The sequence below is a fragment of the Grammomys surdaster genome, unplaced genomic scaffold (genome assembly GCF_004785775.1).
Source record: "Grammomys surdaster isolate TR1022 unplaced genomic scaffold, NIH_TR_1.0 150, whole genome shotgun sequence".
NCBI classification, from domain to species: Eukaryota; Metazoa; Chordata; class Mammalia; order Rodentia; family Muridae; genus Grammomys; species Grammomys surdaster.
Genome location: NW_021604608.1, coordinates 20235849 through 20289394, shown reverse-complemented (window position 1 = coordinate 20289394; position 53546 = coordinate 20235849). Strand labels below are relative to the sequence as shown.

The 53546-nt window shown below is 42.0% G+C and overlaps 1 protein-coding gene across 2 annotated transcripts; it reads right to left on the bottom strand.

Moving 5' to 3' along the window:
- Positions 1-823: 823 nt before the first annotated feature.
- Positions 824-41124, bottom strand: Nsun7 (NOP2/Sun RNA methyltransferase family member 7). 2 transcript variants are annotated; one of them, XM_028765334.1, is made up of 13 exons: positions 40701-41124; positions 40002-40405; positions 37185-37243; positions 36517-36647; positions 25667-25819; positions 25150-25333; positions 23455-23665; positions 17666-17809; positions 17110-17211; positions 11968-12085; positions 3979-4102; positions 2974-3507; positions 824-1022 (listed from the first exon to the last, which is right to left on the bottom strand). In XM_028765334.1, exons 2-13 carry the CDS (start codon positions 40315-40317, stop codon positions 978-980), a joined length of 2121 nt encoding a protein of 706 aa, XP_028621167.1. In that variant the 5' UTR covers positions 40318-40405; positions 40701-41124; the 3' UTR covers positions 824-977. The 2 variants fall into 2 exon arrangements, with proteins under 2 accessions (XP_028621167.1, XP_028621168.1); XM_028765335.1 differs by lacking the exons at positions 824-1022; positions 17110-17211 and having other exon boundaries at positions 1791-3507.
- Positions 41125-53546: the final 12422 nt, after the last annotated feature.

Genomic DNA, 53546 nt, shown 5'->3' with positions numbered 1-53546 from the left:
AAGGTTCTGCTTTCATTGTTTCTATTTTCCCACTTAAGAATTAGGAAGTAGTTACTTTTAACATTTTTAGTCAGTAAAGTGAGGTGGCATTCCGAACACAGAAACCCATCTTGTCAGCAGCTGGAATTTTTTGGTAAGCAATCTTTTAAGATTATGGTATTTCAACACACATACACACACACACAGAGTCTGCCTTTCATTATTATAAGATTGAGGAACAAAGATGGGGACCCATTAAATCTAAAATGGAAGTGGATAACTAGAAGGTCAGTTGGATCTGTTTTAACTCCCTGACACACAGGAGACAAATAAAACTGTGTACCCAAGTTTTGTTCATTTACCATGTTGTTGTGTTGTCTGGTCTTTGAGGTAGAGTTCACTCTATATAACCCAGACTAGCCTTGAACTCATGGCAATCCTCCTGCCCCAGCCTCCTGAGTACTGGGATTGAGGTATGCCTCCACACACCCCACCTTCTTTCGATATTAAAGACAACTCTTTTTTTTTTTTTTTTTTTTTTTAGGTTTTTCGAGACAGGGTTTCTCTGTGTAGCCCTGGCTGTCCTGGAACTCACTCTGTAGACCAGGCTGGCCTCGAACTCAGAAATCCACCTGCCTCTGCCTCCCAGGTGCTGGAGTTAAAGACGTGCACCACCACTGCCCCACTAAAGACAACTCTCAAATGGACAACATTTCATCCTGCTTTAGGGGAGGGTTTACACTGACAAATAGTTACAGGTAAAAATTATGAATGTGTTTGGGGCAAGGCTCTGGGTTGAATCCCCAGCACCACAAAGTAAACAAATAAAAATATGAATCGTTACTGCGGTATTTGAATACTATAGTAGTTTGATTTTTTTTTTTTTATTTTGCCAACACTTTTAAGAAGCTCAAGAAGGTAAAATGCCAGTTAAAAGACAGTGTAGTCAGCGGTCTTCACTAGGGTTCGCTTAGGTTGCTTTTATCCTGTTTTTCTTCTTACTTTATCAGGAATTTATTGATCCTGTCCTCCCTAGAAGAGTCCTAAAGAAGAGCAGAATCTCCGTGAATGTGCAAAGAGAAGACTAATTTAGTGCCAAGATACATATTAGGGGACACCCAAGTGGTGACAGGAACCACATGCTGCTAGAGATTAGAAAGTACCCCGAACCAAAGAGTTAACCCAGAAAATAGAGTGAAGGTTTTCAGCCCGAGCTCCCATTCCTGGGATGACATGGCAGCTCCTCTCTGAACAACAGTAGATTAGACTGCATCCCAAAACACATCATTTAAAGAGATGCGCAGTTGATCGTTTGGTAAAAGGTCTAGGCAACGGGAGCAGTGCAGGCTTGTGGTTTACAGAGCTGGGGATGGGAAGTGGTACCCAGTGCATGCTAAGCAGGGGCCCAGACAGGATCTACTGTGCGGCTCAGGCGAGACCGGAACCGGAAACCCATCTGCCTGTTCCCTACGCTCTGTGCCTTTAAAGAGTCAACTAGCAAAAGCTCTCCGGAATAAAAATATAAACCTCTTGAAGTACAAAACTCATTTTCTTCACTCAGATTTTAATGAAAAATATAAATCTTTAGCTAAAATAAAACTGTACTATGAAAAGAAAACCCACCAATCCGCTGTCCTTCCCACCTCAAGTGAGACAAAAAAAGGCTACTGGGGCTGAGACGGACCCCATCCGTGGGAGTCCTGCCGCCTGAGCCGAGCGTTTACAACTCAGTTCTCTGCAGTTGGAGTTTAAAGATAAAGCTTCACATTCAAACTCTGAATGTGTCTGAACTTTAAAAAAAAAAATAAGAATTGTAATCATAACTTTATTTAATGTCAAACAATTTCTGTTGCCATGATGAAAAAAAATCAGACCCAGAAATGATAGTCATGTCAATATTGCCAGGCAATGGTTAATACAGCTAAGAGTAGTTGACATTTAATGTAATTAACTTAGTGCTACAATATATTCTAACTGTGCATCAGAGTGAGTTACCAAGGTTTGATCCCCGTGTGCCATTGAAATGGCTTGTACATTTGGCTGTGCCACCTGATCTTTGTATAGAATCAGAAACCTCTGAGTTTCTTCAATGATATGTCCCTTCTGTTCGTCAGGCCTTTTTCTCAGAAGAATCCTTAGGTGGAAACTTGCTCACTGTCCTTTTTCCAACAAAGTTTGGCATAAACAGAAGGGAGGGATTATCGTGCTTAGTCTACTCGGGATTCTGGAGATTATCCAGAAACATTTCTTTTCTTTTTCTTTTTTTTTTTTTCTGAATGAACATCTGGACTGTGCACATCTGGCACTTGGGATTTCCTGTGCTTCCTACTCTATCTCAAAGTTCAGCCTACTAGAGAACCTCCCGCCATGTCCTATCTCAGGAATGGTGGGACGCTTAAGGAAAAAATTGGCCTCGATTGGCATTCAAGAGGTTCCAGCCACAGTAACTGCCTAGCTAAGGAGTGTTCTCAGGTTCCTGGCTGGAACTGGAGCAGGCAGGAAAGAACAGCGTCCTTTGTATCTCAGGACTTTCTACCAAGCCCCTCAGCGAAGTCTGCAAGTCAGCCTACTGGGAGGGATCCTGGGTTCCCTTCAGGTAAGACAACCATGCTCCGCCCATACTTCAAACCACCCAAGAGTGAGACAAGGCCTAACCACTGATCCAGTCTGTAACTGGACTTCCTAAAACAGGTTATGTGCACTGAGCTGATGAAACCTTAACTTAGCTCAGCCCCCTCCAGTGTTACTCCTCATCTGTCCTCCCGCTCTCTCTGGAGGTTATATGGCATTAGAGGATACTAAGTGACCGAAAGCACCAGTATCCTGGGTAACAGTGTCTAAACGTGGACAAAGCCCAGCCACCCTGTCACGAGGGCCACACAGTCAGAGCCATGGCCTAGGGTGCCTGACGAGGGAGGAAGAAGGCATGCTCTCTTTAGCCTTCTCCTTTCTTCTGGGTACTGATGACGGAAAATGGCTGGGTACACCACCAACCTTTGATCCGATGAAGCGGTAGTAATAATGGGTGGCTGGCATCTGAAACCTGGGCCCCTGGGGACTCAGTGGGAACATCACTGGAGGCAGAACGATTTCAACCGGTTTCAGAGGAATCACTTTGCCTTCTGGCCGAAGTCTCCCTAAGTTTGCCGGCTTTTCTACCGGTCTGGAAGCGTTCCTCACCAGTGGGGTGGATAAAGGCTTGCTGGGCTTTCTGATCTGCGAGGAGGTGCTGGCTTGAGGCACAGATTTTGCTGGGACGGGTGTTTTGGCTACAGAACTTGTTTTACTTTCTCGATGCAGGAACTCGGAGATTTTCATTTGGATGTTGCTGGTGGTATCGTTCCCAGTCACCACCAAATGGTCACGGAGTGGGTCCCCATTGTGAGGAGCTCTGGGCGGTAGCGCTTTTGTTTTTTTCCTCCTCTTGTCCCGTTTAATTGCCTTCCCAACCTCAACCCCATCCAGTAGGCCTTTGGCTGCAGCCCGGGCCAGAACATCTTTCACTGACACTGTCTCGGATGGGTCCCGCTGCAATGAGAGCAGGCAGATGTTAGCGTGGGAGGGGTCACCATCGCTGTGCACATTTTAAATATTTATCAGTTATTTGGTGAAACATAAAACACATTAAAGTAAATGGTTTTTAGGCCTTAGTTCCTAACGTAACTCAGAAGTCCCAGGAAATAACTTTTTCTTAGTTACCCATTAACAAACCTCCTAAGAATCCCGCTGCTTATTTCTTCTGTTAGGGAAGAACGCTAGACAGTTGGCAGACTTCTGGGAGCGGTGGGAGCGGAGGGCAAGTCAAGGAGGGACACTGAGGGGAATCATGGAGGGCATAGACTGTTTGCCACACAGCAATGATCCTGTTCTAGCCCTTCAGCTACTTGTGAAATACAATCAAGCCACTGCCAAATGGTCTCGAAGTGAGTCCCCATGATGGGAGTTTGTTGTTTTCAATTCCAAAGTATGTCATGGATTAGGAGCTTTCTTCTTTCTTACCTCTCTTGTTAAGATAGAAAGAAAACAGCCATTGGTCAAATCAGATGGTTCCAATCTGAAAAACCTGTCCATAGACAGTTCTATCTCTTTTAAGGAGCACAGCGGGAGAACAGGGGGGCTGAGCCTGCGGCAGGGAAGAGAAGCAGTCGACAGTTACGATGACTCTTCACACAAGAGAGGAAGGGAGCGTTCCTCAACTCTTTCCCTATTTTGCCAATCACTTAAGAAAAAAAAAGACTCAAATTATAAGACCACCAATCCACCAATCCCAGGATTAGGTAAGACTTTTTAAAACACTTTTTAATTGATTGGGATGTGTGTGCGTGTGCGTGCGTGCGTGAGTGCGTGAGTGCGTGAGTGCGTGCGTGCGTGCGTGCGTGTGTGTGTGTGTGTGTGTGTGTGTGTGTGTGCATGCATGCACAGGTATGCACAACCCCGGACTTGTTATATGATTGCTGGGATCTGAATCCTGGTACTCATGACTGCCAAGCTCTCTTAACCACTGAGTTATCTCTCCAGCCCGAGGTGGGAATTTTTAAGCGGGTGTCAGAGTCTGCAAAGTTCTGTTCTTGAACTACAGACCCACTCTTCCTCCTCCCCACTTCCCTCTCTGGTTGGTATTGTAAAGTACCCACCAAGATGCTCACTTTCCTAAGTGTGTTTCCCACAGCTTCAAAAATGTTGGGGGAGGGGCAAGGAGAGGACTTGTTAATATTGGTTCCATCTCCCTTCCCTACTGCAGAGGTTGGATGTCACCGCTCACTGACTGCCCTAGGCACGATGATGCCCGGGGATGAGCCCGGTTCTGGCTGAGATCCCTTCCGTTTTTCTCAACCACTCCCTAAAGAATGAGTTTCTTCTACTCATTCTTGGTGTTTTTTCTTATTCATGTTTAATCTTTATTGTCTATGTGTCTTAGGTTAAAGTTCATTAAGTCACAAAGTCATATTAACATGTTCATTCAATTCGAAGAATAAAATGAGACTTCTTTGACATGGTAAATTTGATTTTGAAATGAAAGCTAGTTTTAGAAAACAAGTCAGAAGTTTATGATTTTTTTCCAAAAGTCAAATGACAAAGCTTACTGTAAATTGAAATACTTAATAGAATTTTTGTATTAAGAGAAACATTTAAAACCTATATATAATATTTTGAAAATAAATATTCCAGGAAAATATTTTTTTTACAATTATCTAAACTTACAAAGAAAATTTTAGATATCAACTTAAGAGTTATTAAAACAAATTATAATGCATATTTGTTTTCTAAAAAATTTTTTTGAAGGCTTCTATTCTAGAATCTCATTCACTGTGTTGCTCAGTCAGTAAACCGGAAACATGTGCAGCCTCAGAAATAGGTGAACCAATCAATGTTCTTAAGGGAGATTGGCCTGAAATTCTCTCTTTTCTTTTCTTTTTTTTTTCTTTTTTTTTTTTTTTTGAAATTCTCTTTCTTTGTTGAGTCTTTGTGTAGTTTAAGTATCAGGCTTCATAGAATGAGTTCCTTCTATGGCAGTGTTCCTTCTGTTGCTATTTTGTAAAATAGTTTGAGAAGTATTGGCAATAGCTCTTCTTTTAAAATCTGGTAGAATTCTTCACTAAAACAATCTGACCCTGAGCTTTTTTTGATTGGAGATTTTTAATGACTGCTTCTATTTCCTTAAGGGCTATAGGACTGTTTAGATGGTTTACATCATCTTAATTTAAAGCTATTAAAAACAAAGACTCGCCGGGCAGTGGTGGCTCACGCCTTTAATCCCAGCACTTGGGAGGCAGAGGCAGGCGGATTTCTGAGTTCGAGGCCAGCCTGGTCTACAGAGTGAGTTCCAGGACAGCCCGGACTATAAAGAGAAACCCTGTCTCGAAAAACCAAAAAAAAAAACAAAAAAACAAAAAAACAAAGACATCATGAAATTTGCAGGGAAATGGATGGAACTAGAAAATATCCAGATTGAAGTAACTAAACACAGAAAGATACACATGGCATGTGCTCACGTGTAAGTGGATATTAGCCATAAAGAATATGGGATAAGCATGCGATAAAAAATAAGTAGTGGGGGCCTAAGGAGGATGGGTGAATCTCACTTAGAAGGGGAAACAAATATTCATTGGAGGTGGATGGAGGGAGGATACTGGATGGAAGATGGGGAAAGGAGGGGAAGAGGGATGGAGATCAGGTGTGGGGAGAGGGGGTGTGACAGGGAGGGCTGGGATTGAGAATGGCAATTGAGCCGGGCAACTCTGGGAGTAGCTAGAGACCTAGGGCGGGGAAGGTTCCCCTGTTTGTGGGAGGCTATGGGGGTGACTCTAGCTGAGACTTCTACCAGCAGGGGACCTGGAGACTGAAGTGGCCACCTCATGTAGCCAGGCATGGCTTCCAGTGGAGAGAAGGCAATATCAACCCACTCACAGAACCTTAAATCCAAAACGTGCAGGGCTAAAGACAGAGCCGAGACAGCCAACTAGTGACTGGCTCAACTTGAGACATATCCCATGTAAGACAGCCAACCCCCTGACACTGTTCATGATACTCTGCTATGCTTACAGACAGGCACCTGGCATAACTCTTCTGAGAGGTTTCATCCAGCAGCAGATGGAAACAGATGCAAAGCTCCACAGCCAAGCATCAGGTGGTGTTGTGGGAGTCTTGTGGAAGAGTCGGGGATAGAACTGAGTAAACTGAAGGAGTCAAGGACATCACAAGAAGACCTACCGAGTCAACTAACCTGGACCTATGGAGGCTCACAGAGACTAAACCACCAACCAAAGAGCATTGCAGGGGCTGGGCCTAGGCCTCCTATACATTTGTAGTTGATGTGCAGCTTGGTGTTCATGTGAATCCCCCAACAATTGAAACAGAGACTGTCTTTGACTCGGTTGCCCTAACTGGACTGCCTGGTTGGGCCTCAGTGAGAGAGGATGCTTTTAGTCCTACTGCAACTGGCTGTCCCAGGGTGGATTACCCAATGGGTGCTTCCCCTTCTCTGAAGAGAAGAGGAGGGAATAGTTGGAGGGAGGGATTTGTAAAGGTGGGACAGGGAGGATGGACTGAGGTGGGGGAGGAACACGATCAGGATGTAAAGCAAATAGACAAATTAATTTAAAAAAAAAGGAAAGAAAAAGAAATGAGTAAACACAAGTTTCATCAACAAGAAAAGTGAGTCTTCTCAACCTTCAGATTGGTAAAGATGCACAGTTACTAAAACAACATTCCTAAAGCCATAGGAAAGAGATTTGTAAAAATGACTGTTCTGGGGACTGGACTGGAAAGATGACTCAGCTCATAAGAGCATGTGCTGCTCTTGAAGGGGACCTGGGCTCAGTTCTCAGGACCCACACACCAACTTACAACCGTCCACAACCCAGATCCAGAGGAGCTGACCCTCTTCTGGCCTCTGTAGGTACCAAACATGTGTGTGGTGCACATAAACACATACAGGTGAACCTTCATAGACATGAAAAAATTTTTAAGTGGCTATTAGTTGGATAACTTGGCAATGATAATTCAAACTTAAACTATGCACGCTCTCTTGTGCTGGAGAAATCTAGACTATAAATCTAACTGAAGAAATGGTTGTATCTAAGAGATTCTCCTAAAAAGATTTTTTAATTTGTTTTATGTGTATGTGCCTAAGTGTGAATATGTGTGCCACAATCATTCTAAAGCCCATGAACGTCAGAAAGTGCTGAGTCCCCTGGAACTGGAGCTACGCTGACTTGTGAGCCACCGTGTGGGTGCTGGGAATGGAACTTGGCTCTTAAATATTGAGCCATTTCTCTAAAGCATTCTTTTTGCGTTAATACTTCTATACTTCTAACACATTAGATTGGGGTGTGTGTGTGTGTGTGTGTGTGTGTGTGTGTGTGTGTGTGTGTGTGTTTACATTTGTGCATGTATGGAGTAGGTGTCCAAACATGGCGTCTATGGGGGTCACAGATGGACATTGGCCTCTATTGCCCTCTGCCTTCCTTTCCTGAGGTACAGTCTCTAATTAAACTTGGAGTTCACTGGTTGGCTAGACTGGCTGACTAGCAAAATCATGAGATCTTCCTATCTCCAACTTGTCTTCCTGCCTTCCATGCCTGTACTGAGACTATAGATATGTGCAGCCATGCAAATCTTTTTGCAAGGGTGCTGGGGTCCTTGTGCCTCATTTGTGTTACCCATTGGGCAGTCTCTCCAGCCTACACATGAGATTTTAATAAGTAAAGCACTTGCATAGGCCTGCAGTTAACATCCTGATAGCTCAAGTCCAAAATGAACCAAATAGTTTGGGGCCAGTAAAAGGAAATATAAGCAATGGGTGGACGACCACAGTGGGGCATTAAGAAATGATTCTTAGGCTAGTGAGGTGGCTCAGTGGTTAAGGATGACTGCCACCAAGCCTAATGACCTGACACCCAGGACCCACATTGTGAAAGGAGAGGACGATCTCCGAACAAGTTGTCTTCTGGCCTCCACATGCACACTGTGACACACATATATACCACACACACATGTGCACACACACATACTAAAAAGTAAATAAATGTAATTTTTAAAAATTAACGATTACTACAGAACATATGGTATATAGTATATGTCCCTAGCAGTGTGTAGTTACTTTTGACTGTGTCCACAAGTAGTTGCAAGCTTCTTGAATATATGCCTTCTAACCAGAGCTTAAATGTCAGACCAATCTAGAATGTGAATTACTGTCTTTTGATTTTAAATACAAACAGTATCTTTTTATACTACATTACAAATTAACCGTGGCTTACATGAATAGAAAGCAAATATCACTTTACTCTTGCTGTATCATATTCTCAAAAATCTTACCCCTAATGAATCAAGAGCCCTATGTGTATAATCACTGATTTGGTGATGTCCCTGGTGAGCTCTTCATCAGTAGATGGTCACTTAATTTACCTACTATGATACTCAGGACTCTCAGGATATGTGGTTGATTGTCCACTATTATGCTGGCTAGTTTTATGTAAACTTGATACAAGCTAGAGTCATCTAAAAGGAGGGGACATCAATTGAGAAAATGTTTCCATAATATCCAATTGTAGGACATTTTCTTAATTAGTGATTGATGGGGAGTGGGGGTCTAGGCCATGTGGGTAGTGCTATCCTTAGGCCGACGATCCTAAGTTCTATAAGAAAGCAGGATGAGCAGTCCATGAGAACGAACCAGGAAACAGCACCCCTCCATGGCCTCTGCATCAGCTGCTGCCTCCTGGTTCCTGCCCTAAATTCCTTCAATGGTGGACAACGATGTGGAAGTCTATGTCATATAAATCACTTCCCAAGTTGCTTTCAGTCATGTTTCAGCACAGCAATAGAAACCCTAAATAAGACAGAAATCGGTAACGAAATAATGTGGTATTGCTGTGTCAGACCTGACCATGTTTTGGGGGGAGGGATTTTGAAACTTTGATCTGGAAAATCCATTGAGTAATTAAAGCTTTGATGAACTGTTCTGTGGAAACCTGGGAGGAAGGAGTATTGGGAGAAATGCAGACAACAAAGGCCTGAGAAACTCCCGAGGGAAGAGTTACTTAAGGCCCTTGAATATTTACTATTTTGGATTAAGATTCTGTGGTTCTGGTCATCTGGGCTGAAGAATCAGCTGTGATTAACTAAAGACCAGAACCACTGAAGTGAAATCTTTCCTTTCCTGAGACAACGGATGTCGGTCAGCTGGAGCTGGGGGAGCAGTGATGATTTAAGAGGCCATCATTAACGGAAGTGAAATCTTCTGGGAAGTGTTTCCTGAGAGTCAGGACATAGAAGCTGTGTTTCTGAGGCAGCCGAGGTTGTGCCCCCTGCTGGCAGCTGAACCTGGGAGTGTAAGAGTCACCCAAGTGGTACTGGTTTTGAAGGTATGAAGGGCTCATGGATAACAGCTGAGTTTCCTGGAGCTCACAGCTGAGAGACTTTATCTTTTATAGTGATTTTAGAGTTTTACAAAGACTTTCAGGGAGTATTATAACGATTTTTAAAGGGACTGAATATTTTAAAGAGTCTGAATATTTTAAAGAGACTTTTTAAGCGTTTAAAAATTTAATGACTGTGGAACTTTTAAAATGTAATGTTTCTATTGAAATGTTGCTACTCACGTGTGTTTCAGATGAACAAGAAAGGAAAGGTTATGACTTAACAGTGATATAGTTGTATGCCAAGTTGACAAGGGGTCAATTTGCTGGCTACTTTTATGTCAACTTGACACAAACTAGAGCCATACGAAAAGAGGGAACTTCATTTGAGAAAACACCCCCGTAAGATACAGCTATAAAACATTTTCTTTTCTTTTCTTTTTTTTTTTTGGTTTTTCGAGACAGGGTTTCTCTGTGTAGCTCTGGCTGTCCTGGAACTCACTCTGTAGACTAGGCTGGCCTGGAACTCAGAAATCCACCTGCCTCTGCCTCCCAAGTGCTGGGATCAAAGGCGTGTGCCACCACCGCCCGGCTTATAAAACATTTTCTTAACCAGTGAAGGAGAAGGGCTCAGTTTTGTGAGTCCTGCCATTCCTGAATTCTGTAAGTCCTAGGATCCATAAGAAACAGGCTAGACAAGCCATGAGGAGCAAGTCAGAAGGCAGTAACCCCCACGACCTCTGCATCAGTTCCTGCTCCCTGGCTCCTGCCCTGTTTTGGTTGCTACCCTAACTTCCTTCAGTGATGGGCTAGTTAATGATGTGGAAGTTAAGTCAGATTAAGTCCTTTCCTCCCCTACTTGTATTTCTCCACGGTGTTTCCTCGAAACAATAGAAACCTCACAAGGACAGCTACCAACAGAAGCTTCTAAGTAAGAACGGAAAGTCAGTGAGAGAGGAAGTGTTGGTGTGATCAACTTGTCAGCCTGTGATGTGGAAAAACGGGAAGGTATCAGGTTGGGAGGATAGAGCAGACTATATACACATTAAGATTCCAAAGGAAAAATCACAGCATGAAAATAGATGTTTAATTCATCATCACAGACTTGAAAAACTAATTAGTCTTAAAAAAAAAAAAGTACTCTTGGAGTGAGTTCTTGATAGCCACAGTGTGTGCTGTATTTGTTCGGTATTATTTAGCGCTTGCTTGTTTTGCTTGTTTCTTTTGGGCAGCACTGGAGATTAAAGCAAGAACCTTGAGTATACTAGGTGAGTGTTCTACAACTGAACTATAGCCCCAGACCTTAGCACTGTTGTTTTGGGTTTTTTTGAGCTAAGTCTCTCATGTAGCCCAGGCTGGCCTCAGACTTGTGGCAAACCCCTTTCCTCAGCCTTACTGAGGCTGGAGACTAAGCCATGAGCCATCAAGCTCAGCTCAGACTGCATGCAGCATCAACACTCTCTCTCTTTCCCAAGTTTACTGCTATAGTTTATCTTGAAGCTGACAAAGATAACCATATCGTTTTTGGTTTTGTTTTTACTGTTTTCCCAGTGGGTACAAAATACTAAACGTGCTTAAAATAGTACACATCCAGTTTTCTGTCCACTTTCTAAAAATATTTTGTATACTTTTCCTCTGTGGGGTGATACATGTATCTAAGAGAGATATGAAGTTTGGACCTAGCTTATTCAGGAATCAAAAAAGCCACAGTCAAATGCCTTTCGCTTTAACAAGAACAAATGTATGTACAATACAATGTTCATAGACTAGTGTGACACCTTCATGGGTTAAAGTGCTGGCTGCCAAACCTGGTGCTCTGTGTTCAGAACCTAGGGCCCACATGATGGTGACAGGAATGACTCCAGGTCATCCTTCAACATTTGCATGTGTGCACATACACACATATATACAGATACACACACAGACACACAGACACACACAAAACACACATAAAACTGTTAAAGTATTCATTCACAAGCTGTGGAGAATCCACTTGAAAGCGGTAAGATTTTAAGCTGTTCAGTCATACTAAATTATAACAAAAACTCTAGTGTATTTATGTAACTCCAAAACTCATACTGTCATTTTCAAGTCTTTGCTTGATGGAGGTTTAGTGTCCTTTCCTTACCTGTAAGGTTGTATTTTAGGCCCTGGGCTTTGACATTCCAGTGCTTTCTTAATAACGTCTTCATTTTCCTCTTCAGAAACAGAGCACGTGCAATAAACAATTGCTTGAACTTTAGTAACTGTATCGAAAGAAGATAAAATCAGTAGGGTGGCCCAACGCCAACTTGCTGTTTCCAGACACACACTTGTTACCAATGCGTACCACCAAATATTCATGGAAGCGATTTGTATGACTGCTTGAGTAGCTCCACTTCATTTTATTCTTGAATTTAAAAATTACGTGTGTGTGTGTGTGTGTGTGTGTGTGTGTATGTGTGTGTGTGTCATAGCACACTCGTAGAATTCAGAGGGCAGCTTGTGGAAACTTATCCTCTCCATCAGCCGTGGGAGTTCCAGGCACCAAACTCAAGTCTTCAGACTCAGAGGCAAGCACCCTTACCTGCTGTGACACCTCATGGCCCCCTTGAGTGGTTCTCCCTTAAGAAGAGCTTGTCTTAGTAATATAAGCAATGACAAGTAAGTAATGTCAATCCAGCTGGACTGTACCTCCCCCCCACAAAAAAAAATGAGAATTCCATCATTGTGATCAATCTATCATGAGGAGACATCCTTCCATAAGTTCTATCACTAGTTAGTTAGAAAAGACTAAAAACAGACAGATATTGGTGGGAATTGTAATTCTGTTTCTTGCTGTTTTGGGAACCTGGAAAGATTCACAAAAAGATTCCCAAAAGACTCCGCTCTCTCGTCCTTGAGACCACACCACCATGACCTGTGGTTCACTCGTTTATTCATACTGACTGAGTGCCTACCCCGTGCACTTCCCGAGGCTTTGTGATCCTCAGTGAAAAACAAAAAACAACATTCCTGCCACTGTGGACTTTCCTTGCAGAGGATTAACAAAAGTAAAACGTGATCAGGAAAGCAATTTAGGTGATAAAATGAAGTGGGATGGGTAACAGCTTCAGAGGAGAAGCCACTGGTTTAAACAGGATAGTCACTGCAAGCACTGCTGATCTACATACAAGTCTATGGACAGAGAAGAACAGGGGGTCAACCTGAACTCCCTAAGAAAAGGAACAACCCAGTATAAAGACCCTGACAGGAAAGTGGGACTGGCTTTTTAAAGACTGTCCAGGCCCATCTGATCAGGTTACAGGAAGTGAGGAGAGAGGCTGTCTTATTTAGGGGTTCCATTGCTTTAAAGAGATACCATGACCAAGGCAACTCTTACGAAGGATGACATTTAATTGGGGCTGGCTTACAGTTTCAGAGGTTCAGTCCATTATTATCATGGCGGGAAGCATGGCAGCACCCAGGCAGACATGGTGCTGGAGAAGGAGCTGAGAGTTCTACATCTTGTTCCGAAGGCAAACAGAAGTAGACTGACTTCCAGGAAGCTAGGGAGAAGGTCTCAAGGGCCACCCTCACAGTGACACTCTTCCTCCAACAAGGCCACACCTACTCCTACAAGGCCACACCTCCTAAGAGTGCCACTCCCTGGGCCGAGCATATTCAAATCAAAACATTCTACTACCTGGCCCTCATAAGCTTGTTCAAACACATGAGTTTATGGGGGCCATACCTAGCCATAGCACAATGCAAAATACATTTAGTCCACCTTCAAAAGTCCCCGTAGTCTATCACAGTCTCAACAATGTTTAAAAGCCCAAAGTTTAAAGTCTTTTCTGAGATTCATCCAATTAACTTGTAATCCCCAATAAAATCAACATCAAAAAGCAGATTACATACCTCAGACTTCGCAGGATATACATTACCATTCCAAAATGGCATATTGTGAAAATCCTGGACAAAAGCAAGATCAAAAACGAGCTGGGGAAGCTCCAAACTCTGCGCCTGCATGCCTGATGTTAAAGAACTCATCACATCTCCCTCTTCTTTCTGCTTTGATGATCTTTCTCCTGGGCTCGTTCTACTCTCTGTTAGCAGCTTTCCTCAGCAGGTAACCTACAACTCTGGCATCTCTAACGTCTTGGGATCTCCAAGTTAACTTCGACTTCACAGCTCCTTATTCCAGTGTCTGGGATCCACACATGATCTTCTGGGCTCCTCCAAAGAGCTTGGGTCACTTCTTCAGCTCTGTCTTCTGTAGCACTCCTGCCTCAGGTTGACTCCGTTCCACTGCTGCTGCTGTTCTTGGTGATCATCCCATGGTATTGGCATCTCCAATTTGCTAGTGTCTTCTGCCCCAGCTAGGCTTCACCAACAGCCTCTCATAGGCTCTCTTCATGGTACCAAGCCTCACCTTCTTTATGTGATCTCTTCAGTTCTGGGCCATCAAAACCAGTACCACCTGGGTGACTCTTACACATTACCAAGTCCGGCTGAATCGTGAGGTACAACCTCGGTTATCTCTGAAACACAGCTTCTTTGTGCTTTCAGAAATCACTTCCCAGAAGATGTCACCTCAGTGATGCTGGTCTCTTCTTAGTCACCACTAAGTTCTTAGCTCTAGCTAGCCAGCATCAATTGTCCCAGTAGTCCCTTCTATTCTTGACTCTAAAGCCTGAGCCACAAGACTGAAGCTGCTGAGTTCTGTGGCTTGCTGGAACTGGAACTTGTTCTATTACATCATCACCAGCTTTCTATTTTCCGACTCCTTCACTGCCTAAGCTTAGCTGTCATGGAACTTGTTTTGTAGACTTGACCTTGAACTCAAGAGCTCTGCGTGGTTCTGTCTCCTGAATGCTGGGATGAAAGCTGTGTACCACCAAGCCTGGACCTAAGCTTTTCTCTACTTGAAACTTGCTCTGTACCAGGCTGGCCTTGAACCCAGAGATCTGCTTGCTTATGTCTCCTGGGGTTAAAGGTGTATACCACCATGCCCGGGTCTAAGCTTTTCATGGTCACTATGCCTCAAAATCTGGATCAAAGGCCTGTGACTTCCATTTCTTTTTAAGCAGAATTGTAGTTCATTCCAGGTTAAGAGTTCAAAGGGAAAGAATAACCCAAGTGAACAATAAGTTTGCTGGGTGGGATCTTGCTCCAAGGTCACTACTCCCTTAATCTGTTTATCTCCTCAAACATAGAATGTAGTTCCATTGTACTTTCTGGTGCCCTTTTATTACCTGAAATATACATTTTGTATTTTGCCTTTCTAAGCTTGCTCTGCTTATTCAAAACACTCCTTCTGAACCACAGGATAAAGTCTAAAATAGGCTTTTTTTGAGACTTCCTTTGTCAATGCTATTAATCTGAATCTTTTCACTTTAGCCTCAATCAGATCTTCAGACAAGGGCACAAGGCAGCCATGTTCTTCACCAAAATATCACAAGAACAGTCTCTAGGCAAAATGCTAACATTCTGCTCCTTTGGAAACTCTTGAGCCAGGCCCCCACAGTTCAAATCACCCTCAGCACCTATGTCTTCCATATTCCTACCGGGATGACACATCAAGCCCCACTTAAAGCCTTCCACTGCTTTCCAAAGTCCCAAAATCCATATTCTTGCAAGCAAAAGCATGGTCAGGCCTTTCACAGCAATACCCCAGTCCCTGGTACCAACTTCTGTCTTAGGGTTTCTATTGCATGGTGAAGAGACACCATGACCATAAAGGACAACATTTAACTGGGGCTGGCTTACAGGTTCGAAGGTTCAGCCTATTATCATCATGGTGGGAAGCATGGCAGCATCCAGGCAGGCCTAGAGTTGGAGAAGGAGCAGAGAGTTCTACATCTGGATCTGAAGGCAGCCAGGAGAAGACTGACTTCCAGTAACCTTGGAGGAGGGTCTCAAAGGCCACCCCCAGAGTGACACGCTTCCACCAACAAACCCACACCTACTCCAACGAGGCCATGCCTCCAAATAGTGCCACTCTCCTGGTCAAGCATATTCAATCCACCACAAAGGTGCAGGGGATGAAGTTAGAAAAGGCAGTCTTGGGGAAGAAGAAGTGGCTCGGCAGTCTAGAGCACTTTCTGTACAGAGAATTTTACACCACTAGATGGACAGTGGTTTTTCACCCTGCTTGAAACGTACTTGTTTTAACAGTTTCACACCACCTGCAGAGACTGTAGAGGACAATGGTGGAAGTCGCTGGACAAACTAAGTCCAGGTTATTCTAGCGTACAGTGCACGGGTGAGCATGCTAACGATAATGGAGACGTTTAGTCCCCAGTGTATGCTGATATTATATTAACTGAAAGGACAGTATGGGGAGGAGCAGGGGGGTGGGAGGAGCAGGCAGAGGGGGAGGAGCAGGCGGGGTGGGAGGAGCAGGCAGGGTGGGAGGAACAGGCCTAGTGGGTGGAGCAAACCTAGTGGGAAGAGCTCTACGACATCTGTTTTCTACCTTTTAGCTTGGAGAAGTTACAATATAGGGGATTCTTGTTAATTCTTGTTCCAGAGAGCCAACGTGGGAGAGGAGGACAGACAAGGAGCTTGGCGATGCGAACCCTTTAATCCCAGAACTCAGTATGCTAAAGTTTGAAGTGAGCTCCAGGCTTGCTCAGGGTGTGAGACCCTGTCTCAAAAGTTACATACATATATGTGTGTGTATGAAATTCATTGATTAATAACTCATAAATTATATATATATATATATATGTATATATATATATATATGTATATATGTATACACACACACACACATTCACACACGTACTGTCTAATGGACTGTGGGGGAGTTGTCTGGGATGACAAATGACAAGAGAAGAAGTACACCTAGAGAGATCAGAGTTCGGAGTAGGGAAGGTAAGGATGTATGGAGCTGGGTACAGTGGCATGCACCCATCATCCCAGCGCTGGAAAGACTGAGGCCAGAGCAACACAAGCTCAAGCCCTGCCTGGGCTACTCAGCAAGGCTACAAGCAAACAAACCAATGCAAAGTTATAGCAGCACACGATTGTTTCCCTTCATCATTAATATGTTATTAAATGATGCTAAATAACTGGGTTTATGATATTAAACTTAGTGTAGTTTACTATCTATACAGAGATGGTATATTTTTTAAATGTACTAAGCTGATTGAAATGAACATTTATTTTCTTTGAAGGCACTGAGACTGAAATTTTGTGTGTGGTCCCCCTATTGTTGCTTTATTCTAATAAGTAAATGAAATGTGTATTGTGATTCAAAGGTCAACACTGTATTTTGATAAGCTAGCACTAATGATAAACTTACATTTCATTGCATGTGTTAGCTGTTCAAATTGCTGCTGAGAAAAAATCTCAAGCTTATCTTTTGGTAGGCCACCTTGAGAAAGATCGTGAAGTAAACTTGTATCTAAAGTTTGAAAAGTAAAAATACACTTTTAAAATATAAATCTATAGGTACTTTTCATAATTTGTGATCAATTGTCTAATAATATAAATTTTCATAGATAATTCCTACTAATGCAGTTTGCAGTATTAAAATATTGACTTATAATTGAAACATAATGGTAATTATGTTTAGTCTTATTGCTATTTTTCAAAAGGGATATAGAAAACATTTAATATTGGTTTTCTCCAAGTTTCTATGAAATCATCAGTCAAAGATAAGTCTCTTATACAATGAATACAAATAATCCGAAGAGTAATACAGAAAATAAAAAACAAGATATATTCTCCAATGCTCAAATTTATGAGTTATTAATCAATGAATTTCATTGTTTAATTTTGAAATCAATGAATTTCATGATTAACTTCATAAGTAATTAATCAGTGAATTTCATTAATTTAGAAATCAAAACAAGTACCTTGATGTTCATTTAAAATAAATTCCACTGGGTTACTAATACCTAGGCTTGAGCAGTGAGGTAGCAACAAAATGACCTTAACATTCTGTAACCGGTGATCTTTTGATTCAATGCTAAGAAATGTTTCATGAAGTATTTCAATATCTGAGAAGAAAAAAAACAGCAAACAAACAAACAAACAAAACACTCATGTTAAATATTAAAAATCTGAATTCTGAATGCAGCGTGCGATCATAGCTCTTTACTATTCTTTTCCAAATCCTCAACCCCATAAAACTAAACTCGACGTAGTTAGAAAAGGAAGCTTAGCATCCTAAAGTTACTCGAGTGATTTGCTTCCGCTTTTAAGATTTCTTTTTAGCCATGCGTATGTGTGCGGGTATGTCATGTGTGTGGCTACTCACAGAGGCCAGAAGAAGGTGTCAAATCTCCTGAAACTGAAGTTATAGGCTCTTGTAAGTAGCCCAACTTGGGTGATCAGAACCGCTCAGGTCCCTTGCAAGAGACCTGACCCCTTTATTTAAAAAAATAAAATAAAATTAGGTTTACGCTTGCTTCTATGTATGTATGTGTACCGCACATGGCCCAGTTCCCACAAAGGTCAGAAGAAGATGCTGGATGCCCTCAAACTGGAGTTACATATGGTTGCAGTCCACCATATAGAAACCAGATACCAAACCTGGGTCTTCTATAAGAGCAACAACTGTTTTTAACCACTGAGTCTGCTTTCCAGCCACAAATTCATTTAATTAAAAAGTTACTTGTAGCCGGGCAGTGGTGGTGCACGCCTTTGATCCCAGCACTTGGGAGGCAGAGGCAGGCAGATTTCTGAGTTTGAGGCCAGCCTGGTCTACAGAGTGAGTTCCAGGACAGCCAGGACTACACAGAGAAACCCTGTCTCGAAAAACCAAAAAAAAAAAAAAAAAGTTACTTGTAAATATTATTTATTTATTCTGACTACTCGGTAAGGGGTGTGTGTGTGGTGTTCGCTTTTACTATCGGTTTGACATAGTCTAGAACCACCTGGGAAGGGGAATGTCAGTTGAAAAAATAGTTCTCTCAAGCAGACTGATCTGTGAGAATGTCTTTGGGGCATCTTCTTGATTGTTGTAGGAAGTCCCAGCCCACTGTGGGTAGTACCATCCCTAGGCAAGCAGATCTGTGCTGTATAAGAAAGCTAGCTGAGGCCAGGCAGTGGTGGCACACGCCTTTGATCCCAGCACTTGGGAGGCAGAGGCAGGTGGATTTCTGAGTTCCAGGCCAGCCTGGTCTACAGAGTGAGTTCCAGGACAGCCAAGACTATACAGAGAAAGCCTGTCTCAAAAAAAACAAAAGAAAGAAAGAAAGAAAGAAAGAAAGAAAGAAAGAAAGAAAGAAAGAAAGAAAGAAAGAAAGAAAGAAAGAAAGAAACAAAGAAAGAAAGAAACAAAGAAAGAAAGAAACAAAGAAAGAAAGAAACAAAGAAAGGAAGGAAGAAAGAAAGCATGCTGAGCATGAACCAATAAGCAGCCTTCTCTGTGGTTCCTGCCTCCAGATTCCTACCTGGAGTTTTTGTCCTGCCTTTCCTCAGTGATGGATTGTGACCTGGAAGTATAAGCTAAATTAAACTCTTTCTTTCTCTAATGGCTTTTTGTCAGAGTGTTTTATTACAGCAACAGAAATTAAACTAAAATGACCTTTAAATCTGGCATTTGGTAGGTTAAGACAGGAAGATCAAGGGTTTAAAGAATGCCTGTGTGTGTGTGTGTATGTGTGTGTGTGTGTGTGTGTGTGTGTGTGTGTATGTTAAACATTTATCCTTATACTGTAATGTATGTTTCACTGCTGTATTCACAAAACAAAATTAATGTCAGGACATCTAAGACAGTGATAGGCAGATAGATTTGCATAACATACATCAAAAAATATTTGTTGAATAAATCATTTTGTTTTTTTAGGTACTTCCCATTATTAATATTGCCCCTGTAAGTCTCACTAACACTTTACTTGTCTTAGAAATCTATTCCAGATTAGTTAGAAGATGAATATTACATTTGTGAGAGTCATTCATGTTGTTAGGTATGATAATAGTTTATTCTGTATTAAATTCCATTATAAATATCAATGTTGTCTCTCATCTGAGGCTATAGCGAGTAACATGTTATACTTTGGATGTGGTCTGTCACCAACCAGTTCGTAAGTTAGAAGCTTGGTCCTCAGGTGAAAGCTTCAGAAGGTAAGGTTCATGGAAGGTAATTAGAGGATTTTGGACACTGCTCCCAGAAGGAACTAAGGAAGGTCTTATTGGATGACTTCAACCTTATGAGAGTGGACTACTTTAAAGCACCATAATTTGCTTTCTCTGGTCTCTGGTCTCTGGCTTCCTAGTCTCACCGTGTGATCTCTTCTTCTTCTTCTTCTTCTTCTTCTTCTTCTTCTTCTTCTTCTTCTTCTTCTTTTTTGTTTTTGTTTTTTTGAGACAGGGTTTCTCTGTGTAGCCCTGGCTGCCCTGGCACTCACTCTGTAGACCAGGCTGGCCTCAAACTCAGAAATCTGCCTGCCTCTGCCTCCCAAGTGCTGGGATTAAAGGCGTGAGCCACCACCGCCTGGCTAAAATTTTGTTTTTGGTTTTGGTTTTGGTTTTTCGAGACAGGGTTTCTCTGTGTAGCCCTGGCTGTCCTGGAACTCACTCTGTAGACCAAGCTGGCCTTGAACTCAGAAATTTGCCTGCCTCTGCCTCCCAAGTGCTGGGATTAAAGGCATGCGCCACCACCGCCCGGCAACAGCCCGCGTTTTATAAATTATTTTGCCTCCAGTATTTTGTTAGAAAATAGATAATGCTTCTACGAATATTATTGCATGCAGTTTTTTGGTGCATATATTTGTATTTGTGGGGGTGGGGAGGTGATCGACACAGACCCAAAATTCTGGGTGTGATTGCAGGTTATATGCAACTTTAATAAATAACCAGCTTTTCCACTGGTTATAGCTCCACGAGCAGTGTTGGGACATTTCCAATTGGTAACTGCCAATCTTTTCTATTTTAATTATTCTGTAGGTGTACACTTGAACTGTTGTGATTCTAATTGCAATTCCCTGATTACCATTAGGGTTTGTTGATTTTATTGTGAGCTTTGGATTTTGCTTTGGTTGTATTCTTTTCTTGTGCAGTATGTGGTTATGTCTCTCACACTTTTCCCTATTGAAGTATGTGGATTTGTTATCATCATTATCATCATCATCATTTGAGTGTGTGTGTGTGTGTGTGTGTGCATTCGTGTCATGAGGCACTAGTGGAGGTCAAAAGACAACTTCTACTTCCACCTTTGTAAAGGTTCCAGCGATTAAACTCAATTCATCAGCTTGGCACAGCAAGGTCATTTCACCCTTGGTCATCTTGCCAGCAGGAAGTTTGTGGTTTTTATTGTTAATTCATAAGAATTTTTAAACATGAAAGATAAAATCAATTCATATACTTCTTCTATAATTTGACATTGTACTACTGTGCAGAACTTTTACTTTTTTTCTGGCATCCAGTTAATCAGTCTTCTATGGTCAGTGTGTCATACACTGTACCAGAGAACTCTCAAGTTGTCTCCCTGGGTCATGAAATATTTCTCCCATAGCATATTCTATGAGGTTCTAGATGTGCACATGAAATGAAGTATCAGTTTTCTTTCTAGCATGGTTCACGAAAGAAATAATTCCCTGACATTCTGTAGTGCTGCCTCTGTCCTAATGGAAGTGCAGGCCTTGTGGAGACTCCCTGCCTCCTTGTGCATTCATTGCTGTAGATCTTTACCTATGGGGTGGTTTGAATACCTTTGGTTCCCATAGACACGTGTGTTTGAGCTTGGCCTATGGGGCATGGAACTATTAGGAGGTGTGTGACCTTGTTAGAGGAAGTATGTTGTTATGGGGGTGGGCTTTGAAGTCTCTATGCTCAAGCTGTACCCAGTGTGGAATTCCAGTTCCCTCCTGGGTGCCTGCAGAAGATAGCCTCTTCCTGCCGCCTTTAGATCAAGATGTAAAACTCTCAGCTCCTCCAGCACCATGCCTGCCAGGATGATAATGAACTAGACCTTCGAAACTGTAAGCCAGTCTCAATGAAATGTCTGTCTTTATGATAGAGTTGTCTTGGTTATGGTGTCTCTTCACAGCAGTAAAACTCAAACTAAGATAATGTGCTACCAAAATATTTTATGAAGTAAATCTTTCTCCTCTTTGTTTTCATCTTCAGTATGTTCTGGTTTGTATGCTTGGCCCTCTTTCTTAAGATTTATTTTTTCACTGTGCGTACATGGTGAGGAGCTTGAGCAGGTATGTGTGGGTGTATCCATTCTCAACCTGAAATTCTTCTCCATTCTTTTCCTCTCTTCTTCCCCCCACCCCTTTTATTTGGTAATGGCAATCAAATCCAGGGAGTCACACGTGCTATGCACATCTCCCCTGACTGGGCTTCCCCAACCTACTTATTTCTTATTTGTTCACACTGCAGTTTTGTATTTCTAGCATATTCTTTTTGGCTTGTTCACATCCTATAGCTTAGCATTAGTCTCCTTAGTTACTGCCGGTGATCCTGGCTGCAGACCACTGTGCTTTGTCTTCATTTTTCAGCAGCTATGTTGTGATGCCTATAGTATTAACTTATTTTGTGTAGCCTGCTTAGCATACAAGCTCATAACCATTAGTCCTAATTAAAGATTTATTTATTTACTTTTTGTATATGAGTACACTGTTGTTGCTGTCTTCAGATAGTACCAGAAGAGGGCATCAGATCCCATTACAGATGGTTGTGAGACACCATGTGGTGGCTGGGAATTGAACTCAGGACCTCTGGAAGAGCAGTCAGTGCTCTTAACCGTGGAGCCACTTCTCCAGCTCCCATTAGTCCTAGCTAGAGTTCACAGCAGACAGAACCAGTATCCTGAGTAGGTCCCATTCTTGCCTAATCTTTGAGTCACATCTACCACTCCTAATGGTTCAGGGCTAAAATCATGATCTTTTTTCTTTGCAGTTTAGTATTGTTGAGTCATATCCTCCCTTTTGTCTATTTTTTTTAACTGAGTGCTAGATGCTGCATTTGGAAATATTTAGTAGATAACTAGAAAGTTAGGATTATTTTTTTTTTCCCAGAGAGAAGTTACCCTGCTTATGGCAGGTAGTGTGGGCTTGTCTAAGACTGCTTACCATACGTCCTGGGTCACTGAATTCAATTAGAAATTAAGATAGAAAAAAAAAACTAGGTGTTCTACTGTTGCTTCTAGTAGCCTGAGAATCAAGGACTGGTCACTATCCAGGGTATACTTCTGTGTTCCAGATTTCCAGGCTACCTTCCCTGGTCAATCCTGCAGTTATATACTTTTTCTCTTTCTGGCTCTGTGGCTCTGTCAACAATTTTGTTGACTTTTTCAGCCTCACTAAACCTCTAGCAAAATGTGGTCTTTTCTTTTCATGACCCAATGGGAACTTAAAAATAAAACAGGAGCATAAAAGACTTCATTTCTATCTTCTCCTGTTCTCTTTGTCAATTAAGCATCTATGCTAATATCTTCCAGCTACTAAATGATAAGCCTTCAGTCTGATGTTATTATGTCAGAGACAAAAATCAAGCTCAAGTATGAAATACCAAGGCATTAGTTACTTTAACCTAGAGCTACTAAATATTACATATGATGCAGATTGTGAGGGTTTTAGAAGGATAGTTCTCATATTGTTTATATTACAAAAAATAATAATAAATTCAAACACTTTTAACGTTTCTAAATTCTTGTAGAAGCCTAATCATCAAAATAGACATTGTCACGTACTTTCACATCCCATTTTTGTAAAAAGTTTCTTCGCGTCAGAATCCTTCTCCTCTGATTGTATTCCACATACAAATATTTTTGAGGTGTTGCCACTTGTTAAGACGGACATATGAGCAACAGTGTACCACGAGCCCGTGTTGACCATCAGGATATCATCATCCATATTTATTAAAGCTTTCACAGAGTGGACAGCAAGACTTCGTGATTTGTCCTGTAGAGAATAGCGTAATTAGAACGTGAAAGCACGTAACAGAAAAATAAGCTGACTTATTTTTACTCTAAATGAAAACCAGCACTTGGTGGGAAACTTGAAAAGGTGCTGGTCCATTTTAGTAAAGCATATTAATATATGTCTACATGAAAGGTAACAAGAATAACTGACAAGCGTGTTTAAAACAAAAGGTCTTCTCATTTCACCCCAAAGTCTCCAGATAGCAACAAGCCAATCCTAAATTCTCAAAGTGAGACTTATAGATTACTATGGCTTGGTCTCTGTTCTTCTTTGTTGTGAACGTTTTTTTTAGTTATATGTGTATACAGGTGTCTGTGTAGGGATTTGTGCACATGAATGCACTGCCTACAATAGCCAGAAGGCGGTGTGAGGTCCTCTGGAGCTGGAGTTACAGATAGTAGTGAGAAGCCTGATGCGGGTGTTTTCTTTACCCACAAACCATCTCTCCAGTCCTTTCACTTCCATTCTTACCCCTTCATGAAATCCCATTCACCCACTCCTACCATTTTTAATTCCCAATTACATCGTCATTTAAATTGCTGCTAGCGCAGACTGGGAAGAAATGATAGGATACTCTTACCCATGGGTATAGGTGTGGAAGCCGGGCATAGTGGCATAAACCTATAATCCCAGCACTTTGAAGGTGGGGCTGGAGGAATGCCATGAGTTTGAGGCTAATCTGAGCAAAGTAAAGAGTTTTAGGATCCTGTCTCAAGATCCTGTCTCAAGAAAGCCAAAGAGTAGGTACAGGGAAGGACTAAACCTTGGAGAGACATGTCAATCCACTTTACATTGTTTTCCTGTATTGATATGTATTAATAGACAAATCAAAGTTGTAGTGCTCTGACAGGGAAAGCATGAGAAAGTACTGCACACTGCTTGTTCTATGTGCACTGGTGCTATATCTTCCCAGAAGGGAAAAGGAGGAAGAGGTCTCATTGTAGCTTCTCTTGAATCCTCTCTTAGGAGGAAAAAGATTACAGCCTTTTAAAGGTGGCAGCTAACATCTTCCCATTTACGATTATGAGAAAGAGAGAGAATACATTATTTTAATTTTTTTCAGATTTATTATGTGTCTGAATGTTTAGCTTGCACATATAGGAGGAAGTATACCACGTGTGTGTCTCATGCCCATGGGGATCAGAAGAGGGTTCTGGATCTTTTGGGACTGGAGTCACAGATAGTTGCGACCTGCCATGTGAGTGTTGGGACTCAAACCTGGGCGCCATCTCTTCTGCCTGAGAACGTATTGCTTACAACTACACATGGGACTGGGAGGCATTAGTGTAATGAAAATGGTGTCTGGAGAGAGACTCATTTTATTCCAGACAACCGACCCTCGACCCTTGGGCTTGTAAAAAAAGAAAAAATCCTGCCCCCACCCAGGCTTCATTTTCAGGTGTAAGGATTCTTTGGGCAAATGGTATTAGTCTGATTCACAATGAAAGTAAATAGTAGTTTACCTGGAAAACAAGTCTATAGTCTTTTATAAGATCTATGTTTAAAAGGTCTGTTTTGAGATGAGCTGGAAAAATTAAGACATTGTAGCAATGCTGGTCTACAGCAAAGGCTTTATCACTGAGATTCATTACAGACTTGACTTTAGCATAACCTTTTCTCCTCAAATTACCGTAGACTTCTTCAAGGCTGTAAATATAAACATAATTACAAATAGGGTGCGCTAAAATGTATTTAACATTAATACGTGTTCCTGTGGCAATGGAAAACATCACTGGGCACAATGCATCTGATAAAATAGTTCTAGCCAAGCTAAAAGATAATTAGACACAGAAAACGTTAGCATATTAGTGTAATTTTATCAACAATTTAGTAAATTGATGGTGAGATCTAAACTTAAACTATGACTTTAATCATTCCCTAAATGTGGCCTCAACCCTTAGAAAGGTAATATTGTTTTTACATTATCATAAAAGGATGGGGTTTTGAAATATGGATGGAGAACTGAATTGAAATGCGTACCTTATTTTACTAGTATTTATCCAAGCGTAAAGAGGCAAGATCGAGGCCCTTTGCTCCTGTTTCCTAACCGTCTCTGGCAGAATGTGGTAAATCGAGAGGGCATCGTGCTTGATTCGACATCTCGCCAATGCGGCAGCCAATTTTGTCTTAAAGCTAGAGGCAGAAAACCCATGAACTTGAAATAAGGCTATCAATTCTTCATTTGAGACGTTAAAAAAAAATCACATTTAGAATTTTAACAAACTTGCCGGTCATTCGGTTTAAAATTTTTGAAGCCTGAGATAAAGATTTGTGATATTCAAAATAGAAATCCAATAGTCCTGATCTTCTGTTGTTCTTTTTTTTTTTTCTTTTTTCTGCTGCCTCTAGATAGTTACATGGTCCTCAAATACTCATTCACGACGTCAGTAGTTACAGAAAAGCATTCCAGGGATGAGTGAAGAATTTCGAGGCAGATGAGACAGAAGCTGAACACAGGTTCTGTCACTCACCAGTTTTGTGACCTTGAGAATGTCACTTGCTCCTTCTCTTGGCCTCAGTTTCCCCATCTGTAAAGGCAGCCAACTTACCTTAGTGTTAGTGTGTGTGTGTACCAACCAAAACAGTTAGCCCAGACACACTGCAGGCAGTGATTACAGTCTGGTTGATGAGGTTAGGGTGGCAAGAGTATAATATTGATAACGTTCAGAAGGTTTCATTGATCTCTATCAAATCCTGCTTAGTTTTGAAACTCCCATGTCTCCAAGTCCCAAACAAGAGGAAAGAAAAATGTTAGTAACACGGTGAAGACCCAATACAGTAAAATAGGTGCAAACAGATTAACAGATTTTTTTTTTGTGTGTGTGTATCTTTTAGAACTTTCTCGGTAGAAATGTAACTGAAATGAAGGAAGGAGAGAGAGAGAGAGAGAGAGAGAGAGAGAGAGAGAGAGAGAGTCACAAAAGACCCAAGTACAAGCTGAGGTTTACTCTATGTGTATTTAAACAAAACAAAACAAAACAAAACAGGGTGCAGGACTTGCTGATAGATGAACTGCCCCGTTACCATTTCAGCACCAAGTGCTGGACGCTGCCCTCTTTCCCTTATGCTAGTCTCCCTAGTCTAAACTTCACATCCACTTACCAACATAAAACTCTTAATTAGTAGGTTCCTTGGGAACACCTGAGGAAGGAGGGAGCTAGCAAACAGCACACTTATTAGAGCTACAATAAATTGGTTGTATCTAATTATATGCCTGAATATCATAGAATTATAGCAGGAGACACTTAAAAATGACAGTATATGAATGCACGCCAAAGGAGACACATAAAGATTATGGGTCACTCTTCTATATGATGCAGATGTAGATACTTGGGTACAGAGTGTTTTGATAAAAAGATTATTTCTAAATTCTCAGTTCAAGCTTGCCGTATTAAATGCTGCTGAGTGTATTATCTGGTTAACTTCTGCTATGACAGCTACCCAAGTGTTTCTTTTTCCTTTACCAGCGTTCCTATTACACACACAGAGATCCCTTTCTGAACATCACATAATCCTAAAGCTTAAATCTTGAGTGAGTTCTATTGGCCATAGAGCAGAACCCTGGAGCTTCACCGTGATGTATTAGGAAGTGCTAACTTAGCATCAACTAACTCTTCCTGCCAGAATCCCACCTCTCCCTCCCATGAGTTTATCCTTAGCCACAGATACAACTATTTGCAAGCTGATCGTAAACATGATCTCCAGCCCTCTCTCCCCGCTCGTTCTCTCCTTCCCCTCCCTTCTTCCCCCTTCTCTCTCTTCCCTTCCCACTCCCCGTCTCTCTCCTCTGCCTGGCCTCTGTATTAGATTTCCACCAGCAGCATGCCTTTCGATACAGCACTTCTCTAAGCTATAAAATAATTACTTTAGTAATTAGTATCTAATGGGCAGGGATGTTGCAAAGATACTTATGAAAATTTACTTACAGTCAGGCTAGTCAAGAAAAGAGTATAATTAATATGTTTATTCCTTTACAACTATTAACTAAGTACGGTGAGGAGACCTGGACCTATAAAGACTAAACATTTAATTCGGGCCTCTAGTGCATCTGCTTGAAATGACAGCCGCAGACAGGCAAACACAAGATTGGTGTAAATTTGGTCTACCTGACAAGTTTCAAACCAGCCGGCACTACCTAATAATACCCTGCGATCCCCCTACCCACCCACCCACCCCCCAAAAAGGATTCAAATCTTTAAGTAATTAGCAGTTTGGTGCTAAAAAAAAAAAACACACACACACACAGAAACGGTCCCAGCACAATACGACGGTTGCTTTAAGATACATAAATAATAAACACACTGAGAAGAAATATACTGATATCTGTCCCAAAGGGATTTCTAAGAAATGCTTGCTTAAAGGGCAGGAATGTCCAGACCGCAGAGTGGAGAAGATGCAGAGAGCAAGGGTTCTCCAGACACAGCATGAGAAGAGACATACATACAGAGAGTACAATGTCCTAGAGACCTGAGACGTTAAACAGCACAACACATTTACTGAGCAGAGAGGGTGGAGACAGGCCCAGAGGGAAGCGACAACAAATCATGGCTACTTAAGGGTAGGATGTTGCAACTTTTTGTGCAGAAAATAGAGAGATGCTTAAAAGTAGACAAATAGTAACGAATTCGTTGACCAGATACACTTGTTTTCTTAGTATATATGGCAGGCATTGGTCTAAGTTCCAGAAAACAACGAACGGACCAGGAAGAAGTTGCTCCCAATATACAAAGTTCAGAGTCTAGCAGGAGACAAACAAACAAAAATAACCCTTTTGAAATGTCCTAAAGACAAGCAAAGGCACATTTCATTGTACAATGAAATTTTATGGTGTAATAAAAGGTCCTTGTTATGGGAGTCAAGAAACATTTCCTTAGGAGTTGAGTTCCAGCTGAGACACAGGGAAGAGTGGAAGGGAACCGAGAGTAAAGGGAACAAGAGGAGATGTATTGCCAACGGTCTGAGCAGAGGAAGCCTTGGACTAGAAAGTACCTCCCAATTCTGAACTGCATGCCTCAGAAGAGGGGCTATGCGGAGCTTGAAAGAGACTCAGAGGAAAGGAAAACGGGGGTCTGGAGCAGCTCCAGCTTATGTGGAATCTGTCTATCTGAGCCTGGGTTAGGTTACTTCACTCAGTATACATAGGATGTGTAAATATCTCTGTCATGTATAGTAAGTCTCTTGGGAATATGCCCAGGAATAATATGCCGGGTCATAGGGCATATTCTATTTAGCTTTTTGAGAAACTTCCACTTTGGTTTTATACTAGCCGTACCAGTTTAAATGCCCACTAAGAGTAAACAGTGGTTCCCGCTTCTTCATATCCTCACCAGCATTTATTGTCATTCATTTCCTTTTTCTTTTTAAAGAGGTTTTTTTTTTGTTTTTTTTTTTTTTGTTGTTGTTGTTGTTGTTTTTTGGTTTTTCAAGACCCTGGCTATCCTGGAACTCACTCTGTAGACCAGGCTGGCCTCGAACTCAGAAATCCACCTGCCTCTGCCTCCCAAGTGCTAGGATTAAAGGCATGCGCCACCACCACCCTGCTAAAGAGTTAATATTTATTATGAGTATTTTGCCTGCGTGTTTATAACTGCATGGTATGCATGCAGTTCCCACAGAGTCCAGAAGAGGGCATCATTTCCTCTGGAATGAGTTACAGTAAGTTGTGCACTACTGTGTGAGTGCTGAGGACTGGACCGAGATCCTCTGCAAGAGCAGCAAGTGCTCATAGCTAATGAGCCATCTCTCTAGCCCTTCACTTGTTTTCTTGATAATAGCCATTCTGATTGGGGTGAGATAGGATCTCAAAGTAGTTTTCTCACTTCTTTAATGGTACAGGATATATTTATGATATATATTATACATATACATATACTATACATATACAGGTGTATGTACATGTATATACATGCTGTTTGAATTCTTCTTTTTGAGAACTCTGTTCGTCCATTCAGTTCCACAGCCCATTTTACGATTGGGAGGGTGGTTTTCTTAATATTTAGGTATCTTTAGTTCTTTGTCTACGATCTTCTGTTGGATATATAAATGCCAAAGATTTTTTTTTTTCCTATTCTGCTGCTACCTCCTCACTTGATTAGCAGTTTCCTTTCCCATGCAGAAGCTCTTTAATTTCACGAGGCCCCATTGTAGACTGTTGCCCTTAAGTCCTAAACAGTCAGCGTCTTCAGAAAGTTCTTACCTATGTCTATATCTTGACATGTACTCCCTAATTTTTCCTCTAGTGGTTTAGGAGTTTCAGGTCTTAAAATCCTTGATTCAGTTGGATTTGATTTTTGGGCAGAGTAAGAAAAAGGGATCTGGCCGGGCAGTGGTGGTGCACGCCTTTAATCCCAGCACTTGGGAGGCAGAGGCAGCCGGATTTCTGAGTTCGAGGCCAGCCTGGTCTACCAAGTGAGTTCCAGGACAGCCGGGGCTACACAGAGAAACCCTGTCTCGAAAAACCAAAAAAAAAAGGGGGGGGGATCTGGTTTTATTCTTCAATATGTAGATATCCAATTTCCCCAGGACCGTTTGTTGAAGAGCCTATTTTTTTTTCTGTGTATGTTTGACATTTGTCAAATGTTAGGAGGCTCTACGTAGTAGCATGAACCAGATGTCTGTTCCTTTGTCCTAGTCCACTGGTCTATGCATCTTTTGCCACAGTGCCATACTGTTTTCACTTGTGTGTTTCTGCATTATAATTTGAAACCAAGTATGGTGATAACTTCCAGCAATATTATTTTGGCTCAGGATTACTTTGGCTACCCAGCGTCTCTTATATTTCTGGGTGAAATTTAATATTGCTTTTTTCTATTTCTATGAAGAATACCACTGGAATTTTGGTTGGGTCTGCATTTATTGGGTAGATTGCTTTTGGTAGGGTGGCCATTGTTACAAAATTCCTTCCAACCCATGAACATTGAAGGTCATCCTATCTTCTAGTGACTTCTTCAATTTTTTTTCTTCAGGGTCTTGAAATTTTCACTGTAGAAGTCTTGTCTTTTTACTTCTTGGTTAGGCTTCGCTTTTTTGTTTGTTTGTTTTTTTAAACGCTATTATGGATGGGCCTGTTTCATATTTCTTTCTCAGTATGTTTGTCATTGCTATGTAGGAAATCCACCTATCTCTGTGTATTTATCTTGTATCCTGTAACTTTGCTGAAAGTATTTCATCAGCTCTAGGGGTTTTCTAATGGAGTTTCTTTTGTATAGAATCATCTGACAATATGGATAATTTGACTTCCTCTTTTCCTATTTGTAGTCTTTACTTCACTCTCTTAGCTTCAGTAGTAGAAGCTAAGACTTTCATACTATATTTAATAGGAGTGGAGAGGGCAAAACCTTGTCTTATTCCAGATTTTAGTGCGACTGCTTCAAATACAAAACATTATTCCAATGTTCCTATAGTTGGGGAGATATCCTTTGTTTCCCAGTGTGTGATCTGATTTAGAGAACGTTCGATGGGTTTCTGAGATGAGTGTATGTTCTGTGGTGTTGGCAGGCCCAGTCTCACCCTCTCCCTGCCTCCAACTTGCAGATAAGACATAAGCTCTCGGCTACTGCCCTGCCCCATGCCTGCCTGCTGCCATGCTCCCTGTAATGGTCGGGGACCCACTCTCTGAAACTGTAAACAAGCCCCCCATTAAAGTGCTTTTTGTTTTAAAGTGCTTTCTTTTTGAGTTGCCTTGATCAGGGCATCTCATCACAGCAATGATGGAAATGGACATTCCATAGTCAAAGAGCAAGTCCAGTGGAAAGGCCCAGCCGTGAGATGGGTCACACAATGGAAGACACTGGGTGTAGTCTGGTTTGGCAGCTGTAGTCTTTAGCAATTTTCTTTAGGAAATACATTTTTCTAAGCCCTTTTGGCTTATACTATTTCTGCTTATTGACTTCTATCCTGACACTTGTCTTTCTATGTGACTTGGTCCTTTCAATAATAAGAAAAAAAAAACATATCTGAGCAAAAGTAATTTACCTGCATAGTTAGCTTAGTATTCACAAATCATTTAATATGCATTACCACTTAGAATAAAGAAGAAAAGTCACTTCGGCGTTCCAAAAATGATCTCTGCTTTCCTAATTCAGCAAGATGGCTGTTTTCCACTTCCTATTTTACAAGTTGGAAAGTCCCTCTAGGCATGAGGCCAAGACTGTTCTAAGGCTCAAATTACTCATTTATTTTTTCCTCTCAGGGATCAGATTTCTAAGTTGTTTCTTGTATAACAGCTAGAATCCTTACCTCATTTAATTTACACATTTTCTAAATGTCCATGATATTCTATTTTGACCGCAGAGTTACATCTTAAAATATATCACTCTATCTATCAGGGTGGAATACCGACAACTGAGAGGCTGGAGGCAAAGCAATCATGAGCTCAAGGCCAGACTCAGCTACACAGCAAGTTCAAGGCTAGCCTGGGCTACAACAGACCTTGCCTCATAGATTATTTTATTTGCCCTATGGGACAGAACATGGGGAAGCAAGAATTATATATCAGGCCGGGCAGTGGTGGCGCATGCCTTTAATCCCAGCACTTGGGAGGCAGAGGCAGGCAGATTTCTGAGTTCAAGGCTAGCCTGGCCTACAGAGTGAGTTCCAGGACAGCCAGGGCTATTCAGAGAAACCCTGTCTCGAGAAAAAACAAAAACAAAAAAAACAAAACAAGAAACTATTTTTTAAATTAGGCATAGTGGCATACACCTTTAATCACAGCACTTGGGAGGCAGAGGCAGGTGGATTTCTGAGTTCGAGGCCAGCCTGGTCTACAGAGTGAGTTCCAGGACAGCCAGGGCTACACAGAGAAACCCTGTCTCGAAAAACATATATATATATATGTTCAATCAGAGAATCCAATGAAGAGTTCAATGCATGGATTTGGACAGCAGTAGGAAAACTGCAAATAAATGAATAGACTCAGCATGTGTTTTGGAATTGGAGTCGTCGGACTTGACACGTTAGCCATCGAAGAGTGTAGCAGAGGGGAGGGGAGGGGCGTTGGATCAAGTATTTAGGTAGGTGGCAGTGTCTTAACTGTAACATGGAAGACTTGAGGTTGAACAGTTTGGAAATCCTCCGACGCGAATTTAGAGCTCATAAGTTAATCTAAGAAAAGAAACTAGCCATACAACTGTACCATATAGAGGCAGGCACGAGGGTCAACAACAGGGCTTTCCCAGCATGGGCTAGGGACGTGGAGTAGAAGACAGAACATTAAAGAAAGAGAGAATGACACAGAAACTAAGAGAGAAGCAATAGGAAAAGGGAAAGAGCCAGGAGTAGTTCTACCTTTCCAATTCCCAATCCCGTCTCTTCCCAGGTCCTCACGGGAGCACTCCCTTTAGCAGAACAGCCTCCAGCCTCCGTTCTTGCTCAAGCTAACTAGCACAGCCTCTCCAAAGCTAAGAAACTTAATTAAAATACTTTGGTTTTGCTTGACATGGTAGCACTTGCTGACTGAGCTCAGGAATTTGAAACCAACTTCAGCAACACAGCTCCTTAAAAAAAATTACTAGCCGGGCGGTGGTGGCGCACGGAGGCAGAGGCAGGCAGATTTCTGAGTTCGAGGCCAGCCTGGTCTACAGAGTGAGTTCCAGGACAGCCAGGGCTACACAGAGAAACCCTGTCTTGGAAAAAAAAAAACTGTAATTGTATCTCTTAAGATTTTTATTTTTTTTAATTATTTGTATGTGTGTGAGAAGGGGGCACTTGAGCACATGAGTGTAACCTGGCAGAGGTCAGAAGATGACATCAGATCTTCTGAGTCTATCCAAGTGAGTGCTGGGAACCAAATTCAGGTCCTCTGTTACAGCAGTGTCTGTGCTCTTAACACTGATCCATCTCTCCAGCCCGGTATACCTTTATCTGCATACATACATTTTCCCTGCATTGCTCTGCTGTTTTCTGGAACTCAATCATGAAATGCAGGCATTTCTTACATAGTATATTGTGAGTTGTGTATAAATAACGAGTATGAATGCGACTGGCTAATTTTGGATAAGGTTTGCATTTTATGAAGGTTTTAAAGAACAGGGTCTCACTGTGTAGCCCATGCTGGCCTGGCACATACAATTCCTCTGTCTCAATTTCCCATGTACTGGGATTACAGGAATGGACCACTAGACCTGGTTTTACATAAACCTGGGGTGGGGGTGGAGGGTATACTGGTAGCAAGGCAACCAGATCCATGTTAGGATCCAAAGGAGGGTGCTGTATACTGTGAGGAAAAGGAAACATGGGGTTCAAAAGTCCTTAATTAAGTAGCAATACTTAATCTTATCTCTGGCTTCATAAGCCAGGCCTTGGTTAGTGTTGTCCACTCGTCTGTCGCTGATGAGATCACACACTGGTCTTTCTTGGAGTGCTGTGGCTTTCCTGGCTAACTCAGGTAACCTGAGCTCCCATTAGCAAGTCTGAGACTACGTTGTGATGGTCATGATAATTTCTTAATGGCTGACTATATCAAAGAAAGGCACAGCAAAGCACAAGAAGACTATTCTTTCCACGAGACTGTTGTTGCTACACTCTGGTACTAAAGTTCAATAATTAATATAACATAACAACAAATAGTATAATAACAAAGGCTATCCCTAGGCCAGTGACATGGCTCAGTGGGTAAGGTTTGACCCTTAAATCCTATGGTGGAAGAAAAGAAGCAATCCCCAGAAGCAACTCTGGCTTTCATACACATGCTTGGCATATGAGTCTCTACATTCTCATACACACATCATATGCACACAGTGCTATTAAATAAAATTTTAAACCTGTACCTAACAGTTTATTGGCATATTATTTTGTTCCTCCAAAGCAAAATAAAAAGTAGGAGAGTAGGTAATTTATAAAAAACAGAAGCGCCGGGCAGTGGTGGCGCATGCCTTTAATCCCAGCACTTGGGAGGCAGAGGAGGCAGATTTCTGAGTTCAAGGTCAGCCTGGTCTACAGAGTGAGTTCCAGGACAGCCAGGGCTACACAGAGAAACCTGTCTCGAAAAACCAAAAATAAAAAAAAAAAAAAAAAAAAAAAAGAAAAACCAAAAATAAAAGAAAGAAAGAAAGAAAGAACAGAAGCTCATTTCTGCTGGGAAGTCCAGGGGTCACGTTGTGGCAGAAAGGATGAATCAAAGAGTAGAAGTTCATTCATATACTTTTATCTTATTTATTTATTTATTATTTATATGAGTACACTGCAGGTGTCTTCAGACACATACTAGAAGAGTGCATCGAATCACCTTATAGATGGTTGTGAGCCACCATGTGGTTTCTGAGAATTCAACTCAGGACCTCTGGCAGTCAGTGCTCTTAACCACTGAGCCATCTCTCCAGCTCAGTTTTTTTATTTTTTTATTTTTATTTTTGTGTATGTGTGTGCTGAGGATTGAACTCAGGACCTTAGACATGTTAGGAAAGCATGTTTCTACTGAACTGTATTCCAGGTTCTACAACCTCTTCAATTGCATTTTCAGGGGTGCCTGTGCAAGCCTGTAACTCCAGCATTTGGGAGGTGGCAGGAGGATCAGAAGTTCAAAGTTGTTTTCAGCTATGTAAACAGTTCCAAGCTATTCTGGGCCATATGAGAACCCATTTCAAAGCAGGGGCAGGGGGGACAGGAAGATGGCTGAGTAGGTAAATGCATATTGTAAGGACATGAGGGCCTAAGTTCAAACCCCTAGCACCCACATAAAAAAGCCAGATGCCAGATCCCTTGCCTGTTATTCTAATGCTCAGCAAGCAGAGGCAGGGGGATTGCTGGCCCAACCACTTTCACCAAAACTGAGAGCTCCAGGGTCAGTGAGACATCCCATGTCTTTTTTTTTTTTTTTTTTTTTTTTTTTTTTTTTTTTTTTTTTTGTGGTTTTTCGAGATAGGGTTTCTCTGTGTAGCCCTGGGTGTCCTGGAACTCACTCTGTAGACCAGGCTGGCCTCGAACTCAGAAATCCACCTGCTTCTGCCTCCCAAGTGCTGGGATTAAAGGCGAGTGCCACCACTGCCTGGCTAGACATCCCATGTCTTAAAATAAGGAACAGAGTCATTGAGGAAGGCATCTGAAACTGACCACTAACCTTCACAGATATGCACTCGTGCACACACACATACACATGCACGCGCGCACACACAGGCATGCACAGGCACACACACACATGCACACACACACGCGCACACACACACAAAGCCCTCATGATTAAAGCACCCCTCACAAGGTTCTACATCCCAACACTGCTCCATGAGAATTAAATTTTCAACATCCGAATTCTGGGGACACCTTCAAGACATAACACACAGTAATATTTATCATGCACTGGCCACTTACTATCCATCCTAACTTCACTAGTAACCTGTTATCTTTCCTAACCACCCTCTGACATAAGTGCTTAGCCACATGGCAGTCCCTGTTGATATTTAGGATAAAGAAGAAACTAAAACACAGTAGTCTGTTCTTAACTAAACAGATTTTTTTTTTCAATTTGGCAGAACAGTGAATTCTTGTATAGTGTTAGAATTTCTCATTTGTTATATGTTAGATTTTTTTAAAGGCTGTTAATTAAGGAAACAAAAGTAGTTGTTTCAAATTAAATTTAGCTTATACATATACTAAAACTATATGAGACATTTGTAATAATTTCCCACATGTTTATACATTGGATCATGTAATTCAACACCTTATAACAATTTGATTTAAAGTTAGTTATTTAAACTATTCATGACTGTTTGCAAAGGAACTCAAAACACTTGTATTTTTCCATAAATTCTTGAGACATATGTATCTATAAATCATATTACATAAGCGTTTCATAAATCAAAAGGCTAACATTGGTTTCATATCAATGTCCTTTTTACCTGTTTAGAAGGGTCTCTACTTCTTGAACTTCTGCGATGGTCTCTTCATCATCAGGAAGGACACGGGGCTGAAATTTTCTATCTTGGAAATCATACAGCATCACAATAATAAGGCTGTTCAACTGATCTGCCTACCAAGGGAAAACACACATGAAGGAAACTGAAGAAACAATATCCAAGGGCTTGAGATACAACTCAGAGTAGAATGTTTGCTAGTCTGAATGAAGCCTTAGGTTTGATTCCCCCAAGTGTGAGAGTGAATATGGATGATAGCAATATTTTTTTATTGTTACTTTTAATAACAGAATAAGAACATGATCATTTTTACATAGTATAAGGTTAGATTTAGGAATAGAGGAGGTCTTCGAAAGAAAAAGTATCTAGCTTGACAGGAAAACCTTCTAAAAAAAAAAAAAAGACAATTTGAGATACGTGAGTCAAAGACACAGAGCCGGGTCTACAGAGTGACTTCCAGGACAGCCAGGGCTATACAGAGAAGCCCTATCTCAAAAAACCAAAACCAAAACAAAACGTAAGTCTTAGAAATAGAAAAGAATATATATTTTAAAGAAGTTTCAACATAATGCAAACTATTATTTAGATCTGAGGGGGTTTGCATACTTTCTCAGCACAATGAGGCCAACTAATTCTAAAAATTATTTACTTACGATTGTAGTACTTGAGAAGATATAGCTATCTATTAGTATAGTTTCCAAAATATCTTGATCTGAAAGACAAGGGAAAAGCCTGCTACCCAAAATATCAAATCTGAAAAGAAAGACTTTAAATTAAATATACTTTCTAAGTAATGTTGTAAAATTATTTTCATATCTAAAATACACCTCAACTGCTAATAAATCATAAATTACAACAGCAAGGTGAAATAGTTATAATCTTCATGAATCCTGCACTCTTACGGTTCAGGTTCTACATAGATTCAAAGCACTATCTGAATAATTGAAGTAGTCATAAAGGAATTCTAACCATTAATTTATGACCTTTGAAAAGCATTAAAGAAGATAGAGGTAATAATATTAACCAGTAGGGGGCTCTGGAGAGGTGGCCGCGCAGTTACAAGCACTGGTTGCTCTTCCAGAGTATCCCGGTTTGATTCCCGGGACCCAAATTGTGACTCACAACTAGCTGTAACTCCATTCCCAAGGGAATTTGGTGCCCTCTTCTGGCCCCTGATGGCACTACATGCACAACCATGTACATGAAAATATTTAAAATGTTAAACAACCTTTCTCTTTTCAGTTTTAAGTATTTCTGACATGTTGTATCAATTATCAAGTATTAATATTTTGTCCTGGGTTTTTTGTTCTGCTTATGAGAGAGGTTAGTTTATTTGAACATCCTTGCTGGTATTACTTATCAATGTTCTTTTTTTTTTTTTTTTAAAGATTTACTTATTTATTTATTATATATGAATACACTGTAGCTGTCTTCAGACACACCAGAAGAGGGCATCAGATCTCATTACAGATGGTTGTGAGCCACCATGTGGTTGCTGGGATTTGAACTCAGGACCTCTGGAAGTACAGTCAGTACTCTTAACCACTAAGCCATCTCTCCAGCCCACTTATCAATGTTCTTGCTAGCCTTATGATGGGAAGTGTTTGTCTTCCTCTATTCTTTCACACATCTTTTATTAGACACAATTCTAACTTAAGTATCTGATAAAACTCATTAATGAAGGCCCAGATGAAGTATTTAATCTAAGACCCAAATGACAGGGGTTTCCATGTACACAAGGACAGTAATCCAAACAGCAAAAGGACAGTAATCCAAACAGCAAAGAACAGAAAAACCACTGCATAGGTGCTGGGCAGAAACTGAAAAACGTATTTGTAAGCCTCCCCCAGGTACTTTTTGATACACTTAAACTATAAACATCATGTATGTTTTAATAAGGCAAACAGGAAGTAAGCCCTAGCTTTAATTCATTCAACATTTATGGAAAAAAATAACTTATATATTGTAGACACTGGATTTCAGTCTTTATTTGGGAAATGAAAAAAATCAAAGAAGACTAATTTCAATGTGGACACTGCAGTTCTCATAGGAAATCTTTTGGGAAACATTATACATATTTAAGCCACCAGCTTTGGAGACAAGTACCATTCTCATTTCATTTATAAGGAAAATCTCCGTTTTTGTCACAGAAGCTATAATTTCTATAAGTGTGACAGACTTCTGATGTGGAAGGCGTGTGTAGGCTCTAAAATGTTGACCACGGGAGTGATTATACAATCACAGGGGCAGAATGAAGGAAAGCAGTACATGATTTCGGCAGTGTCACACTTGTTTTTTGGGACTCTTACAAAAACAGAAACCTCTGACTACCTTCCGTATTGTTCAGGAAGCATTAGCTTTAGATATCTAAAGTCGTATAACATTCTTACTCTGAAATATCAATTTAAATAATAGCTATACTTTATTCAATGTATTCTATGTTTTGGGCAGGTGAAAGAAACTTGACACCAATATAGACAAAATAAAAATAAATAAGTCTACAAAGAAACATATATATACATACATATACATAATATACATACACACATGTATGCATATATATATATATATATACTTTGACAGCTCACCTCATAATATCTGGTTATGTCCTATCTACAGTTTTCCTTACACTTGGAAGTTGGCAGTTAGCTGCCATGAAGAAGCTCTGGAAATTTGAGTCTAGGACTTTGAAGGCAAATTAGGAAGGAGAATCCTACTTAAATTTGGCACTCCAAAGTAAAGCTATTGGCTAAGAATTAAATAATCTTGATTGGGTTGGGTTGACTTAGTTGTAGCATTTACTGTTTAAAGACTGTACTTTTCTTCTGTCTCTCTGCCGTCTCCCTTGAATCTGTCACGCTTCATGAACTTAAAATACAAGGCGTGATTACATGAGAACATAGTGGAACTACACGGGGAGGGGGGATGATTAAAGTGTCGATTCCTCCTCTTCCCATTAACGGAATTGTTTCCTGGTTTCGTTGATATTTGTTCTTTCCTTTTTCGTTTTAAGAAGGGCCTGGCTCTAGAGCCCATCCTGACTTGGAACTGCAAATTCTCACTGCTCAGCAGCTGGGATTGCAGGCCTATACAACCATGTTGGCTCCTGTTCGTTTATTAATGACTGCACTATACCTGTCCAAGGACAAGTGCAGTAAAACTCTCTACTTTCCCTTAGGACGCTTTCATTTTTAGACAGTTGTAATTAACCAAAAATACACACATGACTGGCATGTTTGAGGGGCTAGGCTACATTCTGCATTCCATTAATTTCCTTGCTTTCTCCCTCATTACGCCCCCTCTCCTCACCTGCCTCCCTCCCCTGGCCCCCCTCCCCCCCACCCCACCCCCACTTCCTGAAACAGAATCTCACTTTGTGGCCCAGGTTGGCCTTGAACTGAGAGCATAAGCCACCATGCCTGGCTTTGCTATTTTCTTTTAGCGCTGACCTTCAAAATGGTATTACTCACACTTCAAGGTACTGAAAGCCAACTCATAGGATAAACGCTGAAAAGATTCATCCTCGGCGTGGGTCGAGGAGGTCCGCAGGGGTTCATTTCCGTAATTTATTATGACTTTGTCTGGCGACCTTTGGATTCGAATACCCTGAAAAATGTTTGCTGCCATAACGTACACGGAGTCTGGATAGCTAGGTTTTTCTAAGACGACAATTGAAGATTTTCTCTTGTCGACTACACCCCCTGACATCTCCAAGGAAGCGAGTTGGGAGATCTCCTCCATGTTTTCTTTGTCAAAAAAATCCATGTCACTCTTTGGGTCCTGCATGTTTCCCCCTGATGTCAATAACTCAAGCTTCAGGTTCAATTCAGGTGGTCCAGGGAGATTGCTATCCTTGTAGTCTTAAGCATTGTCTCTGAGGAAAAAAAAAAAGTTTATCTTAGTAAATCTCTGTTTCTACAGCACCTCTTGATGACCTCTTTCTTGTGACCTTATAGGCGTGGCATGTACTAACCCATCAGAACATCCCATACCTCCAACTACAAGGAAAACTTGCACTCGGGGATGGAAGGGACAGCTGGAGAACCTCACCGACGACGACGACCACCACCACCCCAGAGTGAATGTTGCCACAACCCATTAAGGACAGGCCTACTAGGTCCTCCTGGCCTCGCATCCTCAGCATCCAAGCGAGTTAAAGGTCCTATCACCTTCTCCATGAATCCGCCCTTCTCTGGAGTTTGGATGTTTCCCGGGGCTCTGGGGCTGAAGACGCGGCAGCCTCTGCTCTTGGGGCGATGGAGGCGGTACCAGCCCTCGGGAGCCCCGGGAGGCCGCGGCCCGCGGAGGCCGTTTGGTTCAAGTGCAGCCACACCACCCGCCGGGTTCGGGCCGGGGGAAAGCGCTCGGTGCCCGCGCCAGCTACGTTCGGGGGTCCCTGAGGGAGACGCTGCCTCCTGGGGCGCGCCCTCGCGCTCCGGGGGACACTGCTCAGGCCGGGCGCTCGGCTCTCTCCGGGTCCCTGAAAGAAGGCGGAGCTCTGAGTCCTTGAGGGGGACACTTCTGGTGACCGCCCTGGAGCTCGCTGCCGCCCTAGTGGGTATGGCAGCAGGGAGCAAGGAGTTGGGTCCACACACAGGACCCTGGATGCGGAAATTTCCGTCAAGTGTCCCAGAGGCGTGGGCGGGTCCCACATGGTGCCTGGATCTCCATGGCAACGGGAGGGCGGGTGCGTGTGGCTACGCTCCAGGCTTTCTCCCGTGGGATCTAGCAGAAGTGACTCTTCACCAGTTTCTTGTACTTTCGCTGTCGGGTGACAGCCGTTCAGTCCCTCTTGAAAGTTCAGGCCAGGGTTCCTGGGCGCTCTGGCTTGGTCTCCTTCATTAAGCACTCAGAGATATTTTGAAGTAGGTGGTGTAGTTCCGCGGTTTAACTCTCAGGAACCTGAAGCCCGGTTAAAATGCAGATGACTGGATCCATCATCAGGGATTCTGAGTCTGGGCATGGGACTCAAGAATTTTTTTTTTTTTTTTTTGGTAACTCTTGTAATCCCTGTGCAATTAGCCCAAAGGCCACAGCATGGAAGACTATTTCTTCTGCCCTGCAGTATCTTACCAACTCAGTAAACCTTTGAGAAAGGCAAGGTCTCCCCGTAGGTGGCCCCTGTTACTTTAATTGCTTGGGATCTTTAAGGTCGCTTACACACTCGTGTGTGTGTGTGTGTGTGTGTGTGTGTGTGTGATTGCTTCCCATTATAGTTTCCCTTTCTTCCCCCCACCCCAGCCTCCCCTTCCTTTCCTCACTTCCCTCTGCGCCCTCCCCCAACGCCAAACTCAGGTCCTGATTTTTCTTCCTCAACCTCCCTAGTACTGGGATCAGAGGCCTGCACTCCCATGAAGATCCTCATTGCCTTGAAAAGTCTCTCCTGGTAAACGCCTACAAAATCCTTGAAACTCGGCCTTTTTCGACAGGTGCATGTGTCAGAATGTAAATTTAGTTGCTAAGCCAGAGATTCAAAATAACAGTGGGCTTAAACCCAGTGGAAAGTAGACACCCAAGACCCTGTTGGCACTGGCTTGGTGGTACTGGCCTTAAATCTCAGCACTTAGGAGGCAGAGGCAGACAGATCTCCATGAGCCCAGCCTGGTCTGCACAGGAAGTTCCAGGCCAGGCCAGATTACATAGCAAGACCCTGTCTTAATCATCCTCATCCTCTTCTGCATCTCCATCCCCTCCCCACCCCATTCCTTGTTGGTCTGACTCTCTTACCCAAAGTCACCAGGGACCCAGGCTCCTCCTAGGGGTTTCACCCAAGGACTATGTCTTTGTCAAGTTAGTGTAAGATGGCTCATCCCAAGTCTACTTGCAGGCAGTGATAAAGGGGAGAAGGGGGAGGAAGGAAGACAGCGTGACCATACCTTCCAAGGGGGGGACTAGAAAGACCACTTGCTTGGTTTCCACTCCTGAATTAGTCACAGAGTTATGCTTAATAACGAAGGCTGGGAAATGCATCCAACTAAAACTCAAGGGAACTATTCCTGGGGAATTCATAATGACAGAAAAGTGTTTTTCTGTTATATGCATACCTCTTCCCCCTGATTTGAACAAGTATTTATTAAATCTTACTTTCTGCTTGTCATTGTGTTCAGCACTGAAAGCAGAAAGCAAACATACAGACAGGACCAGGGACAACATGATAGGAGGGGAACTGAGATTTTGGCACCCTTCGTTTCTCATTATACCTTGTGTACATACCTATTTTGACCTTCTCTCTTTCTAGATACAAAACACACACTCTAAAATAGTCCTGCTAGATCTTTAGCTTCATTTTATTACATACCTCGTTTTTCTAAGATGCTGAGCCAAATGCTACGGTCACAGAGATTACAAATATGGAAGGTCGCTTGGAGGTCGTAATATGTTTTACTGTGTATCTATCACACAGTGTACAGTCTAATCTGTAGGGAATGTGAGACGCTAGATAGCTATGAACTTTTAAGTATTGTCTTTCGGCATATAATTTGAAGAACTTCTTTTTATACGGTAGTTCAATGTTTGCTGTATTGAAAATGAGATTGAAGAAAAGCCACACTTCCTAAGCAGAGCATAGGCAAGTAGCTGTGTTAGTAAAGTCATGGTGACTATAATCCCACTGCCTTAGCAATTCCGGTTTTTGGCCTCGTTGTGGACTTGCTGTACTGGAAGTGAAGGCTACAGAAAAACATATTAAATTTCAGAGTATAGCACAAACAGGTAACCATAGGGATAAGTCTATGCATTCAGTTGTTGTGAAAGTTGGATAATAAAAATAGGTAGTCTTTGTCTAAATCACACTCTGTAACATGACCAGAACATTAGTGTGGAGATGATACAGAATTAAAAATTAAGACAGCTAGGGCTTTCTGCCTGCTAAAGGAACTTAAAGAATGGTTTCCCTCAAGAAGTAGAATATTCGAAATATTTATATATTAACATTCCTTACATTTGACTGAGAGTACTAGTATAATTTATCCATGTAATATTTGACTACTTGCTTAAACTTAATATGGACATAGAAAACTATGACCAGGAGCTGGAGAGATAGCTCAGTGGTTAAGAGCACTGGCTGCTCTTCCAAAAGACTTGGGTTCAATTCCCAGCACGTACATGGCAGCTCTCAACTGTCTGTGACTCCAGTTTCAGGGGCTCTGACACCCTCATACAGATATACATACAGGCAAAACACATATGAACACAAAATAAATTTTTAAAAAATATTTAAAAAGAAGAAAGCTATATCCAGTTCCACTGGTGCATGCTATAGAAGACAGGAGAAATACAAGATGCAAAGGGTTTAAATGAGTCATCTTAAACACTGGGCCTCAACTTACTATTGATTCTTGAAAATAGCATTATTTGTCTTTTCTAATATAAGATTTTTATTATTTGGGAATTTCACATAATGCACCACAATCCCACTCACTTCTCAATCCTCTCAGGTCTTCCTGTCCACCTGTGACCTCCTCCCCCAAAGGAGGAAGAGGAGGAGGAGAAGAAAAAGAACAGGAGGAGGAAGGGAGGAGGAGATGAAGAGGAGGAGGAGGAGGAGAAAGACGAGGGAAAAGAGAAGTCAGAGGAAGAGGAAGAAGAGGAGAAGAAAAAGAACAGGAGGAGAAGGGGAGGAGGAAGAGGAAAAGTTGGAGGAAGAGAAGGAGGAGAAGAGGAAGAAACAACTCAAATCTGTGTTGCCCATATACTAGCTGGAGCATGGCCAGCCCCTTAAACAATACTGATCTCTCCCTACTCCACTACCACCCTCTTCCCCCAGAAGCCATGGAGAGCTACACTTCAGCATCCTTATAATTTTTAAGCATTCTCATCCATGGCTGTTTTTTTTTTTTTTGAGGGGGTTTAGCGACCTGTGTGTAGGTGTGGTCACAGAAGCCTTCTATGTACAAAACATATTGTTTTTTGTTTTGTTTTGAGACAGGGTCTCACCATGTAGCTCCAGCTAAGCTGGAACCTAAAGAGATCCAGCCTCTGCCTCCTCTGCAGAGGTGAAGGTGCGTGCCACCATGCCCAGCATGTGGTTAACTTCCGTTACTGCACTTTTTGTCCTCCCTTCTTTTCACATGTCCCACAGGTTCATTTTTAAAGGCATGGATTAAGAAGAGATAACATGGAACACAGAAGTAAAAGATAAATAACAGCCTGGGATACCTGGCACACACCTTTAATCCCAGTACTTGGGAGGCAGAGGCAGGTGGATCTCTGAGTTCGAGGCCAGCCTGGTCTACAGAGGAGTTCCAGGACAGCCAGGGCTACACAGAGAAACCCTGTCTCGAAAAACCAAAAAAAAAAAAAAAAAAAAAAAGATAAATAACAATATTTTTGTGGGATTATGTTATAACCGCAACAAAGTAGTATAGAGAATGCCCTGTATGTACAAAACCCAATAAATTAAAAATGTGTTCCTTGAACATGGCTAATCGTGGCAAGTCTAAAAATTCTACTGATCAATAGCCTCATTAGGATTGATAACTGTTCGTGGTGTACTCTTATCCATTCCTTTCCCTGTGGCCTAGGTTGACCTTGAGCTTTGTGTGTTGCGAAGGATGACATTGAACTTCTAATCCTCCTACCTTAATCCTCTTAAATTCTGGGATTACAGGTGTGTCATCACACTCAGTTGATATGGGGCTGGGTACTGGACCCAGAGCTTCATGCACGCTAGACAAACATTCTACCCAGTGAGCTACATCTCCTGGGTATGTTTTGGTTTTAAAAAGTCAAAATATTCTGCCATCTGCATTTTATTCACTTTATGAAAAAGGTAAGATATGATATCTAGTGAATATCTTTGCCCTAATATTAAGCATGCATAGTCTAATAGACACAGGATTCCCTTGAGAAATGTCAGGGCTCGTTATACACGGTCCTAGCATTTAATTATGCTTATAACTACAGAGAGGAAACGTGAAAAATTAAGTTATCATTTATTCTTCACTTGAATTTTAAGTTTAAGGATCATGTGGCTGAATAAAGAAGATGTGATACAGGGAAAGGAAAGCAAAACCAAAAAGAAGATGTGATGCCCGCACACACACATATACACACCCCATGGAATGTGATCAGACCACACGAAACCCTTCCATTTGCACAAAAATGGACAGAAACATATCATGTCATGTCATGTTACAGGCAGGGTGTGTTTCAGACTCTGCAGCAAAGTAGGGTGACTATACTATATAGAAGCTATATACTTATATGTATACTTATATATGTCCTGGAGGAGAACTCGAAGAGAGGCTCAGACTACAGACGTAAATGATTAAAGAATAGAAATCCTAGTTACCCTGATTTGGTCATTACGTATTATATACACATGTATCGAACCATCAGGGAAGCATGAGGAAGTGAAGGGTTCCAGGGAGAGTGGAGGACAAGAGAGGGGTATGGAGGCTGTGTATGGTCAAAATACATCATAGACACATAAAAAAGAGATAACACATAAATAGGTCCATGAATATGTGCCAATAGGCATGTTAGTGACAACGAAAGCTGAGGGCCATGTAGCACAGTATGAAATGGTGGGAAGGCCTATTTAACATTTGGATAGAACTAAATAAACATTTTCTATTCCTCCACCCCACGAAAAACTGATCGATCTGAACTAGACAATAAAAACCCTCAGTAAGATTGGTTACTAGGACCAAACATATGTTTCATTATAAACTGGATTCAGGGAGCCATCTGCTGGCAAATCGTTGTCTTTGATTTTTTTTTTTTTTAAATGGACTGTTTGGGTTTCCAGAAAACTGACCAGATGCCCCGTTAAATCTCAAGATATGTAATTTCTCAGCATTTAAACACGCTAAGATGCTGCAATATTTGTTCCGCATGCCTTTGCCACCTTGTTTTTAAACACTTGTGACTCTGGAAAGGTTTCCTTGAATTCCTCGCAGCATTTTTTGTTTTGTTTTTTGTTTTGCTTTTTTGATTTTTTTGTTTGTTTTTTGGGGGGAGTTGTTTTTTGTTTTGGGGATTTTTGTTTGTTTGTTTGGTTGGTTTTTGAGACAAGGTCTCTGTGTGGTCCTGGCTGTAAACAGAACAGTTATTTAGGCTTGCTAAGTCTGCTGAGGTCCGTCCCCTTGGCTTCAACATGAATTGTTGCCCTCCCCCAGTCTATCTCGCATCTGACTTCCTGTCTGGACTTTTCTATTGTCATGGCTGCTGTTGGGTTATGGGCTTTTGTTCGTCTGTTTTATTTTGTTCTGAGGACAGGCTCTGGCTTTATAGTCTCATCTGGCTTTGAACTCTAGATCTTCTTGTCTCAGCCTCCCTATAGTTGGAATTACCGGTATTCTTAAGATGAGTTCTTTCTAGGGTATGAACTTTATTTTTTCTTCTACAGAGTCACATTTAATCAGTCTGTTGACTATTAGGTTCTCTCTCTCTCTCTCTCTCTCTCTCCCTCCCTCCCTCCCTCCCTCCCTCCCTCCCTCTCTCTCTCTCTCCCTCTCTCTCTCTCTCTTTCTTCCAAGACAGGATTTCTCTGTCCTGGCTGTCCTGGAACTCACTCTGAAGACCAGGCTAGCCTCGAACTCAGAAATCCACCTGCCTCTGCCTCTCTAGTGCTGGGATTAAAGGCGTGAGCCAACGCCCTGCTGTGGAAAATGATTAGCTCACACGTGGTCCTGGGTGTGGGTTCTTGAATCTTGTTGGGCTGTCGTGATTCCCATGGCTCCAAAGAGACTGGAGCTTGGGAGTCTTGACTGAGTTCACTCTAAGCATGGCACTGGGCGGGTGCTACGGACCTCGTCCAGTGTGTGTGTGTGTGTGTGGGGGGGTTCTCACTCAGTCTAAAGTTCCTCGGGGGCACAGAGCTCTTGGATTGGGGATCCCCAGGCCAGGAGGTGGCCAGGGACCAACTGGTCTCAAGCCCTTGAGCTCTGAGATGCAGCTGAGAGGCCATGAAAGGACTGAGACTGGAGGCCTGTGGGCGTGTGACTGGCCAGTCCACAGCTGAGAGAAACCAGGTGGGGGGAAGAAGAGGCTACGGCAGCACCCCACGGGAGAGACTCGGTTACTTTACTCGCTTAGCAGACACGGTGGCCCAGCTAGTTTGCTTAAAGATGTGGGTCCCTGTGGCTGGAACACAGAGATGTCCTACAGGCAGGAAGTTAGGCACAGTGGCTGCAGCGTCTCAGCATTAAAGGCCTTCTCAGCATTTTCTCCACAGCGGTCCCCAAAGACACTAGAAAGTCCATGGTTCCCAAAGGGTTTATTTTCTTTTTTTCTTTCTTTTTTTTTTTAAAGATTTATTTATTTATTTTATGCATGAGTACACTTTCGATCTCTTCAGATACATCAGAAGAGGGCATCAGATCTCATTACAGATGGTTGTGAGCCACCATGTGGTTGCTGGGAATTGAACTCAGGACCTCTGGAAGAGCAGTCAGTGCTCTTAACTGCTAAGTCATCTCTCCAGCCCCCAAGGGTTTATTTTCATGGCTGATATAGATGGATTTTGCAGTCCCCCCTACTTCGCCTGTGAAACTCAGGGCAGACCTGGGTTAAATGGGGGGGGGGGGGGAGGAAGAAGGGAGGAGGGTCTTGTGAAGAATGCTTAATTGGCTCCACCCTCTGGCCTTCAGGTAACTCATTAGTATGTAAATCTCTTTAGGGCCTGAGGCCTGTAGTCATGCCCTCCCTAGCCAAACATGACTGTTAGGTGCTTGTTAATGGAGATATTGCCCACGTGTTAGGAGCCTGGATTCTGGGAGTGTGGGGAAATGTATTCCGTCCCTTGAAGGGTCTCCAGCCATTTCCAAGCCAATGGTCTACCAAAACCCAAGACCCCTTCATAGTCCTACACCTGGAAACTATTAGTTTTGTTGATCAAGAAACCAAAAGAGAATTCATTCTGGTCTCTGTAATTCCTTAGCTGAAGATTCTGTTTTGGAACACTGAAAGAGATCTACATGCACAGTATACTCTTGACGTTTACACATTTACACATTTTTCCTTTGGTGGTAGAGGTCAGACCTGGGCCTCCGCTCCCGATAAGCACATGCTCACACTCCCATGCTAAGCGCATGCTCACACCCAGTCCTGACCTTTACCAATACTAAGATGCAAGAGGATACGTGCTGACAAGTCACCTAGCCCTGTCCTTCAGGTATCTGGAAATTCCTGTGTGCAGAAGAAAAAAACAAAACATTTTGAGATCTGGACTTCTCATGAGGAAGGCTATTACTGAAAGCAGAAGGTACAGTAGAGCAGATGGCAGGTCTCAACACCTCGGCTTTATTGTGGTTTGTAATTCTGAATTAAAGATCTTTAATTCTGAATTAAATGTATTTAATAAATTAATAAATTAAATTAATTTGCAATTCTGAATTAAAGACCTTCAGATGTATAAATTCCTAATTATGTTCATAATAAAAGTGAAACATTTAAAAGGACCATGAACTCCATTCAAAGCCCTCCAGGACAAAATGTGTAGTTGAACAAAGCAGGTAGGTACGCATCCCGGTGGAGAAGGCACACTGTCCGCAGCTATGTGACTTCTCAGTAGCAGAAGACCGGAAGAACCTGTTACTGGATTCGGGCCTTGGGCTGGTAGAAGGGTCCAAAGACACATGAGTTTGCTCTGGATTAAATGTTCTCTGAAAGCAAAAGCTAGCTATGACCATGTCTTGTTACTGAGGATATCAAAGGTAGACTAGGGTGAGGCTGAACATTTGAGGGGAGAGAACGACCAGAGGCCCAGCGTGGAGGCAGCTGTGTTGCATGGGCTGCACAGTGACTATGTCTGAGCTCAGAAAACATTGTGAAACGATCCGTTTGTTTGCTTGTTTGTTCTTTCACTTCCTTGTGACCTTGACTGGTATCAGTGCTCTGGGAGATTATGTCATGGCTGTGAGTACCAAGCCAACTCCTGAGCACACTCAGGGTTGGCTGTACATTTAGAAGGCCAGTCTCTGTGTATCAAGACCTGCTGGTGTGTGTGTGTGTGTGAGTGTGTGTGTGTGTGTGTGTGTGTGTGTGTGTGTGTGTGTGTTTTCCCTGGGAAGCAGCTCTTTGGCTCTTGGTAGAATGTACTAGATAAACCTTGGTCACATCTGGATTGTAACTGAATGTTTGATGACATTTTGTTCTCCTCTTTTTAAGACAACAATCTTAGAGGACAGAGAACATAGCTCCCTCAGCTTCGTACCTCCCTTACCGTGAGAAAGGCACCCGATAGTATCGAAACAAGGTATGTCCTCTTCAGCCTGCCGTCCACTTCTGCTCTTCATCTCTCTGTTTTTTGTTTTTTTTTTTTTTTTTTTTTTTTTTTGGTTTGGTTTGGTTTGGTTTTTCGAGACAGGGTTTCGAACTCAGAAATCTGCCTGCCTCTGCCTCCCAAGTGCTGGGAGTAAAGGCGTGCACCACCACCGCCCGGCATCTCTCTGCATTCTAACCACTCCCTCAAGCAGCGATTATAAACACGTACAGAGAAGCTTTATAAAGCAGAGACTTCTGTAGAGAACAGCCACAGAATGACATTGCTGCATAAAAGCCATTCTGAAGAGAAATTTTACTCTGTGCTCTCCCAAGCATTTAAAAAAAAAAACTGGCAAGATGGCTCAGCACATAAAGGTACCTGCCACCAAGGTTGACAACCTGAGTTTGATCTCTGATACCCACATGGAGGAGGAGAGAACTAAGACAAGTTGTCATCTAACTTCCACACACAGGCTGAGCATGGACACACACACACACACACGCACACCACAAGTATATAAATAAATAACAAACTATTGTAAGAGTTTCATGTACAAATGCATCTGTCTCTTACACAAACATTGTCTTAAGTTTATATTACACTATGTATCTATCCACAGATGTCCGAGGACAACCTGCAAGAGTCAGTTCTTGCCCTTCATTTCTGTGTGGGTTCCAGGGAATGAACTCAGGTTATCAGGCCTAGGAACAAACACCCATGTCCACTGAGCCATCTTGCCAGACTCTTAACATCTTCATAATTTAAAATTTTTCCTATATAGAAACTCCTAGGTCCTTTTCACCATCCTCACCAAAGCTTATACACCTGGCTCCACCCCATAACCCCTCTGTCATCTCTACCTGCCCTGGCAGCTCCACTCAATACACTCTGAAGGACTTGCCGTGTAGTCTCCGAAGAGTGAAATTATTCCCACCCCCCCCTTCAAATCTTCCCCTCAGAAGTGAATAGTTTTTTGGGTTCTGTTTTCTCTCAAATAGTCAGGTAAACGGACAGATGTAAACGGACTTGTGCTTTCTTTAATAGTAATTTGGAGTCTTTGGATCAGTGTTCCCAGAGGAGAAAAGATTCTTGGAAAATATAAAAATGAATCATAAGAGGTGTGAAAATTGGAGGCAGGAGGAATTCTGAGTTCGAGGCCGGCCAGGTCTACAGAATGAGTTCCAGGACAGCCCGGGCTATACAGAGAAACCCTGTCTCGAAAAACAAACAACAAAAACAACGAAAATGGTGTGAAAATTGTCAGAATTCAAATCAAGGCAAGGGCTAGTGAGACGGGTCAGTGTATATAAAAATGTTTGACATCAACCTGACCTGGTGGACCTGCGTTCAGTCCCTGGGATCCACAAGGTAGAAAGAAAGAACAAGTCCAGCAAGCTGTCCTTTGACCTCCACACGTGCATGTAAGTGTGCATACACAAAAACAAATAAATAAAAATTTAAAAAGCTGCCGGGCAGTGGTGGTGCATGCCTTTAATCCCAGCACTTGAGAGGCAGAGGCAGGTGAATTTCTGAGTTCGAGGCCAGCCTGGTCTACAGAGTGAGTTCCAGGACAGCCAGGGCTACACAGAGAAACCCTGTCTCGAAAAAAAACAAACAAAACAAACAAACAAAACAAAAATTAAAAAGCAATAAGAATAGCTTACTACACATAGGTTATCCTTAGGAAAAAAAGATAAAGGGCAAGTTGTAAATATTAGAAAGAATCAATCTGTTGATGTTTCTAATTTTAATATTATCAAATGCAAATTAATTTCATACCATATTAAGCTCCATTAAACCTTTATTACTTATGAGAGAGTGTGATATGTACTCTTCTAGATCACCTACTAAGGTCAGCGTCATGCTGTGTTCCACGGGGCTAAAACAAGAATTAAATGGGCTGGAGAGATGGCTCAGCCGTTAAAGGCTAGGCTCACAACCAAAACCACAAGAATTAAATGATAAATTTCAATTGAAATCTGGCTAAGGGACCAAGGTTAAGGCCAATGCAGCTTGAGGCAGCTATGGATTGACTAGCCAAACATTTTAGAAACAAATACTATGTCCAGACGCACAGAATTCCATCCCTTTGATATTCACTTAGCAGCCTAAAGTCCTCTTTTTGTGAGTCCTTCCTTGCCAAAGTCGGTGGGATAAAGTTCCACAGGGCGCAAACATCATCTATTCAATAGGTGTTTGCTGAGCACTCCCTGTGCACAGACATCTAAATCCTAATAAGTTAAATCATTACAAAAACAAGACAGTTCAGCAATGCATAGGGTGCATTATGGGAAGGAAATTATAGGAAGGGATTTCACTAATCTACTAAGCCAGTAAGCAGCTCTTTCTCACTATTGAACTTCCCTAGTTCTGTCTATTCTGTAATAATCATATTAACAACTGGGAAGGAAAACCAGGGCATTGGGGGTTTGTGGTTAGGAGACTCAAGTGTTTCCTGATGGCCTCACATAAGCACATGTCTATGTGTTGTTGTTGTTGTTGTTGTTGTTGTTTAATCAAGATGTCCAAAAGAAACAATGTAGATGTTTAAAACAATGCATCGGTATTTTGGGGGCGGGGCAAATAGCATGGGATTAGCTGCTGTTTAGCTTCACCATTAATTCCTTCCTCGGGAGGCTAGGTGTTATACTTGGAGGCCAAACTGCTACTTTCCAGCACTGTTGGCAGGGGGGAAACCATTCATTCACTAAGTTCCCTCAACCACTTCAAAGTGAACTTAGAGGCTTTGCTTATTGCAATAGAAAAAAAAATTTTTTCTGCCTTGCTGAGTTGTCTGTCCTGGGTGTGAAGTAAAGTAAAAAAGCTGCCTTAGCCCTGTACAAAGGTCTTCTATTACCATTAAATATGGCATTTGAGGAAAAGATTAATTGTCAGCCTTGCTTTCCAGCTAAGATTCACAAAACAACCATCAAGTTTTGACAATGATGGATACAGCGATCCTGTCAGATAATGACTTTTTTTGGGGGGGCTGGGGGGTTCGAGACAGGGTTTCTCTGTCTAGCCCTGGCTGTCCTGGAACTCATTCTGTAGACCAGGCTAGCCTTGAACTCAGAAATTCGCCTGCCTCTGCCTCCACATCACATGGCTTACTGTGAGGGACGGCATCAGGCTAGAAACTGATCAAAGAAAGGTGTCTGAGAAACAGACTGAGATGCAGCCAAGAGGAAACAGGAGAAGCATGGGGTCATTGTGTCCCCGAAGCCAAGAGAGGAAGAAGGGATGAAATATGTTCAACACTGAAGGGAGGCCAGTAGAATGGAGTCAAAATTTCTTTTGAGATTCTTAGTAACGAGGAAAATTCTGGTAACCTGAAGACTTTAGTGGAAATCTAAATTTCAACAGGTAGATGAGAGACAGGAAATAAGGCACCAGAAAGAATTATTCTGAGAAATAAGACTGTGGTGTAGCCCAAGAGAAATGTTCAGTCAGATGGAATCTTCTTAAAAGAAACGGAAAAGATGGGACAGAAATAACTAAGTCAAAATGGTAGAAACCTGTCAACAAACAAACCAGGAGATGTTGACAATGCAGAGAGAAAGTTGTGATGTAGAAAAAGATGCCCTGGGGCTGGAGAGATGGCTCAGTGGTTAAGAGCACTGACTGCTCTTCCAGAGGTCCTGAGTTCAAATCCCAGCAACCACATGGTGGCTTACAACCATCCGTAATGAGATTGGATGCCCTCTTCTGGTGTGTCTGAAGACAGCTACAGTGTACTCATCAATAAAATAAATAAACATTTTGAAATTATGTATATGTGTATGTATGTGTGTGTGTGTGTGTGTGT

Bases quoted from the DNA above. Each gene is read 5' to 3' on its own strand.
- Nsun7 (XM_028765334.1), bottom strand. From the start codon at position 40,317: ATGCAGGACCCAAAGAGTGACATGGATTTTTTTGACAAAGAAAACATG. The intron at 25,820-36,516 runs GTAAAAAGGACA...TTCTGCCTCTAG, and splicing joins GTAGAGACCCTTCTAAACAG to CTTTAAGACAAAATTGGCTG. The intron at 23,666-25,149 runs GTAAACTACTAT...TATTCTCTACAG, and splicing joins ACTATAGACTTGTTTTCCAG to GACAAATCACGAAGTCTTGC.